The sequence below is a fragment of the Rattus rattus genome, chromosome 1, assembly GCF_011064425.1.
Source record: "Rattus rattus isolate New Zealand chromosome 1, Rrattus_CSIRO_v1, whole genome shotgun sequence".
Classification (NCBI taxonomy): Eukaryota; Metazoa; Chordata; class Mammalia; order Rodentia; family Muridae; genus Rattus; species Rattus rattus.
In genome coordinates, this window is record NC_046154.1 from 252,405,658 (window position 1) to 252,476,869 (window position 71,212).

At 51.3% G+C, this 71,212-nt stretch overlaps 1 protein-coding gene across 1 annotated transcript; it reads right to left on the reverse strand.

Moving 5' to 3' along the window:
• Positions 1 to 1,363: 1,363 nt before the first annotated feature.
• Nfam1 (NFAT activating protein with ITAM motif 1) lies at positions 1,364 to 37,712 on the reverse strand. Its single transcript, XM_032918573.1, has 6 exons — positions 37,490 to 37,712; positions 20,306 to 20,626; positions 19,064 to 19,176; positions 14,542 to 14,640; positions 3,628 to 3,714; positions 1,364 to 1,835 (listed from the first exon to the last, which is right to left on the reverse strand). The coding sequence occupies exons 1-6, from the start codon at positions 37,605 to 37,607 to the stop codon at positions 1,776 to 1,778; spliced, it is 798 nt and encodes a 265-aa protein (XP_032774464.1). The 5' UTR covers positions 37,608 to 37,712; the 3' UTR covers positions 1,364 to 1,775.
• Between the last annotated feature and the right edge of the window lie 33,500 nt (positions 37,713 to 71,212).

The window sequence follows — 71,212 nt, forward strand, 5'->3', positions numbered from 1 at the left end:
CTCCCCTGGAAAGGGTTTTGAAAAGCCTGAGTCTCAGTCAGAGAATCCAGAGACTGGATAAACCTCGGGATGTGGGAGAAACAATGGTCAAGTCCTTGCTGGCTAAGGTTTTTACCCCAGCACTGAGCTTCATCTCAGATCGCTGGAGCCAGGAGGCTGGGAGTCAGGAGCCTGGAGGCAGCTCTGTGCCAGGCAGTTCCCCTTCCTCACCGACCGGGAATTCATCAAGCCAGCCTCCAAGAGCATGGGCGTTCACTCAGCCTGGCAGCCCGTGAGGAACTTTACATGTTGGGTGCTCAAGAGTAGAGCCCAGAACTAGGCTTGCAGGTTGCAAGCCATCCACTGGGCCCAGACAAGCCCGGTGCTACTGTCCAGCCCCCTTCTGCCTGAGGGGTTAGAGCTCAACACTCGGGCCAGGCTAGCTGCGTCTGTTCATGGGCACCTCCATATTCCCTGGTGCATGCCGATTTTGGAATGAGAACATCCCAGAAACCTTTGAAGCAGCCTGGAAAGTAGGGGAGGTAGACTGCCCCATTGGTTCCACAGCTAAACCGAAAAGCTGAAGGAATGGCAGGCTAAGCAGAGGGAAGGAAGGTGGGAGTCCCTGCACCCCAGGAACTGAGCCCTTCAGTTACTGCCTTCCAAGGAGACGGCTTCCCTATTGCAGGGGTGTCTGGGGTGTAATGATGGGTCCCTTGAATGAGTTCCCGGAGGGCCAGAAAGGCTGTGAGGTATGGGAGAGCTTTGGTCCACCCTGGCTTGGGTTTCTCCAGCACAGAGACTCACCCACTTGCCCAGGGGAGGTTCAGCAGCAAGCCACGTAGCCGAACCACTGAGGAAAGAGGTGGCATGGAGACAGCTAGGCTGCTCTCCATTTTCAGGGGAGGCAAGACGGGCCAAAAGCAAATAAATAAACACAGGAAACGGGCATGAAGCCGGGGTAGCGGGGTCAGAGTAGGTCACAAGGAGGAACTGGGGGAACTGTGTCTAAGGATAGAATAAGAAACAGAGGCCTGGAGAGCCTAGGGTGGCAGGCACGGTGATGTGTGTGTCCACACAGGCTGATGGAAGCTAGCTCAGGGTTCTCATTGGGGATGGGCACTCCCGTCACCCTCCACCTCTACCTGAGACAAGCTAGATTCTCCTTTCTCAGCAGAGTGCATGGAGCCTCCCTGCTGCTGGTCCTGGCCATATCCGCAGCCTCCATATCTGGCCCTGGACTCAGCCAGCTTTGGAGCAGTTCTTTGACGCCCATCTCTCCTTAGCCATACCAATTTCCAGTCCACCCTCATGTGCCCACCCTGTACTACAAGCCTCTGGGCTAGCTGAGCAGCTGGAGTGGCTCAGTGGCCAGACATAGTCCTCACTGGGGTCCTCCTATGTTCTCCCAAGGGCAAGTCTGCCGTGGACCAAAATGTTCAAGGCAGATGTCAAGACGGTCACATACACAGCTCTGCAGGGGTGGCAGTAAGGGGTGAAAAGGAAAGAGATGTTATCCAAGAGAGCCCCGTGGGACTGAGAACCACTTCTCCATGGGCACAGGGAAGGAATGGCTTTCTTGATGGAGGAACAGCCTGGGCAAAAGCCCAGGCATTAACTGTTCAGGCTGGGACGCAGAGTGTGAGAGCAGACCAGGCCAAGGTAGGGGGAGACCTGACTGCAGGTGAGGAGATGCGTGTCCTGAAGGCCCTACTGCCAGCCCAAAGCAGGTCCTTAGACAAGAGATGCGGCTCTGGAGTCCTAATCCAAGACAAGGCTCGGAGCCTGTAAAACTTCTAAAGATTTTCATAGACGAGGTTAAATTCACGGTCATCTTCAACTCTATTCATTTTCCCCTAGGAGAGAAAGAGAGAGAGAGAGGAAAATATCGGTCAGGAAGAGAACAAAATTGAACCAATGGTTGTTGGGTTGAACTTACTGTGTAGCCCAGGCTGGTTTTGAACTGGTCACAATCTTTCTGTCTCTGCCTCCCGAGTGCTGGGGGGAGGGGGAGAGGCATGAGCCACAGTCTCTGGATTCCTACTGATTTAATTTGGTCGAGGGGCAGGCAGAGAGCTTCCTGAGAGCCAATTTGACAGGAAACATGACCTTTATCCCCAAGCCTACCTCATCTCCTGCCGTGCTCTCCGTGCCTCCACCCCCCCAGTTATACCAGGCTACCCCTAGTCAGCTTCCCTAGCCTCTCTCTCCCCCGTGATCTCCCTTTGGTCTGGATTGTGAGCTCTTCTGCAAAGCCACTCAGGGCCTAGCTACGCAAATTCACCTTGCAGGGTGCATCTCAAGAGGACCAGGGGTAGTGGGGTGGGAGTGGGGGACACCAGGAAAAGAGGAGGGAGGAGAAACTGCAGCCAGACATATACATACATACATACATACATACATACATACATACATGCATGCATACATACACACACATACACACATACATAAACACGTACACACATACACAATACACACATACACATGCATGCACATATACACACATACTCGCATACATACACACATACATACACGCACATACGCACATACACACATACACACATGCACAACACACACATATACAATACACACATACACACATACACGCATGCATATGTACACAATACACATGTACACACATACACACACACACACATACATACATACATGGACCGGGAGCCCTCCCTTCTTGCCCTACTCTGGCCTTTCCACCGGACCTGTCCCTCCAGGCTACCAATATCTCTGTATGCCCAGAATAGTTTATTCCTACAGAGTAGGCTCCCAGAAGGCAGTGTACCTCACTTTCCTGCCTAGCACCCCAGACACCTGTACAGACATTGATTGAGATGGATGTCACATCTTCAGTGGTCCAGGGTGGGAGTGATTCCAGTTAGAGCCTAGTTCAGGGTTTTGAGACCTAGAGATTCAATAAGCACTTCCAGCCTGGGCTGAAAATGGTAGAGGACCAGCGTTTGTGCTCTGTGAGGCTTCTCCAGAATGCCCAGAGACTATCCATCTTGCAGGCCTCCCACACCAGCTTGACCACACTGCTGCTTTGTAGAGTTAAAAGCTACAGTGCTCATGTTACTCCTGAATTCTGGCAAAGCTGGTAGCTCGGGTCAATATTACTCACCCACTTTACAGATGAGCAAACTGAGGTTTAAGAAAGAAAGTGTGACTAAGGAATGAGCCCAGGGCCCTGTCATTAGACAGTCTTGAGCAGGCCAGCCAGTGCTGGCACTAGCACACCTCTGGAAGCCTTATGCTCTCACCTGATTGGCCAGTGTAAGCAACTTCACGGTGCTCACCAGCGTTGAGTAATCACCACACTGCGTGAGTGCACACTTGGTCCTAGGTAGCCCTCGCAGCAATGTGGTCTGTCCTCACAGCAGGTCTGGGAGGTGAGGATTATTCTGGCTAATCAAGATTACAGACCAGGAGACTCAAGCAGAGGGCAGTAAATACTCCACAGCTGCACAGCTGCTGCAGGATCAAAGCTCCCAGACCTCCCAGCCACTAGGCCAGCTTCTGGGGAGGGGACATTCAACGTCAGGTGGTCCAATTCTCTATTAAATTCACATGGCATACATGGATCAGAAGGAAAGACAGAAGGAGCCAGGCTCCAGGGTCCCCAGCTCCAGGGCATACCTTGGTGTCTGGGCTTTGGCTGGAGACAGGGCTACTAGTCTCTCCCTCGATGCAGGCGTAGACCTCTGTCTCTCGACGCTGTAGGGACTGTAGGACATAGGGCACCAGGGTTAGTGGCAGGTACGGAGAAGGGCAGGCCCCAGGTTCCTGGAGCAATCCTTCCCCCTTATTGTTAACCTGATGTGCTGTGGAAGCCCAGGGAAGGACAGACCCCCACTGCCCCCATTCACTGTCCCCATGCTGTGAACAGCCACACCATTAAAACTGTCCGTCATAAGTCACCTGTCTGTACCTCACCACTTTACCTCAAGGATTACCATCAAAGCCCAGCACTGGACTCTTTCCAGTCTTGCATCTGGCTGGGGAAAGGACATGCTCTTTTCCACCATCCCTGCTGGTCCTTAGGTCCCTGAACACCTAGCAGCTGGGAGCGCTGTGCATGACACCCAGGTCCCTTGCTAACTTCAGCCCTCACTCCCCAGCTCAGACTCTGACCGTGAGGAACCTGTCCACCTTCCAGGTCTCCTCTTACTCATCACCCATCCTGGGCTCACAGACATCTAAGGTACCCAATAGAGGCTCTCATTCTTCATCCATCAATCCTATGCCTCACTGGAGGAATCCAGAGTCCAACTCCAGAGCCCAGTGCATGCTTTTCTCTCCACAGTCACTTCCCTTTATCCCCTCCACCACCCTCTCTGGCTACCTAAACTCCACTCGGTCTCTAAATTCGCACCTTTGGAAATACACGCTCTCCCTCTCCCCTCTGACCACACAGCCCTGCAAACCCATGACCAAAGAGAGAAATCCCCCTGGGGCTCTCTGTCATAGGTCACACCTCGATGCACATCCATGGCTTCCAGTCTTGGGAACCTCCTGGGGATAGGGACCATGCCTGGTTTGTCTGTGAGCTCCTGACTGTATAGCTGGATTTGGCACACCAAGAGTGCCACCTAATGAGGTTGGCAAGGGAGCACCTTACAGGTGTGTGTGGGGCCGGTTCACTTTAGAGTCTTTAGAGGCCAAACCACAGATTCCTAGATGGTGAGAAGAACCAGGCTTTGAAGAGCGAGCTCGATTCTTGGCTCTGGTACCTGCAGCCATAGGGAGCTTCTTTGTTTCTCTGTGCCTCAGTTTCCCCAGCTACAAAATGGAAGCTATCACGTCTGTCTCGCGGGCCCAACACATGAATAAACATGAGGTTGCACACGAAGAGCCTTGCACAAAGTTAGGCAAATGGTAGGAGCTTAATGTGCAGTCGCTTGGTGATCACCAGGGAAGGCAAAACATTCCCCTACTCTGCGACCGCAGCTGGAGTGTATCTGGGCTCTAGAACAGAGCTTGCAGCAGCCCAAGCAAGAGGCAGAGCATTCCCTTCCCCGGTGTACTTGTCAGATGGATGCCGGCTTGTTGCCAAGGAGGCGGTTTCCCTGGCAACAGTCAAGCAGGGGTTGGTGAGGCAGGCTGGAGAGACAGGTGGTGCTCAGAGGCAGGAGGAGGGTGGGGCGTGGGAGGGGAGAAGGGAAGAAAGCACCCAGAGGTAGCCACGCATGAAAACCCCTGTAATAAACCATTTGGCGCTTGGGAGACCCTAACTTCAAGGGCATCAGGCATGGGTGGTGTGGATGTCATGAGGACCATTCACAATGTCTCAGACAGATACAGGATGGAGCCTGCAAGAGGATCTTCCAATCTGCCTCAGTTCCAAGGGAAGGAAACTTCTAAGGCCTGGCCTGACATGCGTGGGTCTCTGTGACTGTCTGGAGCTCTGGCCTCCTTCCAGCACACAGGGTGGGACATGCTGTCCAGTCACACTGTGACCACTTGAACCCTTCTCAGACCTGGCAAAGCTGGGATCACAGTGGTTGGTTCCCTTTCTCTCGTGTCTCCAGTCTTACAGGCTGCCCTAGCAGATGCAAGCCCGGAGAAGCCAGGGATGATCAGAGACAAGGAAGGGCCACCCTGTTCCTGGTGTGTGTGCTCCAATGGCAAGGGTGGCCATCACATAGCTGCTGCAGAGGGGAGCCTTGACCAGCTGACTACATTTGCATTCAGGGTATGACCTGCTGTGCAGGGTAGGGCCTTGTCAACAGGACACTTCTGAACCTCTGATCCAGCTCTGTCTTCCTAGCCTTCCTCATGGGAGCAGGGATCATGGGAGAAACTGCCTGCCTCCACTCTGCGCTGCAGGACTACACTGGATTAGACTGGGCTATCTGAATGTCTCCAAGCTAGGGCTCAGTTGGGCTCAGCTCTCCCTGGTCGCTTGTCTCCTGTTTTTGCCTCCTGTTACCCAGTGGGCAGTTATAAACACTCATTAGCCTAGTGGGTGAGTCAGAGCCAACCTCCAGATTGGCTTAGTGGGGTGCAAAACCAGCTGTCTGTGCCTGGACCACATCCTCCGAGAGTCCTGGGCATTAAGGTCATGGTCTAGCTCTGAGGTCACAGTTTAGAAAGGAACAGTATTTAGTGGAGAAAGAGCATTGCAGTTGTGGGTTGGGGGCCTGGTACATTTGAAGTCAGCAACCCACTTCTTTTTTTATTTTTATTTTATTTTATTTTTTTTTTTTGGTTCTTTTTTTCGAGCTGGGGACCAACCCAGGGCCTTGGCGCTTCCTAGGTAAGCGCTCTACAGCAACCCACTTCTGAGGAAGGTTTTCCAATACCACACCTAAGTGTTAGAAAAGTCACTTCTGGGGGCTGGAGAGATGGCTCAGAAGCTAAGAGCACTGACAGCTCTTTCAGAGGACCTGGGTTCAATTCCCAGCAACCACATGGCAGCTCACAACTGTCTATAACTCCAGTTCCAGTGCATCTAACACTCTTACATAGACACTCATGCAGGCAAAACACCAATACACATACAAATAAATAAATCCTAAGGAAAAAGAAAAGTCACATCAGCAAGGACAGCAGTGAGGCACTGAGGGAACACTGGGCCAGGCAGAGGTGACAGGAGAGCTCTAAATGCTGCTGATGCCCCACATTGGCTATGGGCATTCACTCTGCCCTTATCAGGCCTCATAACCAAAGATATACTGGGAAGTCAGAGCAGATTTCAGGGCACTGGGCTTGTGCAGGGCTAGGAGGGGGCTTGAAGGGGGACTGTAACCATTTAGGAAAAAGAAACCAGACATGAAGACATCAGAGAGACATGAGAGGGGTCAGAGGAGGCTGTCACTTAAGTACTACACTGCACTACACTAGAAAGGGCTATCTGAGGAGAAAGCTGGTATAGGAAGGGCCTCTTGGACAGGTAGACAGCTTGGAGACTATGAACAGGGCCGTTGATCTTGACTGTGGGTGGAACAAGAATTTATAAAGGGTGTGGTGGTCTTAAGAATTGCTGCTCCAAGACCCCATATGTACAGCAATGCCAACCAAACAGAGCTTCCAGGGACTAAGCCACTAACCAAAGACTATACATGGACTGACCCTGGACTCTGACCTCATAGGTAGCAATGAATATCCTAGTAAGAGCACCAGAGGAAGGGGAAGCCCTGGGTCCTGCTAAGACTGAACCCCCAGTGAACTAGACTGTTGGGGAGAGGGAAGCAAGGGGGGGAGGGTTGGGAGGGGAACACCCATAAGGAAGGGGAGGGGGGAGGGGGATATTTGCCCGGAAACCGGGAAAGGGAATAACACTCGAAATGTATATAAGAAATACTCAAGTTAATAATAATAAAAAAGAATTGCTGCTCCAGATGTGGTAGAGAACGCCTTTAATCCTAGCACTTGAGAGGCAGAGGTAGAGGCAGGACCAGCCTGGTCTACATAGTAAAATCCAGGCCAGCTAAGTGAGACCTTGTCTCAAAAAAGAAAGAGAGAGAGAGAGAGAGAGAGAGAGAGAGAGAGAGAGAGAGAGAGAGAGGAGAAAAAAGGAAAGAGAACGAAAGAAGAAGAAAAGAAGAAAGAAAGAAAGAAAGGAAGGAAGGAAGGAAGGAAGGAAGAAAGAAGGAAAGAAAGATCATTTTTCTCCTCCCCTTTCAGGAAGAGGAAGGGACTGGGACTTGAGCAACCTCATCCTGCTCAGGGTAATTCCATGGTGTCCTCCTTCCTCTTCCTTCACAGGCCCGGCACCCAGTGTGATGACTCCCAGGAGTCCCGCTTCTTTCCTCATCTTGGGTTTCTCAGTAAGACTGCTGCTCATTAGCCCCCAAGTCACCAAGGTGCTAAGCAGAGGGTGATCTGTCAACGGTTTAATGCGCTGGCTCTGGCTGCTGCCAGGCAGAAGACAGACAAGGATGAACACGGGCCCCTGAAGAGAGCAACAGACCACCACCAACAAGAGACAGGAGAGGCTGAAACAAGGCCAGCCAGTGCATGGTATTAGGTGATATGTTGTGTAGTCTTATGTCAACTTGACAGGAGTTAGAATCATCTGAAAAGAGGGAACTTCAATTGAGAAAATGTCCCCAGAGATTCTAGCTATAGATATTTTCTTAGTGATTGACAGGGGAATATCCAGATCACTGTAGGTGGGGCCATCCCTGAGCTGGTGGTCCTGGATTCTATAAGAAAGCAGGCTGAGCAAGCCATGAGGAGCAAGCCAGCAAGCAGCATCCCTCCATGACCTCTGCATCAGCTCCTGCCTCCAGGTTCCAGCCCTGGGTAAGTTTCTGCCCTGACTTCTTCCAGCAAAGGACTAAGAATGTGGATGAAAAAGTCAAATAAACTTTTTCCTCCACAGCTTGTGTTTGGTCATGGGTGTTTCATTACAGCAATAGCTAAGGCAGGTAAGTGAGGACAGAAAGAACATCTTCAAGTGTCTAGTTCGAGTAACAGAGGGGACAGCCAGCATCCCCCAGGGTGCAGATGTAAGGAGGAAGCACCCAGTGCCTGAAGAGTTGGAATTTGGTTGAGAAGTGTGGTTGAGACTTCCTGGTGGAGCTGGGTCCAAGGCTTCTGATGTCTGAGACATATGCTGAGGCTGGCCCAGACATGAGTGGTGTTCAGAACACTTCCAGTAAGATCGCTGGGGTTGGATACTGTAGATAAAAGAGGACCAGAGTTCCAGGACTGAACCCCAATGTCTATACCAACATTTGGAGATTAGGGTTCCATAGTTCCGGAAGAGAAATCAGTCAATTGGAACTGAAGAGGTTTGGCAGTGAGTCAGGAGAGGATCAAGAGAGAATAGAATGTTCTAGAATCAAGGAGGAGGGGCCACTCAGTGCTATCATCAGAAGCTGCTCATCAAGGGACCCAAGGACCCAGAACTGTCCGCTGGATATAATCACATGACTGAGGACAGAAGCTCTGTGAAGGCAGACAGACAGATGAACAGAAAGGTGACAGTCACAAAGGAGAGGGGAGGGTGGGCAGCTCGGTAGTGGGTGAGGAAAGCACTTGTCATGCACACGTGTTGCAGACCTGAGTTCAAATCTCTAGAAACCATGTAAAAGCAGGTGTGGCTAGTGCATAGTCTGTAAATCCAGCCCTGCTCTGGCGAGATGAGACAGGAGAATCCCTGGAAGCTTCCAGGAGCTCACAGGCCATTAGCCTTAGAGAATGCAGCAATGAACTCAAGTTCTACCTCAACTAAGGTAGAACTCAAACACGGTGCATGCAGTGATCCTCTGACCTCTGATCTCTGACTTCTAACAGCCACACACATGCTCTGACACATTTCAGTTCACATTCCCATATACAGGCGGTCTACGCAGGTGCCCACATGCACAGTTTTTTTAAATGCAAAATAATAAAAAAAAAATAGAAAGAGGAAGCATCAAGAAAAGGCACCCTAGAGCATTCTGTCATCTGTAGAGACGGGAGGGCAGCTGGAGCAGACACAGTTCAGGATGAGGAATTTAAGGCGGAAGGGACCATAGTGTGCTGGGAGCTGCAAACACAGCACTGTGTGACTAGCCCCGTATTAATCATCTCAGAACCAGGACTCAGCAAGTCCCAGAGCAGCGTGAGTTGACACGGTGGGGCCCCCGTCTAAAACCAAACAAACACAAGGCTTTGCTTCTGACCCACTCTAAGTACTCCTAGTAGGTCAGGTTCCTAAAGGCAAAGTCGGAGTGGCACAGCCTCTCTGATGTCATAACGTGTGAGACCTTTTGCATTTGAAAGACAGCAAGGCTGACACAGTGGAGAGGAGAAATACATGAACCCACAATCTCCCGGCACATAACTCACTTCTTATAACAACTGATAAGACAAGAAAAATCAATAGGGATCAATAAGGGTACGGAATAATTTAGCAAGGTGATCAGCAAACTGGCTCTCTTGGACACATATAGAACCCTCGCCTGCCAGGAGTGCGTGGAAGCTTTCCAGGGGCATCAGGAGAAACTCACAGCAAGTCTCAGCGGCGTTCAGAGTAGAAAAGTCAGAACATATGTACAAACGCATGATAGACTTAGTCAGAGGTAAAGAACATTATAAAATAACAGGCATCAAAAATAAATAAATCGAGGGCCCGGCGAGACGGCCGAGGAGAGGAAGTACAGGAGTCTGCCACCAAGCCCAAGGAGCTCAGTCAGACCCCAAAGCCCACAGAGTAGGAGAGAACCAACTTCCATAAGTTTCCCCTTGCCCTCCCCAAACGCACGCTGTGGCATGCACACGCCCTCCCCAGTACAAAAATAAATATATTTTTAAAGGATTTTTTATGTGCCTTGGTATTTTGCCTGCATGCACGTCAGTGTGAGGGTGCCTGATCCTCTGGAAATGGAATGGCAGTGAGGCTGCCCAGCAGGTGCTGTCCTCTGACCCCAGGGCCTCTGAAAGAGCAGCCAGTGCTCTTAGCTGCCATCTCTCCGGGCCCCACAAATAGGCTTTTTTTTATTATTATTAAGCAAATTAGCAAAAAACAAAACAGAACACTAGCGAGACAACTAAGAATTCTCTGTGGAGTCAGGGGAGAGACCCATACCTGTAATCCCAGCACTCAGGAGGCAGAGGCAGGAGGATGTCTGTGAATTCAAGGCCAGCCTGGTCTACAGAGCGAGTTCCAGGGCAGCCAGGGCTACACAGAGAAACCCTGTCTCTAAAGAACAAAGCAAACAAACAAAAAAGAATTTTCTGTGGAAAGTTCACGCTGAAAGACAATGAAAGTGCAGCAGAACAGCATTTTTTAGGGGAAATGGTTAGGTGTACTGGCGATTCTAGCACTTAAGAGGCAGAAGCATGAAGATCAGGAGTTCAAAGCTAGCCTGGGCTACATAGCTCGCTCCAAAATATGAAAAAGTCTTAAGGGGGACCGACTGGGGATAATGGGGGAGAGCTCAGAGGTAGAGAGCAAGTATGTGAAAGGGCCTGGGTTTGACTGCCAGTGGTCCAAACGCACATCTTAGAGGGCACTTAAAGCCACTTAGAGGGTAGTCGTAGACTTAAATTCTCCTGTTAGAAAAGAGGAAAGTCATGCGTGGTGGTGCATGCCTTTAATCCCAGCACTCAGGAGGCAGAGGCAGGGGGATCTCTGTGAGTTCAAGGTCAATCTGGTCTACAGAGTGAGTTCTAGGATAGGATGGCTAAGGCTATACAGAGAAACCTTGTCTTGAAAAACCTCAAGAAGAAGGAAGGAAGGAAGGAAGGGAGGGAGGGAAGGAGGGAGGGAGGGAGAGAGGGAGAAAGCAAAGAAAAAGTGAAGGGTAGGGCTGGTAAAATAATGGAACTTGCTGCCAAATCTGAAGACGTGAGTTCAAGCCCAAGGTCCCACACTGTGGAAAAAGAAGACAAATTCCTGCAAATAAACTGTCTCTCTCTCTCTCTCTCTCTCTCTCTCTCTCTCTCTCTCTCTCTCTCTCACACACACACACACACACACACACACACACACACACCGCTTAAAACAAATTAATGAAAATTTAAAGAAACCATAAAGAGCAGAAAAGTCTATTATATAAAGCAAATGAAAAGAAAATCAAGCAGAAATCCTCTCTGGAGCTGGGAGAAGACAGGGATGACCCTGACCCATCCTCATCACCCTGGAGACCATAGGCAGTAGCCAAAGGCTAAAGGTAGGAGGGTCGGAACGGGGAAATAAAACTTCTACTAGTCATCTGATGGACACAGTAGGGGTCATTGTAACTTCAAAGGAATTCCCAGAGAAACCATCAGTTAGTGAGGGAATTCTGCTGGCCACCCTGTGTAATACCAATGTATGTTGGAATAGACTATCAGAAAATGAAGACAGCACCTGTCCCTTAAATCCCTACCAAGAGGACTGATGTCCTATCAATCATCAGCACATAGTAGGCACACAACAGATGGCTCCTGACATTACCATTGCTTTTGCTAATGACCTCTTCTTTGCCCAGGTCCAGTTCACACTGGTAGGCTCCCCCCAACCCCAAACACACACACCTTTTATTCTCAAGACAGGCTTTCTCTGTGTAGCCCTGGCTATCCTGGAACTTGCTCGGTAGACCAGGTTGGCCTTGAACTCACAGAGATCTGCCTGCCTCTGCCTCCTGAGTGCTGAGTTATGGGTGCTGGGATTATAAGCCTGTGCCACCACTCCCGGCCACACTAGTGGAGTCATATCTCAAAGACTTAGTGAATTTCTGTGATCAGTCTCTTTCCACACCACCTCCTTTCTGGTCCTAAAACCCTAGAGCCAGCTGCCCTGTGACCCTGGATGAAGTTGGCTCTCTTTGCAACACTCAGGACGTCAGTCCAAATCCTAGAAGGTGCTAACCAAAGACCAGAAAAAAGTCCTTGGTAAAAGTGAGTCTTCTCCATTAAAAAAAAAAAAAAAAAACACCTGCTAGAAGGATACTGTTTGAGAAGGAAAATGCCTTGGAGATACCTTAGCATAAGAAAAAAAAAAATCTAGGCTGGAGGGATGGCTCAGCAGTTAAATTAAGAGCACGGGTGGCTCTTTCAGAGGACCTGGGTTTGATTCTCAGCACCCACATGGCAGCTCTGTAACTTCGGTTCTATAGAATCTGGTACCTTCCCTGGTCACCAGGCACACAGGGGAGCACAGACAAAGATACAGGCAAAACACTTAAGTATATCAAAACCAAATAAACCTTTTCTCTTTGGGTTGTGCAATTCTAACATTTTTGAAGTACAGTTGGACGGAAAGCTCAAGCTAGCAATTCCAGCATTCTGGAGGTGGAGACAAGAGGGTCAAGAGTTCAAGGCCAGCCTAGCAAAAGGTGTCAAAACAAAAACCTCAAAATGAAAGCAGTGTAAGGACTGAGGCTACTTCTCAGTGGAACGAACAGCACTTCCTTCTTGCCTAGCATGCACAAGACCTTGGATTTTATTCCCAGAAGAGAGAGAACTAGAGAGAGGAGGAAGGGAGGGAGGGGGGGAGGGAGGGGGAGGGGGAGATTGATTGAAAGAGAGAGATCGATTTTCACGTGTAGCAGCTAACATCATCATCTCTCACAGCGTTGAGTTGCTGGGAAGGGAGAGAGGATGTGGGGGAGTCAGGGCAGCATACGCTGCGACAGCTGGTGGGAAGTCCCCGGGGAGGAGAAACTGAGGGCCCTTTGAGAACTGTCCCGTTCTTAGAGCTGTCAATGCTGTCCCCCAGGGAAACGTTCTTTGCCCTCATTGCCACCCACCCCACCCTCGGTGAACATAGCCTAATTCTGATCATGCTCTGGGTGGGGGTTTGTGGCCAGGTCTCACATGTACATCAAGGTTCTGGGGACAAGGACAACTGGTGAGCACCTTCAAACTGTGTACTTGGCTATCTAACAGGCCGGGCGCCCGGTGGCCATGGCTGACAGTGGGGTCAAACCCTTCACTTTCTCTACACTGAAGGTACACTTCTCACAAGTCTGTAAGCAACACAGCACACACGGAGAGTCCCCTCTCCAGGGGTCCAGGCAGGCACAGCCTCCTTAGGCCCTTCCCTGTAACTGAGAACTGTGGGGTAGGGGAAATACATGTGACACACACAGCACGTGACACATGCAGTCCCGTGTGGAGTGCCGCTGTGACTGGAGGAGGAGTAAATACGGAAGGGAGTGGGTGGACTAGCGAAAACCCAAGGGTGTGGCACGGCGCCTGGCCCTTTCCTCTTTTCGTGGCTTTTGCTGTTACTGCTTCAATGTTGCTTGTGCAACAGATATCGGAAGAGGGTGAGGGGATAATCTGGTCAGATGAAGGAAGTCTCTTCATCTTTGCCAGTGTTTGCGTGACTGCCTCAAGTTCCTGAAGGGGCCCCCACACACTGGCTCTCCTTTCACCTTGGTAGCAACATCTAATTTGGTTGGATGTCGGTGGCGTACCCATTTCATCCCAGCACTTGGGAGGCAGAGGCAGACAGATCTCTAAGTTCAAGGTCAGCCTGGTCTTCAAAGTGAGTTCTGGGACAGCCAGACACAGAGAAATCCAGTCTGGAAAAAAAAAGGAACAAGGAACAACAACAACACATACAGAGAGAGAGAGACAAGAGACAGAGAGAGACAGAGAGAGACAGAGAGAGACAGAGAAAGACAGAGAGACAGAGAGAGACAGAGAGAGACAGAGACAAAGAGACAGAGAGACAGAGAGAGACAGAGAGAGACAGAGAGAGAGAGAGAGAGAGAGAGAGAGAGAGAGAGAGAGAGAGAGAGAGAGACAGAGAGAGACAAAGAGACAGAGAGAGACAGAGAGAGACAGAGACAGAGAGACAGAGAGACAGAGACAGAGAGACAGAGAGAGACAGAGAGAGAGACAGAGACAGAGAGAGACAGAGAGAGACAGAGACAGAGAGAGACAGAGAGACAGAGACAGATACAGACAGAGAGACAGAGAGACAGACAGAGACAGAGAGACAGAGAGAGACAGACAGACAGAGACAGAGAGACAGACAGAGACAGAGACAGAGACAGACAGATATCTAACCTGTAGAATCACCATGTCCATTTTGCAGATTAGGAATTTGAGGCACCGAAATACCCCACAGCCAGTCAGGCCCTGGGTCAAGTCTGAGAGAGGTAGAAGGGCCCCGGGACTCACCGTGTAGATGGATTCTGCTGGAGGCTTTGTGGTTCCGATGGTGGGTTTGGGACCAGGGCCTGTCTTAGCAGTGTGCTTGCCCAGAGCCGCTATCTGTTTCTGTGGGGAGAAGGGAGCCAGGGCTGTCAAGGCTGCGAAGAAATAGCTCTCCCTTCTCCCTTCCCTTACACACTCCATCAGGCGGGAAGCATTGTCAATTGTCATGGGGCCACACAAAAGTTAATCACTCAACACTTGCCACCCACCCTCTCCAGGGAGAGGAGCCTGAAGCTACAGGAAGCTGAAGAAGATGCACGAGAGCCATTGTCACAGGCAGAGTGTCTGACTCTAGGGAGACTGGGCCTGGACCTAAAGCCAAATGGTGGGTGGGCCCCGAGTGGATGCCAGCCAGCCCCTCGCTGACTGCATCCTGGAGGAAGATGTTTCCCTCTAGCTGCAACGTCTTCAGCAATAGCTCCCCTTGGCAAGACGACCGCAAAGCTTCAAGGAGGGGACAAAGGGGAACCACCTGATGGCATTCTGAAACCCTCCGTCGTCCACCTCAGATTTGCTGAACACCCTCTGTTGCCTGGACCATGTGAAAAGGTGGACACATTCCTGCCCTCCTGAACCTAAAGTGTGCAGGAGAGGGGGCAATGTATAGGTAGCAGCTTTACCACAGCAGAGCCTCCTACACGCCGGGACTCTGGTGAGAGATAGGGATGGGGAAGGATGAGGGCCGGCCTGTGTTCAGCACAAACAGGGGAGAGGGCTCCAGACAGAAGCACAGGAGGCAGGCAGGACTCAGGAGAGGTCAACCTAAGGCTAAACGCCCTGATGGGCAGGATTGACAGGCAGGGCGGTGTGGACAGCAGGAAGCATAGAGGGCTCTAGGTAGGATGTCTGAACCCAGCCGGCTTTGGGAAGCTCCCCGAGGCTGAAGCAAAAGGCAAGTGGAATTGGAGAGCGCTGGGTCACCCCGCTGGAAAAGCGCAGGGCTGGGGCGACAGTCAGAGGGAGGCGGTCTGGACGGCCCCCTCATCGCAGGCACCACACTGCCAACAGTGGAGCAACAGCGGTCTCATCTCAGGGCAGGAGCTAATTAAAAACCCTGGCCACCTGCCAATCCCAGCCCATTTACTCCCAGATTAGCACTCAAGAGCTACTTAACTCGCAGGCAGAAGCCAGCGCCACCCCCAGTCTCAGCGTTGTACATCTCTGAACACGGAGCCAGGCGGGGAGACGTGCCTTGTTGCTCCTGCTCCCCGACAAACCCAGCAAACGAGCTCCCAGGTCACCTCTGCTCTGCACATGAACCCCGAGAGGGCAGAGGTTGGCTGAGACCACACAGCCCATAACTGACGGTTGGGGTGGGGGGGGCGGGACTTGAACCTTCGTCTGTGTACACTAAGATACCTACCCACCCTGGTGCTACCTAGGGTGTTGTCTTCTGTTTTGTGATAATTTGCAGGCCTCGTACAGACAGGGGCTGCCATCTGTGTGTGGTTTATGATTCAGAAAGAACCCTGTCCTCGTCAACTGTCACGGATTTACCATTTAACAGAGAGGGAAACTGAGGCCTGTCAAGTCAGTAAGAGGCTCCCCGTAGAGGAAACACTGGTTTGGTAACTCTTTGGACTCACTGTCTGTTCCTGAATACACCGTCACAGTCAGGCCTCTAGGACCCTCAGGGTACATTGGTACCTCCTCCTAGTCAAGATGGCTAGGGTCCTGGACCCTTCCTTTCTGAGCCTGCTTGTGCAGATGCCACGGAAGCTGAAGGACAGGTCACAGGCAGTGGCTATTTGGAGGCTACCTGGATAAGTGTTGGAGACAAAGCTGGAAAAACACAGGTCTTGGTATGAGGCACCTGTGGGCTGTGGTGCCTGTCTTCCTCCGTGCTGGGCCTGGATGGCACTGAAGATCCTACGGCCTGCTGTGGTTGCCCCTGAGAGCTCAGAGAGGTGAGCTACACTGTTGGCCTCAGGAAAAAGCTCAAAGCCACAGCGGGCTGCAGATTGTTAGGGGTGTGCACAGGGGGGGGGGAGGAAGGAGGGAGAAGAAAGAGAACAGTGCGGGGGGGGGGATACAGGCAAGGACAAGGCCACAGAATACCAAATGACACGGGTTTCTTTACTGGTAGGGGACTGGAGGACAGTGGGAGCCACCAGAGATGGAAATGGTCAGATTTGCTCTCATCCACCCTCATATGCAGGTGCAAGGTGAACTGAAGCTTGCGGACAGTGGGGAGGAGGTCAAAGGCTCTCCCACCCCTGTCCAGACAGCCAGCCAGGACGCCTAAGCTGAGGTGGGACTCCTATAAGGGCAGAGGAGGAGCACTGTTGAAAACTCGGGGGTTGGGGATGCTCTCCGTCCCTTGGAGCCAGCTCTGTCGACCTTAGGACCCTGACCCCAAGCAGCCCAAATGAGCCCTTTAAGGTTGTGATTATCAGATGAGTACGCCAGCTAGGGCAGTTTCTCCCATAGTGCCTAGCTCTCTGTTACCCATGCTCCCTCTCCCCAGTAGGATGCAATGAAGGTCAGCAGGTCTGGGCTGAGACCTAGCTCTCTGTATACTGCCAGCAGCTGGCCAAGAAGCCTGCTAGACCTCCTTGGAATGGAAGCCATGACATGATGTCACCTTGCCCTCCTCGTGCCCTAGTCAGCTCCTATTCGTCCTTCAGGAATCAGCATGCATATATCCCATAATTCCTTCCACCAGCACCTACTACGTGTCAGGCACCAGAGACCAGTCCCTGTCCTGGGGGACGGGGGGTGGGGTGCACTCAGGTGGGGAGACAGCAGAAATGTAGAAGCCAGGGGTTGTATAATAGACTGGGGGGAGGCAAGCAAGGAACCTGAGGAGGGTCATGGGGCTCAGGCGGGTGGGGGAGAAGGGACCAGACCTTGGAAAGGCTGAGGGATTAGACATGGGAACAAGTGGACAAGCCAAGCACAACTCTAGCTCGGACTTAATCCTGAGCCCAGGGGTGCTGGGAGCAGGAGGCTTACAGGCCTGCAGAGTGGGTTTTTTGGACACAGGAGGTGAAGATACCATCAGCCCTGTACATCTTTAGTCACCACTCTCACTACACGGAGGTCCAGAGCTTGGGAAGGGGCCTGGCAGCTCATCAATGTATGAAAACGTAAGCCCCAGGGCAGAGCAGTCACACAGGTGCACACAGGGCTCTGAGAAAAGCGTCCAGGAACTGCCAGGACCACCACCACTGGCGCCATGCAGGTGGAGTTGTCACACCTGCTCCCACGACAGAAGATCGTCACCCTCTCAGGAGAGTAGCTGTCCTGGTGCTCAAAGTAACTGAGGCCTACCCTCGCATCCCACCATCACCCCTTCTCTCCACAGACAGGATGCTGGGAATTGCCTGTGCTTGAAATCTTGAAATCTCCGTGGGAGAGATCTCAGTTGAGGAACGGAGGCAGGGAGGAATTGATTACCCTATCCAATCTTGTAGAGCTGGTAAGGGGCAGACTTAAAATACAAGCCTAACCCGGAGATTGCACTCTCAAGCCCCTTCCCCAGACCTCACTCACCTCCAAGCAGGCTATCTTGAGATTTTAGTCTTCCTGTTTCCCTTGGGTTCCTCCTAACCTTTAATATATAATGCCTGGTGCATAGTAGGTACTCAGCTAAGGTCCACTTAAGAAGTTAATCCGTGTGTTTACTAAAACCCATGAAAGGACCCTGCAAATTACACTTCCTTCAGCAGATTTACTGAGTACCAACTATGTACAGAATCCTAGAGCACAGGCTGTGGCTGCCACAGGGAAGAAGTATGAGCCGAGAGACCACTGAGAGAGGGTGAGGATGAGGGGTACCCCAGTGGGGAGTCAGCTCTCCTAGGCAGCCACCATGAACACAAAACAGCCAGGCAAAGAGCTGGAGCAAACTGTCCCCTACACAAGGCCCCCCAACTCTTATACTCTGTCATGTACTTTCTACATGGCCATGGGCAGATCGTAGCATCTCTGAGCCTCCCTCTATGGGGCTGTGAGATGAGAGGAAATCTCTTCACAGAGCTATGGAAGGGAACACAGGAGATGTGTGGGTGGGCTGGGCACACAGCATCTCTTAGTCTCTTTCACTATACATTGCTGGGTATCTGGGTAGGGCTCTGTCTGGGAACAGCGTGAGAGCCTGTGTCTTCTCCCACATTTTTTTTGGTTTTTGGTTTTTGGTTTTTCAAAACAGGGTTTCTCTGGCTGTCCTGAACGCGGCTCTGTAGACCGGGCTGGCCTCAAACTCAGAGATCCGCCTGCCTCTGCCTTCCAGCATTGAATGGAAGGTGTACACCACTACCACCCAGCTTCTCCCAGATTCTTAGAGGAACGAGCAACTCTGAAGAGTCTACAGAGCCCCCATTTCTTTCAATAGGGTCAAAGAGGGTCTGTGGGCTGATGGGGTATCCTCCCCAGGGTCTAGGATGTGACAGGAGCAGCCTCTGGTCCCAGAAGCCTCCCCAGTTTCTTGGTATGGGCATGGGGAGACTCAACACAATATGTTATATGTCCATGTGATCCTCACCTTCTTCCAGAACAGCAGCGCCGTGCCCAGCACACCCAGGACACTGAGCAGGCCGGTAAAGCTAAGTAGCAGAGCCTCCTGGACCTTGAATGAAGGTGGCTGGTACCCTGTGTCTGAGAAGGATGACAGCAGAGAGCAGAGGGTGAGTTTCCCAGGAGGAATGGACGCCTACCTGACCCACCAGCCCCCAGCCCCAAAGCCTCACATTGCTTTTGACTCATTTCTAGCTCTACAACTCCTGAGCTTGTCAAGAACCCTCTGATACCCTTCAGGGCTTTGGCTTCACTCCTCTATATGTTGACAGCCCTGGTTCTCTAAGGACAAGGGTGGGGTTACTTGCTCCTTTAGTGGCCCTGCCCCAGTGAGCTGGCACCACTGAGGGCTGCCTAGGGGATCCCGTGTGAGTCATATCATCTTTGGGGCCTTCCTCCCCTGTATCTGAGATAATGGTTATGTGAGCATGTGTTGTGCGGGTCGAGGGAGACAGGCTTACACTGGCTTACAAGGAAAGTCACACCAGGGGCAGACAAGGGGCAAGCCTCCCCTCCACCCTTCTTCCCTGCCTCTATCTAGCTGGCAGAAATGCACAGAGAATGACCCACTCGTGGGCCCAGATTAGTTACTTAGAAAGTGCCTCCCATCACCAGGCTGCAGCCTTCACAGTCTCTCCGATCCAACATTGCTCAAGTCTGTAATGGGCAGACTACTGACATGAAGATCAGGCCCAAGTTCACATCCAGGCAAGCACTAAGACAGGAATTTGAACCTGGGTCTGAGGGATTCCGGAGTCCCCAGCCCTTTCCAGTGGGACTCACAGAGGAAGGTAGAGAAGGATCCAAGGCTTAGACCACAGCTTGCTCTTAACATTGGGGGCGGGGGGTCTCATACCACTGAGAATCATAGCTAGAAGTCATTGTCAGAACAATGCAAAGCAATTGCTCACTCAGGCAAGGATACCCTCAAGTCCACGTGTGCACATGCCTAACCCTTGCCTGCACTGCTAACGGATCTGGCACCAGAGGTCTGAGTGACCTCTTGCAAGCCACTTGTCCAAGGCAGCTAGAGGAAGATCCTCATTCTGGGCCCCTTCCCTTTAACACCAAGGCAGGTGCCTGGCACGCTCGAAAGATGGGGTTTTCCTGGGGATGCTTCTGCTCTGTTTGCAAAGCTGGAAGACAAGACAGGGGACGGCTGGTGACTTCACATTCCTTCTGCCTGGAAGGCTCTGGGAGGAGGCCTTACCTCTGACCAGAATGAAGATGCCGTCGCTCTGACTTGTCACATGTCCTTTGACTTGGCAGTAGTAAGTGCCTGTGGCTGATGCATTTGGCAGGCTGAGTTGAACCATGCAATCCATGGTCTGGTTCTCCATGCCAGGCCTGGGTTGGCAGGCAATCGGCTTCTCCGAGCTTTTCTCACCATGGATATCCACGTAAAAGAAGCTAACGGTGAACATGAAGATCTCGGTTGCTAGGAAGTTGTGGATTTTGCAACTAAAGGACATATCCGTGTTTGCCAGCGAGACCTTGATAGGAAGGCCGGTATGGGTCACTGTTATCCCTCCTGTGGGGGGGACAACAGGGTCAAGCGACAGCTCGATGGACGTTTCCTCACCCCGAGTATGCCTCCTGCATGTTTTACTGCACAGCGTGATTCATCAAAGAGACTCCATTTCCCCAACACAAGGCAACCAGGCAAGAGCCTTGATGGAGGAAGACTGAGAGTCACGAAGGACAACCACTGGGTCAGATTCTTCAGAGGTAGGGGGTAAAGCAGAGAAACACCCAAGGCTGAGGGAACCTCAGAGTCTGTGCTCCTAACCCTTTTCCTTCCTACAGGACAAAGGGCAGCCCCATTTGTTACACATAGAGGCCTAAGGAGCCAAAAGCTAGTGAAGAAGCAAAGAAAAGTGTCCCGAACACTTCCTGGCAAGGGACAGAGGGAGCAGGTCTTCCCACTGCTCTGCCAGCCAGGGGAGACTGGCCAGCGGGCAGAGACAGGCTATTCCAGGAATCAGGCCTCCGAGAACTTTGTCAAGTCTCTATGTGGTGTGTATGACAAACCACTCCACAGGGAGCAGCCCTCCCGCCACACAGACCTGCTAATATGTGGCTTCTCAGTGTTCAACACCCGTCACCAGGCCAGTTCCACCGAAGCCATCCCCGATACCCCATATTCATCCAAAACCAGTCTAAACATCCCCAAACGCAGCGGGCTGGCCTGGCTAGGCCTCCCGCAGGCTTCTGGGATGCTGTTCATAATTGGAGCAGGGTCAGCAGCCACCACCCCCGACTTTGGCAGCCCGGGGCTCTCAGCTCCAATATTCCATGCTTCCCGGGGCCCTTCCTCTCCAGCAGCTAAACAGCAGACAGTTTTTAAATTGAGGTCGGCAGCAAGCAGCCAAGAACACGCAGGCCGGCTTGTTAATCGGGAGAAGATCGTGCATTTTGAGACGCTTAGAGAGTCTCAAGATTTATTTTGCTGAGGAAACAGAGCTGTGGGCCTCCTGCCTGTGGTGTGGGCTGGCCTAGAGCCAGGAGGGTCTTGTCTGGCCTCTTCAGCTTTCCCCTGGGGGTGCGGGGGAAGGGCCTTCAGGGGAGGCAGGGCCTCCTGAAAGACTCCAGAGCAGGGGGAGGGGGTGGATTTCCCGGTAAAATCCTTACAGCTTTGAAGAAGCTGATATTTTGAATTTGCTGTTGAACCTGTAAGAGATATTCCATCCCCTAAGGAACTGGGGGTACCAATAGGGCCCTGATCACTGTCAGAGTGGGACGATGGTCACTTTGGAGTATTGACTGAGGAGCTCTGCCAGGTCCTTTTCCTAGCAAGCAGTCCCTGTTCTGAGCTTCCCTGGGGCAGGCACTGTCCTCTTCCTCTTTCACCTCTGCTGCAGAGCATATGTGGTTTGTCTAGAGCGTGTACACCATATAATACTGGCACAACAGGATTTGTCATTAAGAAGCCTTGATTCAGGGTAGGGGTGGTCTGAGTGACTTGCATGGTGGTTTGAATGTGCTTGCCTCAGAGAGGGGCGCTATTAGGAGGTGTGGCTTTGTTGGAGTGGGTGTGGCCTTGTTGGAGGAAGCGTGTCATTGTAGAGATGGGCAAGGAGACCCTCGTCCTAACCAAGTTAGGAAGTCAGTCTTCTCCTGTCTGCCTTTGGATGAAGATGTAGAACTCTCAGTTCCTTCGACCCATGCCTGCCTGGATGCTGTCATGCTCTCCTGCCTTGAAGATAACAGACTGAACCTCTGAACTGTAAGCCAGCCCCAGTTAAATGTTGTCCCTTATAAGCGTTGCCTTGGTCATGGTGTCTGTTGACAGCAGGAAAACCCTAACAAAGACAGCTGGGGAGAGGAGGGGGGGGCAGGTGCTGTGGCATGATCTCCCAGGGTTCCAGATGGACTGGAAAGTATATGAAGCCAGAGGATGGAGTGAACTCCAAATGATTAAGAGCACGTCCACGGGGCTGGGGATTTAGCTCAGTGGTAGAGCGCTTGCCCAGGAAGCGCAAGGCCCTGGGTTCGGTCCCCAGCTCCAAAAAAAAGAACCAAAAAAAAAAAAAAAAAAAAAAAAGAGCACGTCCACCCTTCCAGCGGCTCATCCGTCACACAGCCCGTTCCATCCTTCTCTAGCTGCTCTGTCAGCGTCTCCTTGTAACTACACACACCCTCTCTGAGGCCTGTCTGTGAACTCCCCCGCCCACGGTGCCCCTTACCTGGGGAGTTCTCTATTCAGAGCCCCTCTACCTGTCCCCCCTTCTTGTGGCCTCTATTTCTTCCTATGGCCAATTCCTGAGATCCTAGACTTGGTTCCTCAGGGGCTCCCAGGACCTGATCCTCCTAATGGGCTCTCACTAGGACCCTGTTAGGCTGCCAGGGTAAACGGAGCCTGGCTGGTTTCCCCAGGATTTCCAGAGTGAAGGCTGAAGGTTGTAATGCAACCAAGAGACCTGGAAAGTGGTCACGCCTCCTCCCCTGGGACCTTTTGGTTCTCCAGAGTTGAGGCCTCTCTCAGGCTAGGGGAGGTAGGCGCATTGCCAATGTGACAAAGACACCTTCCCATTTCTCCTGGCTGGAAGATACCCAGTCTTTAAAAATTACCCCCACTCAAGACCTCCTTCTAGAAAGTGATGGAATCTGCCAGTGTAATTAACCAGATCTTTACAATTTTGGAAACATCTACAAAAATAGATACCTGTTGTTCTACAGCCTTGTGGAATTTACTATTTTAAGGGTAAAGGGTTGGGACAATAAAAATTCCACAGAGACTTGGGAATGGGAACCTCGGGCCCTGATGAAAGTGTTGTGTTGTGTCTAAAGGAGGAGAGAAGACGCAGCTCCTTCCATGTCATAAGCAATGACAACTGTCAGGAAACAGCCAAGAGCCAGGGGGAATCTAAGTGCACTGCAGATGAGTGTCTGGCCTGAGGATGGAGTCTCTCTTGTTTCTCCTTTGTTGGGGTATTAACACCCCAAGGCCTGGACCACCTTGTGGATGCCCAGCCCCCTGCTTTCACTCCGTTTGTCTCCCATGAGAAGTGTCCCCAATTTAAGGTCCAAAGCTGGAGATGAGCTTAGAGAAATTCTAAGTCATGGGACCTTCCCCTCTAGCACTTGCTGTGCCCCAAACACACATACAAACTCAGAAGAGGTTCTAGGTAGCTGTCAGCATCCTGTGTGGTGAGAAAGGCATCGCTGGGAGCAAAGAAACCGGTGGTGGGAAGGGAGTGAGCACTAAGGCTCTCTGGGCAGGTCAGGAGATGCCTGGCAGTTGATGACTTCCGTGACTTGGAAGTGGATGTCCAGAAACAGAAGGAAAAGACTGTGGATAGAAAGTCTACTCTAGCCAGGTATGACACGGGCACACTAACATGAGGCAATTATAGGAACGCCACTCCGCAGACAAACAAAAAGAAAACAAAAGACAGAGAGCCAGGCTGCTCTTCCCAAGGACCCAGGTTCAAGTCCCAGCACCCACATGGCAGTTTACATCCTTCTGTAACTCTAGTTCCATGGGACCCGGTGCCCTCTTCTGGTCCCTAAAGGCATTGTATTCAAGTGGTGCACAGGCAGACACTTGTAAACAAATGTACATTAAAAAATAATAATAAAATCTCAGAAAGAAGAAAGCAGTAATGCATACCTTTAATGCCAGCACTTGGGAGGCAGAGGCAAGGGATCTCTGTGAGTTCAAGGCCAGCCTAGTTTACAGAGCGCGTTCCAGGACAGCCAGGGCTACACAGAGAAACTCTGTCTCAAAAAAACCAGAAGGAAGGAAGGAAGGAAGGAAGGAAGGAAGGAAGGAAGGAAGGAAGGAAGGGAGGAGGGAGGAGGAGGAGGGAGGGAGGAAGGGAGGGGAGGAAGAAAGGGAGGAGGAAGGAAGGAAGGAAGGAAGGAAGGAAGGAAGGAAGGAAGGAAGGAAGGAAGGAAGGAAGTTTCAGTGCGGAAGATGGTTGCCACTAAGCCTGATGGCCCAAGTTTGATTCTTGGGATCTGCATGGTAGAAAAAGAGAACAGACTCCCTCAAGTTATTCTCTGACAGCCAAACTCATAGTAGAGAACACACACACACACACACACACACACACACACACACACACACACACACTCTCATACATGTACACACTCACACACACATACATGTATACCACACACACACATACGCACACATGCTAAATAATTACATGTTAAATGAAAGGAAATGGGGGTTATATGAGCTCAAATCTGTAGGAGTCATGAACAGAGGTGTTGTAGTTAGGCACAGGAGAGGGAAGGGTGGGCAGTGTTCATGGAGTAGCCAGGCTCGAAAGCCATCAGCCACTAAAGGCAGTCTGTCAGATTCCAGCAGCAGCAATCACGTTGGCACAGTCCAGGCACAGACAAGTGATTACGTGCCCTTTGGCTCGTGTCACTCACAGGACAGTGTGGCCAGACAGGGAGCTGTTCACGAAGCTGTCTTTGGAGAAAAGTATCCCAGGAGCAGGACTGAGTAGACCCCGGATTCCGAGAAGCTGAGAAGGGAGAGGACCACAAAGTGTGGTTGAGTGTCTTGGTTTGTTCGTTTGCTTATTTGATTTCTTGTTTTTGTGTTTTCCTTGTTTGGTTGGTTGGTTGGTTGGTTTGGTTTGGTTTGGTTTTTCAAGTCTGGATTTCTCTGTGTAGCCCTGGCTGTCGTGGAACTCGCTGTGTAGACCAGACTGGCCTTTAACTCACAGAGTTCAAGGGAGTAAAAGTGTGCACCACCACCTGACTTGAGTGGAAACCCTGTCATTACAATCCCCAGAACACAGTGGCCCTGACCTTACATGATTTTCCTCTCTCTACTTCCACTCAAGGTGACCATAGGCAAGAACAGGAGGAGGGGTCTGAATGAGAGAGAGATGAGGAGATCCGACCTCACCCTCTACAGACTCCGAGCTTCAAAGGAGCAACCTTGGCCATTGTCAAGGTCAGCGTGTCTGTTCCAGGGTTGGACATTTGAAGAAACAGCAATCATTGGTGATTTCAAGTGACCAAAGACTGTGACTTCCTCAGAGTGACCAGAGCTGCTGAGGGTCCAAAGGGCCCTGACACAAAGCAGAGTAGCTTTTCTGGTCATGTTTAAAGTTCCACAGGTCTTCAAGGCAGATGGAACTGAGACAAACTAGGCACAGGGAGACAGAACCAGGAACCTTGTGTATCGCTGTGTACTGGAAGGGACTCAATGCCTCCACTTCGGTGAGCTCAGGAAGGCTGTGGGCACAGGGCCTGGCAGGGTTCCGTGAGGGCAGAGTAGGGCAGTGGGTGAGAATGTAGGGAGGATAATGAGCTTTTTACCGCGAAGCTGCTAGGGGCACCTCCTTTTGACCCAGGTGGGGAAGGAGAAGCAGGAAGAACCAAAAGCTGGGTAGGAGTGTCTCTGGATGGGAGTCCGGGAGCCTGTGTGATGGCGGCCTAGACAGGAAGAAGGAAACAGAAAGATTGTGTGTGTGTGTGTGTTGTGTGTGTGTGTGTGTGTGTGTGTATGGGTGTGTGTGTGTGTGTGTATGGGTGTGTATGTGTGTGTGTGTGTGGTGTGTATGTGTGTGTGTGTGTTTATGTGTGTGTGTGTGTGTGTGTGTGTGTGTGTGTGTGTGTGTGTATGGGTGTGTGTGTGTATGGGTGTGTGTGTGTGTGTGTGTGTGTGTGTGTGTGTGGGTGTGTGTGTGTGTGTATGTGTGTGTGTGTGTTTGGGTGTGTGTGTGTATGGGTGTGTGTATGTATGGGTGTGTGTGTGTGTGTGCACGCGCGAGTGCGCGCGCGCACGTGCATGTGTGTGATATAGGTCTCTGGATGAGAGCCCTGAGCCTGTGTGAAGATAGAGGCAGGGAAACTGCAAATCAAGTTGGGTGGGGTAGGCTAACCCTCTACTCTAGTACAGGGATAGCTCTGGATAGAAGCCTGTGTCAAAGATGATGGGAAAATACAGGGCAGAGAAGGGAGGGGGCACCCCAGAGAGTGAGGTCTCAGGGGTACATATGGGGGGTCGGGGGAGGTAAATGAACAGGCCAGAGACAAGAAGAGACTAGACCCATGGTTCTCAACCTGTAGGTTGGGACCCCTTTGGTGGTCAAATGACCCTTTCACAAGGGTTACCTAGGACCATTGGAAAACACAGATACTTACATTATAGTCCATAACAGTAGCAAAAATTATGGTTATGATGTAGCAATGGAAGTCATTTTCTGGTTGGGGGCACCACAGGAGGAGCTGTATTAAGGTCACAGCATTGGGAAGGTTGAGAGGCGCTGGCTCTGTGCTCAGTTTGGCTTTGTTTCGTTTGGACTCTGTCCTCTATGTCCCTCCCTGTCCTCACGTACACTTCCAAGCAGGGCGCATAGGCCTCTGCTAAGCCCACCCACACCTCACTCCCCAGAGAAATTCAAAGAAGATTCCGCTCTCTGCAGCTCCAAGCACTACAAGGAAGGGAAGAACCGCAGATGGGGGTGGGATGCCCAGGACCGAGAGGCAACAGCCAGACTTGAATCCTGGCTCTGCTGCTTAAAAGCTATGCAGCCTCGAACAGCTTCGCTTCTCTGAGCTTCAGTAGCTCCTCTCCAGCAGGGGAAAAGGGCAACACCAGTCCCCAGGGCTATGGTGGGAAGGAATACTCCTGCAGACACAACCACAGCAGAGCAAGGGGAAGGAGAGGACCTGTCCTGACCCAGTTTTGCCACTGGGGTGGGTGTCACCTTGGAGTGTCAACTGGTGGCCGGGCCTGGAGGCATTCAGCGGGGTGTGTGGTTTGTGTGAGGGGCTCCCTGGAAGGGTAGTCTCTCCACAGCTGTCTCCTGATCCTCCTCATCCCTGCCTGTTTTCAGTCTCCTGGTTGGGAAGGACGTAGCCTATCACCTCCGGTACCTGATTCCTTCCCTTTCGGGTTCTTCTGACTCTGTGGTGACTTTATCTGATGTCAGGGCTGGGTGGAGACACCAGGGACCTCTGTGCTAGGTCCATGATGGGGAACAATTTGTAATCAGAGAACCTCATCCAAGAGCGTAGGCACCCATTCTGACAGTCTTTCTTGGTGTGGCTAGTTAAACCCCACTCTGGGGGTTGGGGATTTAGCTCAGTGGTAGAGCGCTTGCCTAGCAAGCGCAAGGCCCTGGGTTCGGTCCCCAGCTCCAGAAAAAAAAAAAAAAAAACCCACTCTGACCATTTCCCCGTGAACAGGGGTACCCTCCCTCTGGCTTTTCCAGAGACTCATAGACTCATTCTAGCCCTGATCCTTGATCCTTTCTGAGGAGGCCCAGGAAGGCATCTGAAATCAATTCACAGGGTCAAGACAGGCAATTTATAAAGGACAGACCATGGAGGGCACATTTCACACGGAGTTGGGCCTCTGCGTGTGACCGGGTTTCAGTTATTCTCAACTGGGTTCAGACAGGGTCACCCTAAAACATGCAGCTTCTGACTTGGGGTTTCTGTGGCCTATAGTCCCTGCTTTTGGAGGAACCCTCCTCACATCCAGGCCCCCTTTCTGAGCTATGCTTCCAGATACAGGGCGATAACAGAAGCTGCCGTCTCTCGGGCAGAGTCTGCTTTCACAGACAAAGTAACGAAGGCTCGGGAGACAAGATGAGGTTTGCCCAAGAAGCAGGGCTATGAAGTTAAGATGATACTGTACTCTGTCTGCCTGAGTCTCGCCCCCTCCCCCTCCCCACACGCTCCCAATTATGCTGGTTTCTAAAATATCTGAGCAAGCAAACCTCAAATGAAAGAGACATTCTTAGGTGGTGGTACACACCTTTAATCCCAGCACATGGGAGACGGGGGCAGGAGGATCTTTGTGAGTTTGAGGCCAGCCTGGTCTACAAAGCCAGTTCCAGGACTGCTAGGGTTCTGTTACACAGAGAAACCCTATCTTGATGAAAAAAAAGAAAGAAAGAGAGAGAGAGAGAGAGAGAGAGAGAGAGAGAGAGAAAGGAAGGAAAGAAAGAAGGAAAGAAAGACAGAGGCTATCTTTAAAGGGAGCTGAAAGATTAGAGGTCACTTCCCTAAATGTGGGTTATCAAACAGTCAGACAGGGCAGACAACGAGGAGCAGCTGAAAGGAAAGCACTGACCTGGATCCTACAAGCACGGGGTGGGCTGCTACTGTCAGCTCAGAGAGACCCTACATCTCTACCGGAAGTGAACCCATGAACCCTCCACAGTCTTATGACAATGCTAACCAAGAGTCCTCCGGTGGCTCTTTAAGGAGGAAGCAGATGAGAGGAATAACTTTGCAAAATGCCTACTGGAGGTGCAGAGAATAAAAGCTTAGAGTCTCACCTCACCGGTCTCACCCCAACTCTGCTCCAGCTGCCTGACCTCGGTAGTGAGCTCTCCAGAATCCAGCAGCCCCTTCTGAGCCTTGGCTGGCTCCCAGCCCTGCTTGCAACTCAATCCTTCCCACAGCACTGAGCTAGAGTAGTAAGGGCCCAGGCGTGCTGATCAAAGGGATCCGCCCTGACTCAGGTCGATTTTAAAGGAAAACACTTTGATTTCAGGCTCCAAAAGAAAGCCGTTCCCACGGTCTTTATACGAGGCCTGGGGGTTGCCCTCCGATCTGTTCGGGCAGCTCTGATAGTTACGACTCTTTAAAGGGTCCTCAGGAAGACGAAGACTGCTGGCTGCCGGTTTGTCCCTGAGTCCCAGCCGTGTGCCGGAGTGTGAATCTCAGGGCACCTCAGGGCAGCCAGCAAGCCATTCATGACAAGGCAAGCAGTCGCCAAGTGGCTGGCGCGGGCGTTGGAAGGCGACCTTTGAACAGCGAGTGTCTTATGGAGTTTTTAGTGCTAATGTTCTCCAAACGGCACGCTCAGGATGGGCTGTCATGTTGCTCAACACCTCTGAATCACAGCTGCACACAGATGTGGCTTGGCTTCAAGCCCTTCCCACAGCTTGGCTTCATCTCATTCTCACGGTTCTAGACCCCAGAGTGCAGGAGAGCCACATGGAGACACAAACCAAATGAGCTTTGTGGAAGGTTCAGCCTGGTTTAAGTTCACAAGTGTTCTCCGGAGTGTTCTTGCTTTGACCCCCTTTACTGGCTAGCTGGTGAGCGAGACCCCAGTTGGCCGGGGATTCAGGGTCTCCCTTTCCACACATCTGTACCCTCAAAGGGTACTAGGGTGGGTTGAGATAGTGACAGAGCTCAGCTCATCCTTGAATGGGGATGGGTGATGTGGCATGAGGACCCCCAAGGGTCCTAGGAAGGGGGATGAAAGACACAGCTAGAAACAATAGAGGGGAAGTCTCTGAGGGTATAGAAACCCAGAGGACTGGCCTCGTGCTGTCCTGAGAGGGGACAAGAGCTTTCTGGGGAGAGATCCTTTGGACTGGGTCATTGTTTTCTGAATTAGAATTCTTCAGGTTTCTTCCCACCTCCTCCCTCCATAAAAGTGAAACCAGCTCACTGGATCACCATAGAGATTCTGGAAACCACAGGGAAGGATCAAGAAGAAAGGCGGGCCTGTCTGCAGTTCGCCACCCTGACAGAGCAGCTGCGAACATTCTGATGTCTTTCTTTCCCATCTCTTTACCAGGCTGAACTTTGAAGGAAGAAAAGAGTGGGAGGCAGCCTGGTGGGGGAGGGGCGGGCAGGAGGGTTTCAAGCACAAGAAAGCTCTCGAGTAAAAGCGTCTAGAAGTTTCCCCACAGGGCACTGTGTCGGGGCACGGAAGAGAAGGTGGTGAGAGAAAAAGGTTTGCGGCTAGGATGAGCAGGGCATCAGGGTCTGCAAGAGGTTGGAGAAAGCAGGGGGTGGGGGCGGGGTGGCTATGAAACAGGCATGGGCTCTGGGAGCTTTCACAGTAGATGGAAAATGTCATCGCATTTTAAAAAGAAGACAAGAGAATACCACGGAGTTCCAACCAGTAGACCTGGGCCACCTAAAACCTCCCCAGCATTAGCAATTCATCGGACTTCTTCCCTTCAGCCTCCTTTTAGAATATGAGCCTGGGGTTGGAGATATAGCTCAGCTGGCAGAGTGTTTGACTTGCATGCGTGAAGCCCCGGGTTCAATCCCCAGCATGGCATAAACCGGGTGTGGTAGAACGTAGCTGGGCAGTAAAGGCAGTGGGCAGTAAAGGCAGTGGGCGGTAAAGGCAGGAGGATCATGAGTTCAAAGTCATCCCTGACTACAGAACAAGTTTAAGGGCAGCCTGAGCTTCAGGAGACCTGTCCTTAACAAGTAATTACACGAGCTCTCATCCTGGTTCCTCAGTCTCCATTCACCTGGCATCCTGCACTCTCAGTTGCTGCCCGCCACTCCCTCAGTGTCCAGCCAGGGCCTCCTCTCTTTTCTCTTTCCCTGGCCATAGCTTTGCAGGCTGCCTCTGTTGGTGTCAGAAGAACAATGCTGCTCTGTGACACACACTCTCTCTCTCTCTCTCTCTCTCTCTCTGGTCTTGACTCCTGACCCAGACCCTGTCTCTGTGGCTTCCCCTCCTCCTGGGCTCCCCACCTACTCTGCTGTCTTTGATATCCTTAGCTGTTCTTACCTTGGCCATCTCCCAGGATCCTCTTAAGGTCCTTGCTTGGCCCAGCCTAACCCGCCCTAGATGGGCTCAGCTGGGTCCTGAAAGTGGAGGGATGGTTCTTTCTGAGTTCATGCCCCTAGGAACAAGCTCCTAGAATTGAGTCTGGGAAAAAAGCCACTGTCCTCTGGTCCCCAGGCTCCTTGGCACAAAAAGGTCGAAGAAGGGAGCTTGGTTAGTTAAAGGCCATACGAATTTTAAATGCAGGCATTTGCCCACCCTGACTTGGTGAGACTCCGCCTACATAATGGAGGCCACCTTTGTGGACTCAGCAGCAGTAGACAGCCTAGGATTTGTCCTTCCTTTCTCTACTAGAGAACACACCATTTTCAGGCAGAATAGGAACAGCTACGCAACCAGGTCAACCACTTCCAAGCACCCTGCAAGGCCACAGCACCTAAAGCAAAGCCACCGAGTATGGCAACCCATCAAATAGACCAGTGAACCAGGATCCCCCCGTGGCCCAAGCCAAGAGTCCCCACGGGATGCTAGGTCAAAGCCATTCCCTCCTGGACCTGCAACCTTCATCTGGGACAGGCCCTATGCTGACACGCAGTGTCAGAGAGAAGGCTAGACCTGGCCCAGCCTCGGCTCTGCTGAGGGTGTGTACGGACTGACTCTGTCACCTGCAGGAGGTCTGGGAAGACCCTAATGAGACCTCAGACCATGAGGTTTCTAAACCCCAGGCACAGAGGAGAGGGTAGTGAGGGAGAAATGCGGGGCCCTTAGAACTCCACTGGGCAGGGGACAGGGTGATCCCACCCTAGGAAGTAAGCACTAAGCTGTACCATTCACTGTGCAGGTCTAAGGTCTCACAGTGGCACTGAGGGTGTCAGCGGTACCAAACATGACCTCCTGCCATAGCTAGCAAGTGGTTTGCCTGGAAAGCTGCTGAATACCTCAGCAGGGTGGGAAGGGAGATGGAGAGTGGTCAGGTATCTTGGCTAAGGTCTCCAAGAACTCACCTCCAGGCTAGCCAGGCCATCTGACAATGTCAAGTCTTTGCTGACCTCCTCAAGCTCACCTGGAGTTTCCCCTCCCCTTCCTCTGGCTGCAGCCGCCACTCCAGTGCCTGGTGGCCACAATCCTATCACAGTAAGCCTGGTCTAGGGCCCCCAGGAGCAGGAGAATGGCAGATCCCACGCTCACTTCTGTGTTTCTCCAACACCCTGCTAACTCCCACTCATGAGACACAAGAGACTTTATGCCAGAGAGAAGCCTCAGTGTAAGAGAATAGGGGTTCATTCAGGCCGATGTCTAACCAGGATGAACAGTTAGACCCCCATCTTCTGGGGCTCTCTGGGGCTGATAAACTTAATTTAGCTGCTGTTGTTACCCTTTTCTGAGGATCCCCTGGGTAATGAGCACCGTGCTGGGAACCATGGATGTAAAGTCAGAGAACTGTATGTGGTTGTAATTAGTGGACACTCAACATTCGGTCACATGGGATGACAGAAGTGGCTTCAGTGAGAACACATGCCCTGGAGCCCAATACACAGAGGCACACACACACACACACACACACACACACACACACACACACACACAGAGCACACACAAACAGCACAGAGGCACACACACAGAGAGAAGCACACATATACACAGAGGCACACACACACACAGAGGCACACACACAGGGCACACACACACACACAGATACACAGAGGCACACACACACACATACAGATACACAGAGATACACACACACACACACACACACACAGCACACACACACCATAGAGGCACACACACACAGCACACACACAAACGCACAGCACATACACACCACAGAGGCACACACACACACAGAGGCACACACACAGAGACAGCACACATACACAAAAGCACACAAACACACAGAGGCACACACACACACACACACACACACAGAGGGCACACACACACACACACACACACACACAGGCACACACACACACACAGACACACAGATACACACACACACACACACACAGAGGCACACACACACACAGAGGCACACACACACACACACAGAGGCACACACACACACACACACAGGCACACACACACACACACACACACAGAGATACACAGGGCACACACACACACACAGATGCACACACACACACACACACACATACACACAGAGGCACACACACACACAGATACACACACACACAAGCACACACACAGAGACACACACACACTGACACACACACAGACACACACACGCACATACACACACACACAGAGGCACACACACAGAGGCACACACACAGGCACACACACACACACACACACACACAGAGGCACACACACACACACACACAGAGGCACACAGGCACACACACACAGATGCACAGAGGCACACACACACAGGCACACACACACACAGGCACACACACACACACACACACATACACACACACACACCCCCCTGGAGACCACGTGCATACTCATAGCCTCAGACAGGATGCTCCTGAAATGCCCAGCCTAACTGTAGAAACTACAGCGTGTTCACTTAGCAGGGCATTCTATGGCAGGTGTGCACACAACATTGCAGGCTTGTGGGACATAACAGTTCTGCCCCAGCTACACTCTGTCATCATAGACAGTCTATGAAGAAGCACTGCTCTGTCCCAGTTATGGGCATGGGGATTTGAACTTGGAATGCAACCTCCATGTCACAAAATATTTTTCTTTCGAGTCCCACCCCCAACCACTTAAAAAAATATGAAAACCCACTCATAACTCTCAGGCCTAGCGAGAAGGCTAGGCTTAGCCTGGGGCCATAGCCTGCCACCCTTGCTCGGCAGGAAACAAATGTCACCTACCTCTCAGCTGCTGGATAGACCTCAAAAGGCATAATGTTGAATTAAAGAGACACATCGCAGACATCGCAGGAGAATGTATACAGGAGAACTGCAGTGACACCAAGTTCGAAAGCAGACCATCTAGCGTCTATGAGGCCCTAGTCTTTGTTCCCAGTGCTGGAACAAAACAGGCAAACTATTCCGTGGTGACTTGGACTGTGCTGAGTGATGACAAAATATACAAAAAGGTCCAGGTTTACCCAGCACCCCCACGCCCACACTCATTCAGAAGAGAGCAATACCTCTAAGGCAGAAAACGGTGTCCCTGGACGAATGTTCTGGAATGTTCCAGAATATTCTCTCTCTCTGGCCTTAGCCAGGCAGCACGGGGTTTTGGAAGTATTTATCATTCATCACTGTACTCACAATTACAATGAAGAAGCAGCAGGGAGAGGACCTATGGGGACAGCGTCTGAACCTCCACTTGATAGGCACTGTAATCCGCATCCCACTGCTCGGGGAGACTCTCCTCTCCAGTCAAACAGAACCTCTCGCTGCTTCCTCCCCCAGCTTGTCTTCTGGTTTCCCAGCCTTTATCCATGCTGTGCCTGTGTGCAGCCTCACCTGCTCTGTCCTCCTCCGGGTCCAGCCCCCAGCCCATGGCCTCTCCAGCAGGCAGCCTCCCGGCAACACGCACCCCCGCACTCCGGAGCCCACCTCAGCACGCACTGCCTCTCTGCCTCTCTGCCTCTCTGCAGGCCTCTGCCTCCCAAGCTCTTTATTGGGATTAAACGAAGATGAAAGGCAGAGCCCAGTGGTGACAGAGGCTGAGGGGCAGGAAGGGAGGCAGGAAGCCTTGGCTTGCAGAAGGCAGAGCAACTATTCATGTTTGGGAACAAAGGGAGTGGTGACATCTGAGGCCAGAGAGCACAGGCAGATGCTCGCACGAGCTCCATCTGGGTCCTATTCCCTGGGACAACTCTCACGATTTCTACCCAACTGAGACAGTGGGCCTGGGGCATGCACACCTCTGTTCCCCTGAAGGGCCTAGAGATCTGTGGCCTGGGAGGCTCTGCAAGGCACTTCCTCTTCCATGGGTATTTGAGAGAGAACTCAGTAAACCTCAGAGCTTGAAAACAGTCGAAAGAGAAAAGAGACTGACATTAGTCAAAGACACTGAGGCCCAGAAAGGGTAAGCGGGTTACCCCAGTCAAAAGACGGTGGCAGTCCCAGCATTTGAAACATTCAGGCAGGAGGATAGGTGGAGAATTTGAGGCCAGCCAGGGCTATGCAGTGACTTCTGGCTAGCTTGGGCTATACAACCAAGTTCAAGCTGCACATTGAACTCTTGTCTTAGAGAGAGAGAGAGAGACAGAGACAGAGACAGAGACAGAGACAGAGACAGACAGACACAGAGAGATCACACATGTGGGAGGGCTCTTGAAGCCTGAGGCAGGGGTGTGGGGGGAGGAGCAGAGCTGTGATTGACAAGGGGCAGGAGCAAGAGAGGAGGCTGTGTGTTCCCATAATGGGCTCCAGAAGGAGGGAGCAAGTTTTCCCCTCTCATGCAAGAGTAGGAAGAACTTCTCTATAGTGGAGGGTTTGTCGCAATACGAGGCAAAAAAAAAATTTTTTTTTGTTTTCGTTTGTAGCTCATCCCCTTTCAAAACAGTTTCCCCGAAGCTGCAGTGGCTTTTCCAGAAAAGCCTCCTCTTGTCCAGAAAAGCCTCCTCTTGTCCAGAAAAGCCTCCTCTAGTTCAGGGCCTTGGCGTTTGGAGGGAAGAAGCACATAGAGAAAAGACAGGACTTGAGGGACATTAAGTTCAAATGACCAAGTGGGAATTCTTTTTGTTTATTGAGGAACCGATGGTTGTTGAGGCACAATCTCGCTCTGTGGTTCCAGCTAATTTTGGAACTAATAGCAATCCTCCTGCCTCAGCTTTCCAAGTCCTGGGATCACAGGCACCAGCCACAACATCTCACATAAGTGGAAGTTCAAGCACTGTCAGCCACAGAACATTCTACCTTTTGGCTGTCTTTCCATAGGTCTGGAGCGGGGTGAGCAACATTAAAGGAGAGAGGCCACGGGGTTTGTACCCCAAACCACTAGAGAGGCTTCGTGTTGGCTCCTGCCTCCTCCGTGTAAAGCTTCCTGTAAAGAATGTTCTTTGCAAAGAAAAGTAACAGGATCAGCAGAGCCCACTGGGCAGGGGAGGCTGAGGCTGACCCTGGCCTGCAGCCTGATCTCTGACCTTTCTGCTGTCTGACTTCAGACATGTTGACAGACCTCCCTGGGTTTGTCTCTCCGTCCGTGAAGTGATGCTGAGGACATTAAAGGTTCGATAAATGCTAATTCCTGATGATCAGATAGAAATGAAAAGGGGGGGGGATATGGCACAATCTGGGTAGGAAGAACTCCCAGTCGCCTCATCAAAGTCAAAGTGGCACTGAGGAGAAGCCTTGACGGGCAAAGTGCTCTCAGTGCAAGTGTTCGAATCCCTGGAATTCACATAAAGCGGAGTAGCATGTGTCTCTAATCTTATTGTTCCTGCCACAAGACAGGAAGGAAGCAGAGACAAAATCCTCGGAAGCTTGCAGGCCAGCCAGCCTGACATCCACCGCAGTGACAGACAGACATACAAACAAACAAATGCTATCTCAAACAGGTGGAAGGCAAGGATGTTCACCTGAGGCTGGCCTCTGGCCTCCATAAACTCACCACGGTGTGCAGGCACACACACACACACACACACACACACACACACACACACACACACACACACACAAAATATAGTCAAACAGATCAGTTAATACTCAGCCTCCACAGTGAGTGGCCGTGGGTCAGCCATGGGCCCGCTGTTAGCCAGGCCAGTGAAAGGACACATAGTGCCTGACAGACAGACGTTACCCAGCACCACCAGGGAGTGCTGCTAGCTACCGGTACTGAGGGACACCCTCGGAGGTGCACAGGCCTGGATAAATTGTCCCCTACCCTACAACCTGCTTTGAATCCAGACCTCCCAGATTCCAAGGGAGCCTGGAACCAGGATAGGGCAGCAGTATTGACCCTGGGGAGATTTGCTGGTTATAAAATCCTTGGCCTCTGGCTGTATTTTAAAAAGTGGGAAGTGAGACCCTCTCTAGTGGCCCCAGGGTGCCAAGTTCTGGCTGCCTTTCTCGCTATGTTAACCAACACCACCAACAGTACCCAGGGCAGCTCCACCACTTGACAGATTCAGTTCTACCACAGCAGCCTTGTAAGAGCTGTCGCTTCCACAGTCTCCACACCTGACCTCCAAACATGGCACCCATCCTCCTTATTTAAGGACCAGGGGGACCCAAGCTATACTGTCAGGAAAGCGGCTAACACTGCGGTGAAGAGACAGCACTCCCGCCCCGCTTCAAACGCCACCTTGACGAGGCATTTGCTAAATATCTTCTCAGTCCCCGAAGGCTTCCCACGTGAAGTCTACAATGTTCAAACGCAACCAGCAAATCCCCAGAGACGAGTCCCGAGAATTAGCTGCTCCCGCTGGATGAAAGTCCCTCTGATGTATGCGACCAAGAGGACGTGAGAAGGAGACAGACTTGCCTGCTAGCTGCAGGGTCCAGGGCACCAGCAGCAAACGGAGGAAGGGAGGAAGCACTCGGCTGGGAGCAGGCTGGAGGGGTGCAGGTATCCCACCCGGGCCCCACACCGCAGAAGCCATCTCTCCATGGGATACCGTGAACCGGACACTTGATCAAAGAACGTCCCTCCTTCCTCTTTAGTTCACTGGAGACTAAAGCCCCTGCCGGCAGCTACAGTTCCCTTTTGTGTGCCCATAAGTTCCTCCTCTGGACACCCTTCTGCTTCCTCAAGGCTGTCCCTCTAAGAAACAGGGCTGACTTCCCTCTGAAATAGTGGAAGCAGCCTTGGGGGTGGGGGGTGTCCAACAGAGAAGCAGCTGGGACTCCAACTCATCCAAGTCACACAGTAGGAAAAGGGCTTGGTGCGGGGGACCTCGGCCTCCCCTGGCCTATGTCCTCCTCAGTCCCTTGCAGTCAAGGAGCCTGTCCTGGAAGCTGGGGTGGCCATGCTCCTTAGGTCTGAAACCCTAAAAATGACCACAATCCCGCCTGCTCAGACATTTCTGCAATGTCTCTGTAATAAGGTGTCCCGAAGGGTGGAGGGCGTGGGAATGGGTGGGGCCTAGGGAAGGGGAAGAATGAGGCAGAAGAGTATCAGACTGTGAGGCTGAAGGGCCTAAGCCACTTGTCCCAGCCTCTGTGGGAATTTAACACCTCCCAGAGAGACAGCACAGGTTCTGTGCAGAAACTCCTCTTGATCCACCATAACTGGCACTCCTCGCCCTGCGAGGCCTCCCTAACCTGAGTTCGCCCCATACCCTCCAAAAGGAGACAGGGGCCTTACCACCTTCTTCCTTATCAGCTCTGCTCTGGAAGCCCCACCCCCCGCCCCTCCCCCGTGACTCTAGAGGCCTCAGTGCAGGGACAGTGATGGCCTTCGATGGGGGCCAGTCCTTAGCAGACTCTAGGGAGAACTCTTGAGTTCCTAGAGCCCAGTGTCTGTTTTGTGACCTGAATGGTAAGGGTTGAGTGGATAGGGGGAGAAAACCAGCAGGAAGGAAGCTGAGGGCCAGACCTGCTGAGTCCTGACCTTTCTCATCAGAACCACTAACCCAAGAGAGCCCTGGATAGCCCCACCACACCAATGAGAGACTTCAGCATGAAGAGGTGAAGTAACTTGCCCACAGTACGAGCAGGTCTGTGAGGTATAAACTAGAGGGACAGACAGATTTTTATCTGAGTTTTCTTTGCCACTTCTCCCACCACGGTGGAGGCTGGGCGCATGACTGAGGTCCCCCTCGCCCCCCGTCCCATGTCACCATGGGGCTTCTGTCCGTACCTTACCTAAAAAAGGTACTGGTCTCTGCACAGTAACAGAGAAAGCTGCAGGGTGTTTGCGAGCAAGAAGCCTGAGGCTGGAGTACAGAGGCAAGCAGCCAGAGGCCACCCACCTGCTGAGGAAGACATATGAACAGGAGAAGATGTAGCGCGAAGGGGCGGGCTGGGACCCAGGCGGTATTGGCTGTTGATCCATCAAGGTGATGCATGATCACAAGTGTCACAGCGAAGCATGGGTAATCTGCTTCGTGCCGCTCCCCAGCTCCTGCCGGGAGCAGATTGTCTAAGCACTTCGGTACCATGGTGATAGACGTCATGTTAATGCCTCGGTGCACAGAGGGAGCGTTTTAAAGGCATTGGTCTGTGCCTCCGTGAGTCTCCTCATGACTTGGCACCAGGAAATGCCTGAGTGCCAGGCTGCATGAAACACAGAGCCCCGGCTTCCCCAACACTGATGCTGTCCCCATGCCTGCCCAGATGCCAGCTCGCTGCTCCTGCCCGCCTGTGCTTGGTACTGCTGAGCATCTCAGGCAGATAAACGGCAGTCCCACACAGCGTGCCTACATCTAAGCTGCAGGCAGTGAGGCCTCATGGGACCTTGTTGAACACCTAGCCAGCCCTTCACTACCGGTCTTCTGCAGGTCTTTGACTCTACCTCACGCCTGGTACAGGAAGCTGCTCAGAGGTCAAACACAGCCTGGACTCTGAATTGGGCTGATGAGGCCTACTCCTACACCATAACTATGGAACACAGCAAAGGAGGGGGTTGAGGCGCTGGATCACTATGGAACTCCTGAGCTCCCGGGAAGAGGCAGAGACAAGCCTGGGAAGTCCTTAGGTGCCGCTCTGACCCAGGTGACAACACAAAGGAAGTTACACCAAGGCACATTCAGAAACCTAAAGGTCTCTGTGACATTTCAGCTCCCAGTCACCCAGTGCTCCGAGCTGTAGTGCCACCCACTGGGTGCCACTCCAGTTGTTTTTTTCCTGTCCTGTGCCCTAGGCAGGAGTCATGAATAAGCAGCAAGGCTCGAAGGTAGGAGAACAACAACAGAAAAGAAGTGAGACCTCACAGCTCCATGCTGTGCCTCTGGGCTCAACTTTTGAGGTCACTGGGACAGCACTTCTCAGCCACGGCTGGAGCCTCACCATCTACCCTTTACATCCTGCTGGGTACATCCTCTGCCCACAGCACTGGCCTTCTGAACAGATACAGACTGGTAAGAGCCCACCTTGAGGAACCATGTCTACAGAGAACAAAGATAACCCAGATCAACTCAGTATGACTGCATGGTCCAGCCTTGCTGTTGGGGCTGAACACTCTTCATCTCCAATTTAATGTGCACGGCAGTCCTACGCAGCTGGTGTCTGAAATTACGTCCATTTTATAGGTGCAGAAACTGAGGCACAGAGAAGACAAAGTGATTTTTTTTTCTTTTCTTTTTTTCGGAGCTGGGGACTGAACCCAGAGCCTTGCGCTTGCTAGGCAAGCGCTCTACCACTGAGCTAAATCCCCAACCCCGACAAAGTGATTTCTAACCAATACCTTAGAGCACTGGTTCTCAGCTTTCCTTATGCTCAGACTCTCTGCTATAGATTCTCTAATGGTGGAGCCTCCCAACCAAAAAGTTATTCTTGTGGCTACTTTGTTAACTGTCATTTTGCTACTGTTATGAATCCCAATGTAACTTTTGTGTTTTCCGAAGGTCTTAAGTAACCCTTGTGAAAAGGCCGTTCAACAGCCCCAGTAGGGTCATGACTCTTAGGTTGAGAACCACTGGGAAGGGGGGGGTGGGGCGCCCGTAAACTTAAAAACTTCCCTAACAAAACAAGTCTCTGTGCTAAGTTTACTTCCACGAATGTTTCTCGTGGGCCAGGCACTGAAGATAAGAAACCAAAGTCAGACTTTTGCCCACAGAGCACCCCAGAAAGGGAGCTTGGACCCAGCCGCTGCTGCCTGACCTGGACTTGGAGGTTTCTCTCGCAGACACAGAGAGGACCAGACTCCTGACCCAGCTTCATGTCACCTCTTCCTCCCCAAGACTCCAGCTCCCAGAGAGACCCATCAGCAAGGAGACCCTGGCTGAGAGTGGCCCTCTGTTCTGACCTGGTGGTTAAAACAAAAGTGATCCATTCTATTGGTCCTAGGGACATTTCTGTCTAGAGTGTCAGAGGGACACTCTTCTGTCCTTCCTGTGTCCCACGTGTCTAACAGTGGCAATGGAAGATTCCCATCCGGGGAATACTGGACTCACATTTTGGAAGGATGCTCTCCCACCCTGTGTAGCTGATGTGCCGGTCTCCTGCTGGCCGCACACTGGGCTGATGCATTTGATCGGATCTTCACCAAAACAAGAGAACTGTCCACGACTCTGGATAAACACCGATCCAATCATGAGCTGACCCTCAGTGGGCCACCTCCTTACCTAGGAGGGAATGAACTCTGCCACTGGAGGCAGGCAAACCCATCTGGAGCCCATCACCCTGCCTGCTGATGGGAGATTTCTGCCCTGGCAAGAAGCCCAGGCTGGCCCATCTCCAAATCTCACCTCAGTTCAGGCTGCCCTATATCTTTGGCTGTTCCTTCCATTTGAGACCTAGTTTTAAAGGCTTTTCATCTACAAGCTACTTTCTCACAGAAACATTGTGTGGGAGGAGTTATCATTGCCCCTAATTTACAGATTAGAAAACTGAAATCAAGTCCCACAGCAAGGAAGCAGGCAGATAGGAACTTGGGCTCCGGGCTCTTTGGACCCTGCGTGTTCCTGCATCCTGTAGTCCCCTGGTTTCCCAATCAAAGCTGCTATTCTAACTCTCATAAAATAAGAAAAATAGAACAAATGACTTGTTTGGAGGTGGTAACAGAGGGTCGAGGACCAGCACCTAGGGTTTGCCCATTAGATACATAACCCCCTCAGTGAGGGTAACATGTCAAGAAGTAATGAAAGACAAAGGTAACTCCTTTTCAACATTTTTTCCTTGTAACAGCATGCACCCTGTGGGGTTCTTGGGATGGCTTTGTCACTGGAAGAAACAAGCATCACCCAGGAGGCTAATTGCTGGAGGTCCTAGGGAGCAGCTGTCAACTCTGAATCTTCTGCCTTGGGATTTCTCTTCAGACCATGATGGACAGCCCCGGGACTGTTCTGTGCCGATGGCGCCACCTGGTGGCTGGCATGGGAATGCCCTCACAGGAGACTCCCTTGCCTCTCTAAGGAACCTGGGTCACCCAGAGGCCAACACCTTGCCAAGTTAGACCCAGACATGAACGGCAGCAGGGTGGAATAGTGGAGCAGAGGTCAGGGTCAGCAGTACACAGTGTGTCGGGAAGGCTGCAGAACCTAGAACAGGGCCCTAGCGTGCCTTTCTGAGGCTCTTCAGCCCTTCCTGGGGGCAGGCGGCCAATTTACTTCTTCCAGACAGATGTTTCTACTGGAAGCACTTTCTAATCTCTTCTCGGGGAGCCTCCTTCCCAGCTGCTCATTGGCCGCCAGGCAAACCCCTCCCATCTTCTGTGGGCACAACTGGGGGCTTTCCAGGGGGCAGTCTCAGCCAATTAAGGAAACAATTAGCCTCTCCTGAGGCAAATTCATGCTTTGTCACACACAGCACTCTGGTTCTGTGGGACTTGTAGGGGTACAAGGGCGTGTGTGTGTGTGTGTGTGTGTGTGTGTGTGTGTGTGTGTGTGTGTGTGTGTGTCCCACCTTGAACCTGTTTGGTGAAAGAAGAAATCCTTGACAAAAATAAGTCATGACAAAGGCAGGTGTCAGCACCTGTGATCCCAGCATTTTCGAGGTGAAGACAGGAGGATTAAGAGTTCAAGGCCTGTGGTGGTGGTGGTGGTGGTGGTGGTGGTGGTGGTGGTGGTGGTGGTGGTGGTGTGGTGGTCCATGTCTTTAATCCCACAGAAGCAGAGGCAGGTGCGTCTCCATGAGTTCGAGGCCAGCCTGATCTACAAATTGAATTCCAAGAAAGCCAGGCAGGGCTGTTACAGAGAACAACATGTCTGGGGGGGGGGGATAAACAAAGAAAAAGGAGCTCGAGACCAGCTTAGGCCACACGGAGCCCTGTCTCCTCTGCAGGCAGCTGGTCCCTATCTGGGGAGGGCACCGGAGGAGATGCTAACAAGGGTTCATCAAGAAGACATGAGGGCTACGCCCTGGGGTGGTGTGGGATGAAGGATCCTGTAGGGTGGAAGGGTGGTGGTGAGGTTGTGGGACAGCAGGTGGGACAGTAGAGGGAGGCCACCCAGGAACTTCCCCCACTTGTCAGGGCAGCTGAAGGTTTCCAAGGGGTGGGGTTCATGAGGCAGGGCAGCAACAGGGGGTCTCTTAGGTCTGTCCTCAGACTCAACTTCTTTCCTTAGCAAAGTTCTGTCTCCCCTCCTTCCCTCCTCTGCTGCCCTCCCCTCCTGCCCTCCTCTGCTCCCCTCCCCTACTGCCCTCCCCTCCTTCCCTCCTCTGTTGCCCCCTCTGCTCCTCTCCATTTCCCCCTTCCTTTCCCCTATGGCTGGGGCGACCTCTCGAGTCTCACAGAGTGTGCTATGCCATGCACATCTGTGTCACCTTCAGGAAGCTCAAGTCCAAAGCCAGCAAAGAATTTAGACCCCATACCCCAGCTGTTTTCAGGGGTCTCTTCGATGACCCACAGGGAATTCTGGGTCTCTCATTAATTCGGGGCACTATCCTAGGTAGGTATTGTTCTGGCCGTGCACCAGGGAGGGTGCTCACCTGCTCACCTAAGTCACAACTCCATAGGAACCCAGCAGGAAACCCAGCAGGCTCAAATCATGGAGCCCAGGCCCAAGGTCAAGGCGTGACTAAGGCCTGGGGTGCCCGGTGTGGTCGTACACACCTGTGACACCAGAACCCAGGAGACAGAGGCAGGGGGACAGAGTGAGTTTAAGGCCAATCCAGGGTACCTAGCCAGACTGTGTGTGAGAGCGTGCGTGCGTGCGTGCCTGCATGTCTGTCTGTCTGTCTCTCTGTGTGTGTTCTCAAAAGGCAGGGCTGAGAGGCTAGGGCTGAAGGCGGCCAGACCAGGCATGTTTCTTCCCCTGAGCCTCCTCTGATGAAAACTGTCTTCTTTCTAGTATCTAAGAGAGTGTGGAGGCAGGAGACGCTATTACCTTTTCTATCTGCAACCAGTGTCTGTTTTTAAAAATGTATTTATGTTCATGTGTGTGCTTGTGTGCGTGTGTGCATCTCAGAAAGATATAACCCTGCTCCCGATTCTTCCCTCACACCCTCTTAGATGTTCCGGCCTCTGGTAGCAAATGTACCCATTATCTATTGAGTCACAGGCAGAGAGCAGGATCGCCTGCCCCTCCAGTCAGCTTCCCCATATTAGTGCCCCTTGAGGCCCTTGCCTTGGATGGCTGGGGCTTTTCCTTAGATCTTTAAGCCCTGGCCCTTCTTCCCAGCACACCAAGCAAGGTCTCCATTCTTGCCACAGATAGGATAAGGGGTCCTGGCACCCCTCCTTTATCTTTCCAGGGCATCCTTAACCCCTAGCCCTGCCCCCTCCCCACCAAGAACAGCCCTGCTTGTGTTCCCTGTTGTTCAGCTGGGGTCTGAAGGCGACAGAAGTTCCTGGAACCATGGAGTCCTCCCTCATGCTCCGTCACACATTCTCCCTGGAATGCTTTCGGGGCTCCCTTTTCCCCTGAGCTTGGGCTGAAGCCAAGTAGCTGTAGAGACCTACAGTGCCTTGAAGCCCTCCTTCCTCTGCAGACATGGGTGGCCATTGGTGGTAGCCCAAGAGGCTGTCTGATGTGTGCTCCCCACACAGCAGGGCCCATCCTATCCTTTAGACATCCATTAGGATGGCCCTTGGGAGAGGGGTTGTGTTAGAAGACCCCTCCCCGTTCCCTTCCACTGCATGACCTTAAAACAACCCCCTGCATACTGAGATGGGCAATTGGTACTTTGATTCAAACAAACAAACAAACAAACCAACAACCATTATCCAGTTGAGGAGATAGAAGGCTTAGAGGACTAAAGCCTGACAACCTGACTTCAGCCCTGGAACCTGGGTGAAAAGCCTAGCGCTGTGGTAATCCCAGCACTCCACAGGGAGAAGAAAGACAGAGACAGGAGAGCTTCCCAGAGGCTCACAAACCGGGCAGCCTGAGCAGACAGCTCAGCGGGAGAAATAAAGAAGACTGCCAAGTGCATGCACATGCCTTTAATCCCAGCACTCCAGAGGCAGGTGGTGAGTTCGAGGCCAGCCTGGTCTACAGAGCAAGTTCCGGAACAGCCAGGGCTACACAGAGAAACCCTGTCTTGAAAAAAAGGGGGTGAGGGAACAAAATATAACTATAGGCCCTTCCAGTAAATATTATTGTGCCATTCCATCCTAACAGGAATAGAAATCACTTTACAGAGTTTAAAAGATGGGGGTTGGGGATTTAGCTCAGTGGTAGAGCGCTTGCCTAGGAAGCGCAAGGCCCTGGGTTCGGTCCCCACCTCTGAAAAAAAAAAACCAAAAAAAAAAAAAAAAAAAAATGGCCGATACCATAAACATGAAGCAATTCAGACAAGGGGCCCATCTCATCTTATACTCTCAACACCTTTTCTTCTTACAAGAATTTTGTATTGCTCCCCCCAGCTTTTTTTTGAGACAGGGCTTTACTGTGTACATAACCACCCCTGGCCGCTTTAAAAACAAAACAACCCAAAAACCGGAAAACAAAACAAAACAAAACAAAACAGGGTCTCATGTATCCTGGCTGCAAACTCACTTTGCACGCAAAGATCACCTTCGACTTCCGTTCCTCCTGCCTCGGCTTTCCGAGTGCTGAGATTGCAGGTTCGTGCTGGCATGGCGTGCCTGCCTGGTTCACACAGCGTCGGGGATCAAACCCAGGGCTTCACGCAAGCAAGCTGAGCACTCTGTTAACTGATCTGCATTTGCAGCCCTTCGCCACATCCTCTCCCACGGAAAGGATTTTAACTTTAGGCCCAGCTCATCGAGTGTAAGGGCAGCAGAGATTCTGGCTTTGTGGCATGACGGGTTTTCTGAATGAGCGCTAATCTCAAAACTCCTCGGATGGAGCCTGCTTATACCCAGTGTTGCTTTGAAACCTCCCTGCGGGAGCCTGTTCTGTTAGATTTGTTGATGTCAGCATTTCACGCCGAACCAGCAAGAAATTTAAATCCTTTCCATCCGCCCATTGATTCATTTTTCTTTCCTTCATGCCTCAGTGGGAATGTTCTGGAAGCCATGTGTGGACCCTTAGACAGCGGAGTAACTGAACTACACAGAGAGGTAACTTCGAGTCATACGGAATATTCCAAATGCCAAGCTAAATTCATTCCCAAATCAGTTTTCCCAAAATGTGCCCTGGCAGGCCCAAACCATCCGGCTCAGGAACATTAGAGTCAGGAAGGAGAGAAGACCTAAGGCTAAAAGGAGTCCCATTTGCAAGCTTTGAGGAGACTCGGTGAACATGTTGGAAAGAATGTGGTTTTTTCTGCTAGTAGCAACACAAAGAATCGGCCAGAGCCTGGTAACCACCTCCCGGCAGCTCCAGAGAAAGAACTGCCCCCCACACCTCCCCAAACACACACACACACACACACACACACACACACACACACACACACACATCTAGTGCCCAAACTCTAGTTTTGCTTTGAGACAGTCTCACTATGTGGCCCAAATTGGCCTTGAGATCATTATACAGCCCAGGCTAGCCTCGAACTCACAATCTGCCTGCCTCAACTTCAGGAGTGCTGAGGTTACAAACCATGCCTCCACTCCTGATCCTCCTGAGTGAATCTCTCACTCTGGAGGCCCAGCCTCCCAATCAACCTTTCCAGGTGATAATGGTTCTGCCTTAGGCAGGAGGTTTCAGTGCAAGGCCCCACCCCTGCCACTGGGCAAACTGTCCTTCCTTGTTACTTCATTCTTTGGTAAGCTGAGAAGAGTCCCGCTCCCTGCCCCAGCTGTGCCTGGGGACTGTGAGTGGCCACTATTGTCTGGGGCATCTCATTCAACACAGTAAGGTGACCCAGCTCTGTCAGAGTGGAACTGTCAGTTAGGACTCTACTGGAGTGTCTGGGAGCTCATGTGTCTCAGGGTGGTATTTCTGAGTCGGGACTGTGAACTCACCTCTACACTGGACAGGAGGCCATGCCTCCGGAATCCAGAATCCAGTGTCACACTGGCTTAGCCTAGCCGCCCAGCCGTGCTAGCCACAGCTGCCTCAGCAGACAGACCCCAGAAGTAAAATCTGAAAGGCCTCCTGCAGTTCCTCCACTCGGGCCTGATGGATGACAGGCCCCTCCTCCCGCTGTGGAGACTCCAGCCCGCACTTTCCCTCCAACTCGATCCACCTCCTCTTCATCCTGGCATCAAAAGCCTGTTTGATCAGCTTTTCATCCATTTTCTGAAAATTGTGGCGACTGAGGGATGTTCTGAATCTCTCAGAATTATACATCCTGCATCAGGACAGCCACCAGCCTGGCGTTGGGTGACTGCCCGGCTCGCTGACAGACCCTTTATCACTCGGACCCCTGAGCGCCCCCCGCCCCCATCCCCTGGCCCCTGGTTCTCCCTGCTTAGCCAGAGTCACCCTGAGGACAGGTTCAACACAAGCTCTGCAGAGGAGCCCTGAGCAGAGGTCAGATGTTCCTGTACCCTGGGGTGGGCCAGGAAGAGGGGGCAAGCCAGATCTGTGGGGAAAGGTGGTGTCTGTGCAGTGTGTCCCCCGTGTGTCCCCTCCCCTTTGCTGACAGGAAGGAAGACTGATGAAGTCCTGCCTGAGTGTTTTGTATGGAATCTTTAGTCATAAGCCCTCTCATTTGCTAGTAAATCCCAGGTTTACTGAGCAGTTTTTCAGCCATTCTCTCCCTTGAGCTTCCCAAGACACCCTTGGGGGGAAGAGAAGCATGAGCTAGAAGAGCCAGGACTGGAACCTGTGAGGGTCAGGAGAGAAGCCAACGGGGGCAAGGCAGAGGCCAGAGAGGATGCTGGGGAGTCAGAGTCAAAAAAGCGCGCTGTGAAAGACTTTAAAGGAAAACGGCATCATGCAACATGTCTGTGAGTCCAGCCTGTAATCCCAAGGGGGTCATCCTCCACTATGCAGTAAAGTTGAGGCTAGCCTGGGTTCCATGAGACCGTGGTGGGTGGGGAGGGAGGGGAAGTGAAAGGGGAAGGGGGAGGGAGCGGGAGGAAGAAGAAACCAAAACTGTGTCCCACCTTGGGAATTCCATAACCTATGTTCCGTTCAGCCTCTGTGGATACTAAAAGGTCTTTGGTGTGAGGTCTGGCTTGATTGCTCTTTGGGAACGATGTCTGACCCAACCAGGCCTCAGCACCGAGCCCTTTCTATTTGAAGGCTCCCTGTCATTCCTATGAATAAAGAAGCCGGGTCATCTTTCCCAGGCCAGCTGATGGCCTTTGAGCCAGTGGGCAGCTGGCCCCACCAGGTCAGCGAAGGGCAGCCAGGCAGGTTGGCTAACTCAAGAGGGCGCCTTCTGCAGCCAGGTCTGCATGGCTGTGTGCCGTGGGCAAAGTGCCTTGTGTGGAAGGCAGCAGCACAGCAAGCCAGTTAGGGGCGATCTGGCCAGCCAAGTGACCTGAAAGTTGGGGGAAGGCAGGAAAAGCAAGACACTGCCCGTTGTTGAGGAGTGGGGAGGAGGGTTGTTGGGCAGGCCGGGCCCAGTAGAGAAACGTGAGGAAAACAGTTGGGAGAAGGGAGTGGGGACCATGGGCCTTATGAGGAATGGAGAGTTGTGACCCTCTGCCCAGTGGCTGCTCTAGCTCACCTGCCCCAGGCAAGGACTGGAGAGCAGACTGGACAGACGGGAGGGGATAGTCCTCCAGGAGTCTGCCGGTGACCCAGAGGTCAGCCAGTGGCTGGTCCAGCTGGCTTTGCCTTTGCCGTTCGACTACATTCTTCATGTCTCGGTACCAACCCTAACCCCTCAAGTACAGTAAAAAAACACAAGATAACACACACACATACACACACACACACACACACACACACACACACACACACACACACACATACATACACACACACACACACACACACACACACACACACACACACACACACACACACACACACACACACACACACACACACACACACACACACACACACACACAGTGAAGTGCTGTGGCCCTGTAAGAACAGAGGATTTGGTAGCACCACGAGGGTGCACACAGGAAGGGATCGGGAGTCCAGGGATGCCGGTGGGTGGAGCGATGACTCAGCAGTCAGGAGTACCGGCTGCTCTGACCGAGGATCCCGAATCTCAGCTCACAACTGTCTGCAACTACAATCCTAGGAGGTACAGCATCCTTCTGGTCTCTACAAGCACCAGGCGCACACGCACGGGTATATAAGCAGGCAAACAGGCCATACACAGAAAAATAAAATCAAATGCCTGTGGCCCCTGGGAGCTGAAGGAAGGTGGGAAGGGTCCTTGCCTGGGACCTTCACCAGGGAGCCGCCGGCCCGCTGACCTCTGACTCTGAACTTCTGTGTAGAAACCTGTGGTTGGAGTTCTCTGGGTTCTTCGTTGTTGCTGATGCTGTGGTTTTCGTTTGTTGGTTGGTTTTTGGATTTTTGTTATTGTTTTTAACATTTTTTTTATTCTCCAATATACTACATCTTGACTGCGGTTTCCCCTCTCTCCTCTCCCCACTTTGGTTTTGAATTGAGACAGGGTCTTCATGTATGCCAGGCTGGCCTAGAACTCACCAAGAGTGTCCTTGAACATCCGATTCCCCATCTCCACCTTCCAAGGGCTGGACTTACGTGAAACCCCATACCGATTTGTGGAGACAGAACCCAGGGCTTGTGTGTGCTGGGCAAACACACTTCCAACCGAGCTGCGGTGCCCCTCGGCCCAAACTCTAATGTTTGAAGGCCCTACTTTTAGGGCACAGTTTTTTTTTGGAAGTCTGGGAAATTAACCAGCTGAAGAGAGAGACCACGCGAGGGCTACCACTCCGCAACCAGATCAGGTCAACTTTACTTAGAGTGATTGAAGGTTTATATAAAATTTGGGAGACTGAGGGTAGGGACACCTAGGTGGGGCAAAGGTCATTGGCTGGGGCCTTAGGGTACCTGGACTGCCTCATTAGCATGGGGAAGCATTTCAGGAATCTCAGGAGCTGCTGAACAGGTTTTGTCTGAAGAAAGGAAATTGATCCTTTAAACTGATTGAAGCTCCTTGACATTCCTCAGGTAGAGGTGAGAGAAGGGGCTTAGAATTCCTGGACAAGGTCAGAGAAGGAGAAACTCTGCTAACCAAGGGAGTTTCCCATATTGCACCGAGCCCAGAGGCTATCCGGTCATCATAGACTTCGACCTTAATTAGCAGTTTTCCCACACATGCACATACCCACACATAATTTAAAATAAAAAGTAAACTCCCGATGGGAGGTGGTGGTGGCACATGCCTTTAATCCCAGCATTCCGGAGGCAGAGATAGGTGGAGTTTGAGGACAGCCTGGTCTACAGACCAAAGACCAGGACAGCCAGTGCTATGCAGAGAAACCCAGCCTAAAAAACAAAACAAAACAAAACCAACAGCCACCACCAGAAACAAATAGGGCTTCCTGTATGCTGGGAGAGCAAGCATACTGAGATTCAGTCAATCTCTTTTACCCTAAAAATACAAACTTGTGTGTGTTTACATTTAAAAAGAGTATAAAATTCACTGTCTTTGTCCTCTAGGACAAATGCATAGTCACGTAATCGTGACCACAGACACAATCCAGAACATTCCATCACCCCCAAGTCTCTCTGTTTCTCCCCTAGCAACCGCAGCCTGTGCCACCTTTCCAGACCGTCTCGGAAGTGACCTGGACAGGCAACTGCTAAGCCTGGCTCTCTCTCTCACTTAGCACGTGCCCCTCTGTGCTGCTTGCCACATGAACAGATACCTGCTCCTTTTTATTGGCTTCTTTTATGGTCCCTGTGTGGATGGACTACAGTTTGCTCATCTGTTCTCTAGGTGGAAAAAAAAAGAGGAGAGAGAGAGAGAGCTGCTTCGAAGCTTTCGTGATTCTGAAGGCAGCTGTCGGGGCATTCCCAGGTGGGCGATCCACTTCTCTGGGGTCCCTTTGAGGTTTCCGAGAGCCCATAACTCATACGCACTAAAGAGCTTTGCTGGAGAGGAGAGCAGGCCCAAGGGTTCTCAGGTCACCTCAGGAGCACAGGGACAAGACAGCAGGGCTCCCTCGGTCAGGAGCTCGCCCTCCACAAGGTTTCGGGTGTTCTAATTCTGGTCTTCACTGTCCTTAAATCCCCTTAAATACCAGTGAGTTAAAAGCATCTTTTGGTAAACTCCAAGTCTGCCTTCCTACCGGCTCACCCTGATGCTCTTCTCCACAGAAATATGGTTCGGCCCAGCATGGGAGAACCTTCCCAGACGCTACGGGGGATGGAGAGGAGCTGTGACTGCATCCCCACCTCTCCTCAACTGACAGAGTGACCATGAGAAGGAGCCACAGCAATCTGGTGCGCCCCATCATCCCTCCCAGGGAAGCCACGTGGCCCCGCCTCATGCCCACAGCTCAGCAGGTCCTCTGTGGGAAAGCTGTGATTGTAGCTATTCTTGCTACACACTGGGCTTGCCCGTGCCTTCTGGAAAGTCTAACCCAAGTCTTCACACACACTCATCAGATGTTTTCACACCAAGCTGTCTCTCGGCTGTCATGCTCAGGGGTTCCTGTGGCGACCTGGGATGAGACTTAGGTCCTGATGCTGGCTGAGCTCTCTTTACAGCAGTGCAATCACAGCATGCACATTCAGAGGCCAGGGACCGTTATCTAGACAGAACAGGAAGTGGGCACAGGCTCCATTCAGGCTGCCTAGACGGCAGCTTCCTCCGCTTTGTCCTAGCTCAAGGACTGACTTTACGACCTGCCACTTCAGGATCCTAGCACATAGCCCAGGGTCCTTAAAAGCCAGCACTATCATGTGACTATTATCACGGTGTGCATGTATGAGTGTGTTCATATGGGAAGCACACATATGCTAAGGAACATGTGGAGGTCAGAGGACCACCTCAGGGACTGGTCTTCACTCCCTACCTTGCTTGAGACAGGGTCTCTTGTTCATAGCATCTATGTGCCAGGTGATAGGAACTCACCTTGAGTGACAAGCCTACTTATAGAGCCATCGCTCCAGTCCCAGTTTTTGGGTATTTTTTTTTAAGATTTATTTTATTCTTTTGTTTGTTTTTCTTTTTTTCAGATTTACTTATTTCATGTGTGAGGACACCGTCGCTGTCTTCAGACACCAGAAGAGGGCATCAGATCCCATCACAGATGGTTGTGAGCCACCATGTGGTTGCTGGGAATTGAACTCAGGACCTTTAGGAGAACAGTCAGTGCTCTAACCGCTGAGCCACCTCTCCACCCCTGTTTGTTTGTTTGTTTGTTTGTTTGTTTGTTTGTTTTCAAGACAAGGTTTCTTCGTGTAGTCCTAGATGTCCTGGAACTTGCTCTATCTATAGACCAGGCTGGCCTCAAATTCACAGAGATCCGCCTGCCTCTGCCTCCAAGTGTGTGTGTGTGTGTGTGTGTGTGTGTGTGTGTGTGTGTGTGTGTGTGTGTTGCCACCCATGTCTACTTCTTCTCCCTTGGGGTAGGCAGGCTTCTTGCACACTGGACTGGGGAAGAGGGCGTGGGTGTAGACAGGATCTTGGTTGGTAGTGAATACTTGGGCAAGGAACACACACCAGGGACAGCTTTAGAGACCTGGTTCAGTTTATTAGGGTGGGGGGGAGCAAAGGCTATTTAAACCTTTGGGGGTGAGTAGGGGCTATCTACCAGGATGAGTGTATGTCATTGGCCGAGGTCAGGGTGCTGGGGATGCCTCATTTGCATGAGGAGGCATTGCAGGTGCTGCTAGACAAGACCTTATAAGAGGACAGGAAGTTTAATCTGGCTACCTGCTTCAAGACCTCCTCTGGGGAGGTAAAGGTAGGGCGCACAAGACTACATGCCCCAGGACATGCGGGCCTGGGGAAGCAGGGAGCAATCCTATCCCTGCTGATCTCATGGGAAGATTTCTGGAGTTTGGACAGACTTCAACCCCACTCTTTCTCCAGGCCTGCTCCTCCCCCTTCTTGGCCCTATGGCTCCCTGGCCACACAGGGTATGTGTTCAAGCTGCTTCTTTGCTGAGGACAGAGACCTCAGTCATCCAGAAGCTGGCGTTACTAGTGGCCGTGAGGCACCTGGTGCAGGTGCTGGGAACTGAGCTTAGATCTTCTGGGAGAGCGGTAGGAGTGCTCTTAGCGCCAAGCCGCCTCTAGCCCTCCAACTGCCATCTTTTTTTTTTTTTTTTTTTTTTTTTTTTTTTTGGTTTTTTTTCGAGTTGGGACCCAACCCAGGGCCTTGCACTTCCTAGGTAAGCGCTCTACCACTGAGCTAAAATCCCCAGCCCCGGCCATCTTCTTAATGGAGAAAGGTCCCATGAAAGTCAGAAGAGGGCAAGGTTCACCCCAAGAGTGACTTCCTGTGGCCTTGGTACTTTTGGGGTGATAACAAATCCACCAGGCCAGGGATGGGGGATGGAGGATGCTAGCAATGGCTCTTGTCAGTGTTTGTTCCTCAGGATGGACACGGCCCATTCTGTGTATTACTTCCTGTTGTGTTCTCTGGAGGCTTCTCCCGTGAGGGCTGTTTGTGCTGGTGCTGCTGGCCTGGCCGTGAGTCTCCTCCATTGCTGCTCGTCGCTTCTCACAGCTTCACTGAAATCTCACCAGTTGGCTCACCGGGCTCCCCAGGCTCTGATGTTCTAGCTCATGGTCCCTTCATCGTCGCACACAGCAAAGGCCCCCTTCCTATTGTTTGGGCAAAGGTCCTGGGGTCACATGGCCCTTCTGTTTCTCTCATGCGTCCTCTCTCCTATGCCATTAAAACCACTGCTCTCCCTTAAATGCATTCAATGTCCCCAGCTCTCTTCCACCATTACCGCTGCTCTTGGTTTATTGTAAGGGCCCTTTATAGGTTCCTGGCCCTGGCTCCCATAGGCTGCCTGCTCTCCAGTCAGCTGCCCAGCAGGCAGCCAGAATGGCCTCTGCCAATGGGCACTGTCAGCCACAGTTTTAAAAGTTCAGAACTCCAGAGCGAGCAGGGTGTACAGTATCACACACTTGTAACCCAGCTCCTGGAAGGCTGATGCAGGAGGATCATGAGGTCAAAGGGTCAACCTGGCTACACAGTGAGACACAAAACAACAACAACAGCAACAAACCAGCTCCAAGCAGCCTCCTCATCCAGCTGTGTGGCTCTCCCGGTCCTTCCCGTGCAAGGGGTCTTCCAGGTTCTCCTTCCTCTCTGCCCTGCCTGCCACGGGTCCCTCTACCACCCCTCCTGAGCACATTGGAAACAAGGACACCCCTGCTTCAGGCCTTCCTCATTGGCTGCTGTCTGGAACGCATCCCTCCTTCAGGTTTGGACCCCAGCCTCAGCTTCTGGCTGAGACCTCACCCCAACCCAGAACATTCCATGAACACTCCATTTAAAATTTGTCCTAAACCTGCTCCATCTGGATGCCCTGCTCCTGGACCCCAGCAAGTATTAGCATCAGTCTGTCACACTGAAGGGACGGACGGTGGCCTCCCCATCCTAAAAAAGTGGCCAGAACAGCACCAGGCACCATAGGTCTTTGCAAAGGACTTACCTGCGTCGGGGAAAATGACCGCAATTACAATGGAGCATTTAACACAGATAGCTAAGAGGTTTCAGAGGTCACGCTCTCTGCAGGGTGGGCACTGTGGTCAGGCAGTGTTGTCTTTTCAGATTAGGGAAGAAATTAGCTCCGGAAGGCGTCCTCCAGCTGTGATGGTGCGTGGAGACTGGAGCTTCCGGAAGAAAAATCAGAGTTGAACACGCCACAGAAAAACCACCCGCTTGAACCAAGCCAGGTATTTGAAGGCGTTAAGATTGGAGTGGTGGAGTCTGCTGCGTTTTTATTAGAGCAGCTTGTGCTCACAGTGGACTCAGGCTGAGAGCTGTGAAGAATCACTGCTTCCTACTCATGCCTGCCCTCCCACCCCCTGGAGCAGGATCTCCGTGGGCTCTGGGTACATAGTAAGGCTGTATCTTACTTAGCACTCCAGCCCCAGCGAGGATACCGCTGATGGCTTGTATGGCTGATGGCTATGCTTCTTTCCCAGGATTCCCACCACTGCACACAAGCTGCTTTCTACAGACCCCAGCATGAAGAGCCTCCATGGGGGTCCCCTCAGTGCAAACCCTTTCACAGCCCTATCTCCACTGCACAGCCTGCCCCTCCTCCTGCCACCTGGAAGGGGGCAAGCAGTGACACGGCCCCAGCCAGCGGCACCTTCTCTCCCTTCCAACCTCCATCCTGTTCTGCAAGGCTGGGGCTCAGCGCTGGGGTTCACAGTCTCAGAGACTTAAAACTTGGTTAAGGGCTGGAGAGATGGCTCAGCGGTTGAGAGCTCTGACTGCTCTTCCAGAGGTCCTGAGTTCAATTCCCAGCAACCACATGGTGGCTCACAGCCATCTGTAATGGGATCTGATGCGCTCTTCTGGTGTCTGAAGACAGCTACAGTGGACTCATACATAAAATAAACAAATCTTTAAAAAAAAAAAACCAAGATGAAGTCCCATTATGGAAGCCATGATGGGTCATCAGGGTGGACAGTATTCAATGGGCATAGCAAAAATGGCTGCCTGGTGGCGAGGCAGGGCAGCAGGCAGGGTTCAGACAGACCCTAGGCAGAAGTCCCCAGATATTCAGAAGCATCTGTGCACATGGCTTAGAAACAGTGTCAAGCTCTCTGGAGCTGGCGGGTCCATCCTGACCAACGTGAGGTGTGAGGATGGGGTGCAGATGCTTGCCTTGTGTGTTAGCCAGACTTCATTGCTATGATAAACACCTGCGGGAGACAGTGTTAGAGACTTACGTGGGCTTCTAGTGTCAAGGGTGGCTCACCTGCGACATTGCCTTCGCCTCTCTGTGTGACAGAACACCATGGCAACAAGAGCACGTCCAGTATAAGGCCACCCATCTCAAGGCAGGCAGAAGGTGGGAAATGAAGGGCCCAGGGCAAGCCACCCCTTCAGAGACAAGCTGCTACTCATCCACTTCTTCCAGCCAGGCCCCACCCACCAGTCTCACCACCTCCCAGTTGTCTGTTCAATTTTTAATCCATCAACGGTTGAAACCATTGATTCGATCAAAGTCTAAACTGCCTCTGGAAACAACCTCCCAGACACATGCAGAGGTGTGCCTTACAAGCCTCTTGGGTGTTGCTCTGCTCTGTCTAACCAACTTAGTCACGATCAACCACCAGGGCTGGTGTTCTAGCTCAGTGGGTAAAGGCGAGTGCCACCAAGCCTGAAGACATGAGTTCAATTCCCAAGACCCGCATGGTGGAAGGAGAGAACTGGCTCCCATAAGTTGTTCTCTGACCTCCACAAGAATGCCACGCACACACGCACACTCACATGCATATGCATGCACACGCACACGCTCACACTACACATTTTTTTTTTATATAATAGGACCTGGCTGAGGGCAGGCCAGACATGGTAGACAGGAGAATGAACTCCTTGCTGTCACAGAGCTGTCCTGTGAATAGGTGTTAGGCACGGAAGATGTTCACCTTAGAGCTGGGAAGATGGCCACGTCAGTAAAGAGCTCGCCATCCAAACACGAGGACCGCACAGAAGCTGAGCGTGGCAGCATTTGTAATCCTACTGCTGGGGAGGCAGAGTCAGGAGCATCCTTATGGCTCAGCCACCCAGTCTGGGAGAATTAGTAAGCTTCCAGTCCACTAAGTAATCCTGCCTCATAAAATAAAGTGGATGGGCTGGAGAGATAGCTCAGAAGTTAAGAACAGTCGCTGCTCTTTCAGAGGACCCAGATTTGGTGCTCAGTTCCCATGTGCAGTGCAGATCAGAACTGTCTGTTACTCCAGTTCCTGGGATCTGACGCCCTCTACTGGCCCCCACGGGCACTGCACACACCTATGGTACACACATACATGAAAACACTTATAAACAAAAAATAAAAAATAGAAAGGTAGAGGGCCATTGAGGCACACATGACACTGGTCTCTGCCTTCCACAAGTGTGTGCGCCATACACACACACACACACACACACACACACACGAAAATGCTCACATTAATACAGTAACACCAGATGGCCATGAGGACCACAAACCCAAAGCTGCCTCCTTGGTGGCCTCACCGTGACTATCCCTGTTCCAAGCTGGTTCTTCCGGGTATTCTCTCGGCTGTAATCCAGTTTGAATTTCTGACTTCAAGGAAAGCCAAGCGTACCCAAGACAGCTAACTTTTACTTCCCTGACACATAATCCATGGGACTCGGAGATAATTAAACCAGCTGCCTGCCCACTGGGTCTGCTGGGCTACCTGACATTCGTCACTCCATGGATGGGCTCTGGAGCCACTGCTGAGCTGGTCCCTACCTCTCTTGTCCATTAGCTCTGGGACACTGGGTAAGAGACCCATCCTCTCCCTGTGTGTTCTCTTAGCCGGAACCCAGCATAGGTAGAACCTCCCTCGAGAGGCTGCTGTGGCTGTTAAATACAGGGATGTGTGCCTGGCTCCTGGACTCACATCACGCTGTGTCCATGTCCTCCATGGAAGCTGAATCCACTGCCTCCCTTCGCTCCCGAGCCCAGAGCAGAATGAGGGGGCAGAGCTAGTTTCTGAGGCTGCAAAAGGAAACTTGCTGGGGCTACTTCTTTTCCTTCTCCTTTCTTCTGCCCCTGCCTCTCCCTTCCTGTCCTGCTAAGTAGCTTACTTTCTTTTATTAAAACAGTCTCATGTAGCCCAGGCTTGCCTCAAACTTGCTATGTAGTTGAAGATAACCTTAAGCTTCAGATCTTCCTGCCCACACCTGAGCGCTGGGATTCTAGGTGCACAGAGCCACACTCTTTTGGGGGAGCAGGGTCCTGGGGATGGAACCCAGAGCCTCAGGCATGGCAGGGTGGTAGTCTACTAACTGTGCTATATCCTAACCCTCGGTTCCTTCCTTTGATGTTACATTGTGAGCTTGCTTACAAGACAACCACAACAAAGACTCAAGAGCTACAGGCAACACAGGCTCACTGTGGACATGAGACAGGACATCAGCCCTACCCAAGGTGACTGTAGAGACCTGCGGGGCTGCCTCGATCCTGGCACACCAAAGGTGAGGTTCTATGTATGTGGCTCAAAGCTAAGACTGAGCAACAGATGCACGCCCTACACTGCGTGTAGCGCGCCTGGCTCACGGCCAGCACTCAGTTAATGACCCGTGACGACCCCTGCTTGTACATAAGGAGGATTCACAATTCACAACAGAAAGTTGCAGGATTTAAACCTGTTCGCTGGGCGCTTGCCACTGTGCCTGCCCGCACCCTGCCGCCTCATGAATTCATCCTGAGGAGTGGCACCAGTGGCACCCGAAATGCCTGCACCCCATGCTCCCGTTTAACTGAGATGTGGGGGACGGCCGAGAACAGAAATGTATGTGTTCATATTAAAGAAGCAGAAAAAGAACAACGTAAAACGAGGACTACAAGTCTCCGTCCCGCACGTCCCCACAGAGGCGGGGAGAACGGAGCTAGCCTTCTCTAAATAATGCTTGCCTATTGATTCCTTTTGGATCCATGTGGTTGCTTTGTTCAATTATAAACCACGGCGAGGCTGTGGATCATGGGCAGGGCACACTTAGCATGTCTGTCTGATCCTAGCACTGCAGGGAAAGGTTATAAACCCCAATAAAATTGAAATGAAAAATACAGTCCCCCCTTTTAAAAGAGCAAAATGAAGTGCGCATACACACACACAGGTGTAACTGTGTAGAAAATTGGTGTCTCCTTTTCTCAGACAGAAAGTATTTTGAGGTAATAATAATGTGGCCATGCCTTGGAATCCCAAGACGTGTTCAAAAGCGGGGAGCGGGGAACCTTCAATTGCTTTTAGTAACCACATTGCCAGCAATCAAACTGGCATCATTCTGAAATACAGGATGTAAATTCAACATACAATATTATGTAGTATGATGCATGTTGTGTAATTTATTACACATATATGGATAAACACATATGGATACATTAAATAAGAAATTATGTTAGAGGATTTAGGAAACAATATTTTCAGTGTGAGAGAGATAAAGGAACAAATATGCAGGATGCGGAAGTCCTGCCATGAACTCGGCCATGTCACCCGAAAGCCTCAGACTTCCCCGGATGAACAGCAAAGCTGATCTAAGGCATAGGTGTGCAGAAATTATCGATCGCGCCTCCACCTCCAGGACTGAGCCCTGAGATCATGCTCCCTGCAGAGACCTCTCCCAGAGGTTTACTGACCCCCTCCTCCTCCCTGGTGCTGTGTTTAATAAACCAGCTGGGTTTCCCAGCTGCTGGTGGTCCCACCAGGGTGCACAGCCCACATGGTCCTTGCTTTTCTGTGAGCGTGTATATCAGTCTTTTTAGTTCCCCATTGTCCCAGCCGGGGCAACCCCAAAGCCGAGAGGTCTTGGCATGAATATAAAATCAGACAGCATCTGCATAAACCCTGCCATCCTAAATGTAATCTGGAAAATAAGCATAAATTCATATGGTTTCTCTGTCTCTGTCTCTCTGCCTCTCTATCTCTGTTTCTCTGTGTATGTCTGTCTGTATGTGTCTATGCTGTCTATTTGTCTTTTTCTTTTTCTTTTTTCTTTTTTCTTTTTTTTGAGACAGTCTCGTGTGGCCCAAACTGGCTCCCACTCACTATAGACCCAAAGATAAATTTGAACTTTAAAAAAAAAAAAGTGTTACTTTCATTATATGCAGTAATGTATGTCTGCACGTGGGGATGAGCGCGTAATTTGTCAGGCTTGGTGGTAAGTGCCTTTACCCACTGACCCGTCCTACTGACTCCACCCGATGTCTCCTAACATGTCTGCCTAAATCAAGGACATAGCGGCTCCACCCGCAGATCTGAACTTACTGTGGGTTTCATGTGGAATCAGTTCTTGAGTATTAAAGGCCCTGACTTTGTCTCCTTTCTGTGTCTACTGTACTAAGACCCAAAAGAAGGAGAACCATTTCCAGTGTGAGACTGGATCACAATTCAAGTTCAAAAGCGTATGGGCCAGACCTGGGAGGTGGCAGAAGCTGATCGGCTCCATCCAGATCATCCTCAGCCCCACAGTGAGTTCAAGGTCACCCTAGACTACTGGAGCATTTGTCTCAATAAACACTCACACCCGAGCTAACCAGAAAACCAAAGCCATGGCTGACATCTGTGCTGCTGAGCCTGAACTGGATGCTAAAGACCTCTCAGAAGAACTCCGACTGGGGCTGTGCTTTTTCCGGCCCAGGATGGGCACGAGGATGCGTGGGCACGTGGGCATTTCTGCCCCTGACTCTGTTTCATTGTCGTATGGGCAGAAGTGTGTACAAAGCAGCCCCAAAACTGCTCCCTGGTTGTGCTGAAATGAAAGCCAAGTATACTCTGCACTATTTTTTTTTTATATATTTGTGGCGGAGGGAAGGGGAGGGGAACAGGAGAAAGGAGGGGGATAGGGGAAGGGAGGGGGAGAAGGATGATGGAGAAGGAGAAGGGAGAGAGAATGAGAGTCTGTGAAGGACAAAAAACTTTCAGGAATCAATTCTCTCCTCCTCATGAGGGAGGGCTCAAATTTAGGTCCTCTGGGTCGGCATGGGCAGCAAGACCCCGTGTCCATTGAGCCATTTCGCCAGTCCCTAGACCACTGCCGCTTCCCGCTCTCGCTGGCATCCTCTTTCCTTTTTAAAGCCATTCCACTTACACATCAAGTAGAAATGTAGTTTTGCAAAGGGACCAGTCTTCTCTTTCAAGCCAAATGAGGGTGCTCCCCCCACGCCCTCTCCGCTGCCCCTCCTCTCATCTCACGGCTCTTGCTCTAGGGCTCGAGGAGGCCGGATCTGTTCAGCAGCTCTGATTGATAACACAAATCACCCCGGAGGCTCTGAGGAAGGAACTCGGATGTCAGCTGGAGGTGCAGTGGGAGCCGCGGCCCTGCCCCCACATCGTTTATTCATTCACCGCATGGCAAGCTCCGAAGGGCCGGAGCAATTCCATCAGCTCTCAGAATTGGCACACGGCGAGCCTCCTCTCCCCGGACCACCGCGCTGCCATAAATAGACACCACGTGGCCTCCTTTTATGATAAGGTTAGGGGGAAACGAGTGAGTGGGGAGAGGCCGGCGGGAGAGTGGCAGCTCCGAGTCACAAGGATAAAGCCTGCGCAGCACCGCTCCTCTCGCCTGGGGCGGGATCAGAAGCGGGAGCCGAGTGGCAGCCGCTGGGCTCCCCAGGCGCTTCCTTTGGTGGTTCCCTGACTCCCAGCAGCGGTTCCTGCCCTCAGCCATCTTCATCACTCCTGCTGGGGCTGCAGGCGCCCTGCCTTGCCAGGCGTTGTGGCTCCCCCGGCTCATTTTCTGATAGAGCTGTCAGTTTTTATTGCTGATAGGAGAAATCATTTTCTCTCTTAGCTGAATGTTAATTGGCCTTTTCCTCTCTCATTCAGTGAGAACATGTAGTCCCCTTGTCTATTCATCACCGTACCCCCCCCCGTGCCCCCCAAGGTAGAAGAAGCATTCTAGAAAGACAAGGACGGTGGTTCTTGCTAAATTACTAATTGTTAATTCAGAGGTTAAGGAGAAGCTACAGGAGAGTGGATGGAAGGGGTGGGGTTTTTTTTTTTTTTTTTTTTTTTTTTTTTTTTCCTGAGCTATAACCACACTTTTGAAGTCTCCAGGAGCCTACTGTGGACTATATATGTTCTCATTGGCTATAGGGGGCCCAAGGATCAATAGGGGGGATGGGTAAAGTCAATGCGGAGGGGCCAGGTACCAAGCCAGCTCCTGTTGCTTCAGAGATGACAAAGACTAGTCAGAGACAACCTGACAAACTGATGGGTCAGTACGTTGTGACTGGAGCAGCGGCAGAGGTAGGTAGTCAGAGAAACTTGCCAGTAAGGACAAAGTTAGAAACTCAGACTCGAAAACACCCAGGAACTGGCTGGGAGGAGGCTGTGGTCCAGATGTCCCAGTTAGGAAAGGCGGTGCAAGTCATAGATGCGGCAAAACAGGGCAGCATACTGGAGAAACCGGGAGACGTTTGATGTGACACGTCAGAGTAGGGATGTTGCCCCGTTCCTATAATTCTCCTATTCTGGTGGGAGAATAGTAAAAAAAAAAAAAAAGTAAACTGGTGGGGCTGGAGAGATGGCTCGGCGGTTGAGAATGCGGGGTGCTCTTGCAGAGGACCGTTTGATTCCCGGCACTCACATGGCTTCCAACCACCTGTAACTCCCATTCCAGGGGCTCTGACGCCCTCTTCTGGCCTCTGTTAGTACTGTATGCATGTGGCGTGTAAACATGCACGCAGGCAAAATACCCATACACATAATTTTTAAAAATTAAGCGAACAATGGGCTGGAGAGATGGCTCAGTGGTTAAGAGCACTGCTCTTACAGAGATCCTGAATTCAAATCCCCGTAACCGCATGGTGGCTCACAACCATCTGCAGTGAGATCCAATGCCCTCTTCTGGTGTGTCTGAGGACAGCCACAGTGTACTCATATATAATAAATAAATCTTTAAAATTAAGTAAACAAACCAGGGGTGGCAATACCTGTAATCCTATCGTTTGGGAGACTAAGCCTGAATGACAAGTCTGAGGCCAATCTGGGCTACATAGTGAGACTCCCTTTCTCATAAAGGAAAGGAAATGGGGGTAGGAGGATAGCCTTATGAAGATTTAACTGACAGACTGTAAAACGTGTCTACTTAAAGTATACAACTCAATGTTTTTAGCACATTTACAAAGCTGTGTACCCACAGCTAACTCCAGAATATTCTATAGGGAAGTTTTCTGAACGTGGCTTTGATAACGACAGGGCCCCCAATGAAATGGCGCTGTCTCTTTGTCAGTTTGACAGCAGAGCCAAGCAATGGTGTGGAGGGGAGTGAGCCAAGGACAGGAGCCATAGCACAGCAGGGAGTGTGAGCAGGACAAAAGATTTGTGTGGCAACAGGGCGGACTTTTACTTATCTTTTATATTCTTCCTTGCCAAAAAAAAAAGGAACTGGGCTAGGTCCGCTCAAGCTATTTTTGCTGGCTGGCTTTTTTAGTAACAGCCATACAAATCAGTGTGATAGATTATGTTGCCTCTTTGCAGTGAGAGAAAGAGAGAGAGAGAGAGAGAGAGAGAGAGAGAGAGAGAGAGAGAGAGAGAATTGACGGAGAGGCCACATCGCAGAAAAATGCAAGATTCTGGGCTAGAGAGATGGCTCAGTGGTTAAGAGCACTGACTGCTCTTCCAGAGGTCCTGAGTTCAATTCCCAGCAACCACACGGTGGCTCACAACCATCTGTAATGGGATCCGATGCCTCTTTCTGGCCTGTCTGAAGACAGCAGCAGTGGACTCATAGAAATAAATAAATGAATCATTAAAAAAGATGGCAGGATTCTGAAGTTTCTACAAAATGGGAACAGCCCAGAGCACTGACCTTCAGTTTAACACAGCAAAACCCACTTTGGTACCTCTGGCTCTGCCAAGGTAGCTCTCTGACCTCGAAAACTTTGCAGGGCACCAATCAGACTGACAGTGTGATGGGGTTGGGGGCGGGGAGCCCGGGGTCTGGAGCAGGTTTGTCTCTGTGTAGTGCAGGCAGGAGATCCATTCAAGTTCAAGACCCTTAGTTAGGGAAAGGGTTGGGAGCTGTGTGAACCCTGCAGCATCCTTGGGGACACAGGCATCTGGTGTCAGCACGATGCTCTGGTAATCACACCAGTCTATGCTTACTTTCTGTGTGTGGGTGTTTTGCCTCTATGTCTGTCTGCTCAACACAGGCGTATGGTGCCCAAGGAGGCCAGAAGGGGTGTGAGATGTCCAGGAACTGCAGTTCCGATGCTGTGAGCTGATCTCTCTCTCTCTCTCTCTCTCTCTCTCTCTCTCTCATTGTAATCAGGAAAGAAGACCCCAAACCAACTTTCATAGTAAACGGGATGTAGACAAAAATCTCTGACCACACTCATGTGAACTCTCCACCTCACCACACAATGCCACAGAAGTACCAGGTAAAGGAAAAAATTAGCCGGATAAGATAGAAACAAACAAACAAATAAATAAATAGCCTGTCAGTGCATAGCTGAGTTAGCCAGCAAGGAAAAAAAAAAAAAATGGCATCCCAAGGGACCAGAAACAAAGACAGGGAAAATCAGAGGGATGATCACGTGATACAGGCCCCACAGTGCCTTGGGGGAAGGATGTAAAGAGGAGAGCAGAGAATCAGAGGCAGTTATTCGGGGCCTTGGTTCCAGAATCTGTGTTAAGACTAGAAACAAGATCTTGGGCTGACGGGAAGGGAAGAGCTGAACGTACGCCTCTTTGCAAAGCTAGACTCCTGTGAGAGCCAATCTCTCAGCAAAGAGTAAGCTAGGGAAAAGAGAATCCTCCCCACCTCCCAGCCCCCCACCCCCGGCAACGATAAGGGGGAAGCTTGTTTATCATGGCACAGGCAGAGAGCCGTGAGGAGTTTAAAAAGAAAAAAACACCCCTGAATCCAAACCTTAGCTTAAGCTTTGTGGGGGCACGTAAGGCCCAAACGTGTGCTCCGTGTATGTCCTGGGATTCTAAGCCAAGAGAAGAAAAGGCTATCAGGCAGGTGATAGCCCTGGGCCGCCTGGTTCAGCAGACGGAATGGGCTCTGAGGAACACGGTCAGCTCCCGGCAGCAGGAGATGCCCACAGGGAAGCGGGCTGCCCCAACCATGTGCTTTATAATATCAAATCCCCATTCAGCGGTCATCTTAACCGTCAATAGAGCCCAAATAAAGGCTACAGACTCGGAACTGTGAGACGCCAGAACAGCGGGCTGAAGGGACATAAAGGAGGACTATTTACAGCGACTAAATCCCAGATAAAAGATTCACACATCCGAGAGAAGAACAGCACACAGTAGGCAAGATGGCTGGGCTGGCGAGGGCACTACAGCCCAGCATCAGCACCCAAGTTCGCTCATGCCAGAAGGAGAAATATTAACAACACATGCTGGGCAGTGACCGCACACGCCTCTGATCCCAGCACTCAGGAGGCAGAGGGAGAGGGGTCTCGGATTTCGAAGACAGCCTGGTCTATAGAGTGAGTTCCAGGGCAGCCAGAGCTACACAGAGAAACCCTGTCTTGAAAAACCCAGAATCGGGGTTGATGGTGGGGGAGAATAACACATTATTAAATGAGAATAAACACACTTGTTGGTTGGGGTTTTGGTTTTTTTGTTTGGTTTGGGGTTTTGGAGACATAGTCTCATTGTGAATCTCTGGCTGGCCTAGAACTATGTAGACCAGGCTGGCCTCATACTGCCTGCCTCTGCCTCCTGAGTGCTGGGATTAAAGGCGTGTACCACCATATCCAGCACCCCGCCCCATCCCCCCCTTTTTTGAGGCAGTATTTATTTACTATGCATACAGCTTTTGGTCTGCATATGCGCCTGCAGGTCAGAAGGGGGTACCAGATCCCATTACAGATGGTTGTGAGCCACCATGTGGTTGCTGGGAATTGAACTTGGGACCTCTGGGAAAGCAGTCAGTGCTCTTAACCGCTGAGCCATCTCTCCATCCCCGAGGCAGTATCTTTGTACGTCAGTCTTTGTACAGGCCAGTCTGACACTCATCTTGTAACCCAAATGGGTCTCAAACTGACGGTCCTCCTGCCTCAGCCTCCCCAGTGCTGCCATCGCAGACATGAGCCACTGTACTTGGTTGAGATTGGAACAGTGTTAACATGTAAAATGCTGTGGTGTCTGAGATTCTGAAACCTCACAATACTCCCGGGGAGGAGCTTTGGGAGGGGTGATGGGTTAGCAGGATTTGTGTGGGTCTGGGAAGCTGCTGGCTACCTCGAGTGATTGACAAGCACCTAGATATTTAGCCTTCATTCTAATTCCATACACGCTTGAGAATTCTCATAACAAAACCAGAAGACAAACCAAAAAAGCTCTCCATAGAACTTCTAGAAACAAACATTTAAATAATCCGATTTTCAATTCAGGACAGGCTGCCTGGTGCGCTGGACACGGGTGAAGGGTGAATCGTGAACAGAAGAATACAAAACAAATCCACAATATAAAGTATAGAGATAAAGATTTTTCCCTTTTTTAGAAACTTTTGTATCTGTCCTTTGTGAATTTCCCATCATGCACCCTGGTCCCACTTATTTCCCCACCCCTCCATATCCGCCCTCTGCCCTTGCAAACTCCCTCCCAAAAGAAAAAATAAAAATTATAAACATACAAAAACATCTTGTTGTGGAAGCTGTGGTGTGTCACAGTGGGTCACACGTATGCCCTTTTGTCCACACTTCTTTACTTGCAAATGTTCGTTGCAGAGAGTCCTTGGTCTGGTTCGAGGCCTCTGGCTTCTGCTACACTATCAATACTGGATCCTTACCGGGGCTCCTCTTGGGTTCCTGTTGTTGCCCTGTGTCAGGGAGATCCAGCAGCTTTGGATCTGCAGGATTAGTTCCTTCACAAGCTCCCACAGTTCATAGATGGGGTAGATGTTGGCATGGATCTGGGCCTGGGTGTTAACTGAGCTGGTCAGCTTGCCCGCTCTCCAGCGCCCACACCCCAGGGTGAGCTTGCTAGCACTGCCCTGACTAGACCACCCAAAGCTGAAGCTGACAAGGGGCAGGGACAGCTGTCCTGCTCTTTTGTCCTTGGGGCCGACTTACCCACGCCCATGCCACTAGGACCAGCTGTCCTGTCCCACCCAGGTGAGGTATGGGGCCTGCTTTCCCAAGTGCTGCAGCTAGTGAGGAGCAGAGCCAGCTCTCCTGCTCTCATGACCCCAGCACCAGCTTCTCCATGCTGCCCAGCCTGGGTGTGGGGCCAGCTCTCTAGCCTGCCACAGGCAGCAAGAGGCTGGGGGGGAGCAGGGAGCATCTCTCCTATGAGTCTACACCACTACATGGCCACTGAGGGGCAGGGATGGCTCACTGAAACCCCCAACATGGCCCCAGGCAGCAACCGTGACGAGGGACACCCACATGGCCTTTGGTGGTAGCACAGACCCAGACACGGCCTTCAGCAGCATCACGAGATAGGACCTCAGATGGCATTGCCCTGTCCTCACATCAGGCTGTTCCTCACTGTCCCCGAGTCTCCAGCTCCTTCTCTCTTCACTGTGCACACAGCCCTCTGCTTCTCTTTCTCTTCCGTCTCTCCATCACTTACTTGTTCATCTCAGTGGTGCCCAGGCCTCTGGGGGTCTGGAGTCCTCTCAGGCGAGCTCTGCCCACCCACGTTATATGGCACCGGGAGATGAGTCTTCCGAGACACGGAGATTAAGATGGGAAGGCACAGAGTTGTATCTTACTGTAAGTTCCAGGGCTGCTTGATCAGTGTGATGATTAATGATGCTGCCCTCACAGGATGTAGAGTCAGCCGGAAGAAAACCTCTAGTTATGCCTGTGGGGGACTTCCTGGGTTGGGTTAACTGAAACGGGCAGACTTGGCCCAACTGTGTGCACCATTCCATGGGCTGGGTCAGGGGACGGGATGGGAAGGAGAAAGTGAGGTAGGCACCAGTGTGTTCATCTCTGCTTGCTGACCACAGCCGATGCACTGTGACCAGCCACCTCCTGCTCCTGCTGCTGCACCCTCCCCTCCCTGACAGACTGTACCCTGGGTCGTGAGTCACAATAAACCCTCCCTTAAATCGCCTTTACTGGGTATTTTGACTCCATTAGAGCCCCTGGGGGTGACAAATTGGCATGGTGGTGCACACTGGTAGGCCCAGTACTCATGAGGTAGGGGCAGGAGGATCAGAAATTCAAGGGCATGTTTGCCATAGCAAACATGAGGCCAGCCTGGGCTACCTACATGACCCCTTGTCTCTAGGAGAGGGAAAAAAGATGGCATTACAGAAAAATGGGAGGGTGGAGATACAGAAACATGATTCATATGTGTGTGTGTGCGTGTGTGTGGTGTGTAGGGTATGCATGTATGTGTGCTCATCTGCATGTGGGAGTGTGTGTACATGTGTCTGAGCATGTGCACATGTGTGCGTGGTGTGTGTGCATGTATGTGCAATCCCACCAACAATGGAGGAGTGTTCCTCTGTCTCCACATCCTCCCCAGCATCTGTTGTCCACCTGAGTCTTTGTCCTTAGCCATTCTGACTGGTGTGAGGTGGAATCTCAGAGTCGTTTTGATTTGTATTTCCCTGATGACTAAGGATGTTGAACATTTCTTTAGGTGCTTTTTGGCCATTTTATATTCCTCAGCTAAGAATTCTTTGTTTAGCTCTGTACCCCATTTTTCCCCACCCCTGTACCCCATTTTTTAATACAGTTATTTGGCTCTCTGGAGTCTAACGTCTTGAATTCTTTGTATATATTGGATATTAGCCCTCTATCTGATGTAGGATTGGTAAAGATCTTTTCCCAATCTGTTGGTTGCTGTTTTGTCCTAATGACAGTGTCCTTTGCCTTACAGAAGCTTTGCAATTTTATGAGATCCCATTTGTTGATTCTTGATCTTAGAACATGAGCCATTCATGTTCTGTTCAGGAAATTTCCCCAGTGCCCATGTGTTCAAGGATCTTCCCCCTTCCTCTTCAATTATATTCCACTTATCTGGCTTTATGTGGAGGTTCTTGATCCACTTGGACTTGAGCTTTGTACAGGGTGATGAGAATGGATCAATTTGCATTCTTCTTCATGCTGACGTCCAGTTGAACCAGCACCATTTGTTGAAAATGCTGTCCTTTTTCCAAAGGATGGTTTTAGTTCCTTTGTCAAAGATCAAGTGACCATAGGTGTGTGGGTTCATTTCTGGGTCTTTAATTTTATTCCATTGATCTACCTGCCTGTCTCTGTATCAATACCATACAGTTTTTATCACTATTGCTCTGTAATACTGCTTGAAGTCTGGGATTGTAGAGAGCGGCGCAGCGAAACAAAGATGGCGCCGACATCCAGCCTTGTCTGGATGTCGACAACTTACTGCGCATGTGCAGGCTTGTCCCCTTGCTAGGGCGCCCTCCAGTGGTGAACAGCGGTACTGCACATGTGCGGTTTTTGCACCAGGTGTCAGTTGACCGTTAATATGCTAATGGGGTGATTCATTCTCCGCCAATCCCTGGAGGACAAGTAGTGGGGTGATCCATGCCCCACCAATCCCTGAGAGATAATTAGCATACTGTTGTCTATATAAGTCGAGCGACTTTGCTGCTCGGAGTCCCTGTTCAAGAGAGCTGTAACACTAAGAGAGCTGTAACACTAAGAAGAGCTGTAACACAGTAAAGGCTTGTTCTTAGAAGAATCCTGTTGCTGCGCGTCGTTCTTGCTGGCGGGACATTGGGCTTGTGACATGGGATGGTGATTTCCCCAGAAGCTCTTTTGTTGTTGAGAATAGTTTTTGCTATCCCAGGTTTTTCTGTTATTCCAAATGAATTTGTAAATTGCTCTTTCTAACTCTATGAAGAATTGAGTTGGAATTTTGATAGGGATTGCATTGAATCTGTAGATTGCTTTTGTCAAGATGGCCATATTTACTATATTAATCCTGCCAATCTGTGAGCATGGGAGATCTTTCCATCTTCTGAGATCTTCTTCAACTTCTTTCTTCAGAGACTTGAAGTTCTTGTCATACAGATCTTTCACTTGCTTGGTTAGAGTCACACCGAGGTATTTTATGTTATTTGTGACTATTGTGAAGGGTGTTATTTCCCTAATTTCTTTCTCAGCCCATTTATCCTTTGAGTAGAGGAAGGCTACTGATTTGTTTGAGTTAATTTTATGTCCAACCACTTTGCTGAAGTTGTTTGTCAGGTTTAGGAGTTCTCTGGTGGAACTTTTGGGGTCACTTAAGTACACTATCATATCATCTGCAAATAGTGATAGTTGACCTTTCCAATTTGTATCCCTTTGACTTCTTTTTGTTATCTAATTGCTTTGGCTAGGACTTCAAGAACTATATTGAATAGGTAGGGAGAGAGTGGGCAGCCTTGTCTAGTCCCTGTGTTTTTTAAGGAAATCAAAATTCCAAAATTGTCATTACAATACCCCTGGACAGACTTGGAAACTGAGGCATGAGGGAAATTCAAAACCTGCCCAACGTCACAGATCTAAGAGCGGAAATTGCCCAAGTGTAGCTGCAAACCCACAGCCATGCCTTAAAACAGCAGCTGCAGTGGGGGCAGCCAAAGCACCCTGTGGTGGAGACCTTATCAGTTACGAAGCTTAGTGTTGCCTTGGTAAACAAGAACACCAGGGAGAAGGGCCTCTGCCTAGTTAGGGTTTTATTGCTGTGAACAGACACCATGACCAAGGCAACTCTTATAAAACACAACATTTAATCGGGGCTGGCTTACAGGTTCAGAGGGTCAGTCTATTATCATCCTGGCAGGAAGCACGGTGGCATGGAGGCAGACAGGGTGCTGGAGAAGTAGCTGAGATTCTATAACTGGATCCACAGGCAGCAGGGGTAAGACTGAGCCACACTAGGCCTAGCTTGAGCACATACTATCCAGGAGACCTCAAAGCCCACTCTCCACACTTCCTCCAACAAGCCACACCTACTATAACAAGGCCACACCCCCTTGGGAGTGGCACTACCAAGCATTCACATCCATGAGTCCATGGGGGCCGTTCCTCTTCAAACCACCACCACAGCCTCTGAGCACGCCATGAGGAGTTAATACTAGCCTGTGAGAATGTCTAGGGTCCCATCTTAAGTGTAGGTGGGACCACTCCCTGAGCCGGTGATCCCGGACTTTGCGAAGTGGAGAAAGAGAGCTGTGCGGTGGACAGGTTCTTCCCTCTGCTTCCCTCTGTGGATGTAACGTGAGCAGCTGCTTCAAAGTTCCTAACGCCCTACCTTCCCCACCATGATGAAGTGTACCCATCGACTGTAAGCTAATCTTCCCCTTGGAGCTGCCTCCGACAGAGTACTTTATCACAACAGCTGGAAAAGAAACCAAGGTGCTGTCGTACTTCGGGGGAAAGGGGAGAATCTCATGTAGCCCAGGCTAACCTCAACTTGCTGTGTGGCTGAAGAATCCTTGTATCTGATCTTATTGCCTCTGTCTCCTGGTGCAGAGAATACCAATGAGCACCGCCATTCCTGGTGTACAGGTGCTGGGGACGGAACCCAGAGGTTTGCATCCATAACCCTGCCTAGTATGCTTCAGACACTAGACTCAATCCCCAATATCACACACGCGCGCACGCACCCCATGTACACAGCAGTAGTGAGCTTTGCACATATCTCAGGTAAGAAATTCTGCCTAGGGCTGGAGAGATGGCTCAGTGGTTAAGAGCACTGACTGCGGGGGTTGGGGATTTAGCTCAGTGGTAGAGCGCTTGCCTAGGAAGCGCAAGGCCCTGGGTTCGGTC

What these genes read in the sequence shown, in the direction of transcription:
- Nfam1 (XM_032918573.1), bottom strand. Translation starts at nt 37,607, where the DNA reads ATGGCTTCTGCGGTGTGGGGCCCGGGTGGGATACCTGCACCCCTCCAG. An exon ending in CATCTTCATTCTGGTCAGAG is followed by an intron (nt 19,177 to 20,305) that starts GTAAGGCCTCCT and finishes CATCCTTCTCAG; the next exon opens with ACACAGGGTACCAGCCACCT. An exon ending in CGCTGCTGTTCTGGAAGAAG is followed by an intron (nt 14,641 to 19,063) that starts GTGAGGATCACA and finishes TTCTCCCCACAG; the next exon opens with AAACAGATAGCGGCTCTGGG.